This window comes from Impatiens glandulifera, chromosome 9 (assembly GCF_907164915.1).
Source record: "Impatiens glandulifera chromosome 9, dImpGla2.1, whole genome shotgun sequence".
NCBI classification, from domain to species: Eukaryota; Viridiplantae; Streptophyta; class Magnoliopsida; order Ericales; family Balsaminaceae; genus Impatiens; species Impatiens glandulifera.
Genome location: NC_061870.1, coordinates 34,678,777 through 34,738,859, shown reverse-complemented (window position 1 = coordinate 34,738,859; position 60,083 = coordinate 34,678,777). Strand labels below are relative to the sequence as shown.

General features: G+C 32.0%; 13 protein-coding genes across 16 annotated transcripts; 5 read left to right on the top strand and 8 right to left on the bottom strand.

The window, feature by feature from the left end:
• The first annotated feature begins 3,612 nt into the window (after nucleotides 1–3,612).
• On the top strand, nucleotides 3,613–5,134 carry LOC124916322 (myb-like protein B). The gene is made up of 3 exons (XM_047457046.1): nucleotides 3,613–4,136; nucleotides 4,322–4,448; nucleotides 4,697–5,134. Exons 1-3 carry the CDS (start codon nucleotides 3,613–3,615, stop codon nucleotides 5,132–5,134), a joined length of 1,089 nt encoding a protein of 362 aa, XP_047313002.1.
• A 636-nt stretch (nucleotides 5,135–5,770) lies between these two features.
• On the top strand, nucleotides 5,771–6,720 carry LOC124914731 (ethylene-responsive transcription factor ERF109-like). Its single transcript, XM_047455333.1, has one exon. It carries the CDS (start codon nucleotides 5,832–5,834, stop codon nucleotides 6,507–6,509), a length of 678 nt encoding a protein of 225 aa, XP_047311289.1. The 5' UTR covers nucleotides 5,771–5,831; the 3' UTR covers nucleotides 6,510–6,720.
• Nucleotides 6,721–6,800: 80 nt separating this feature from the next.
• On the bottom strand, nucleotides 6,801–14,797 carry LOC124914730 (protein MODIFIER OF SNC1 1-like). Its single transcript, XM_047455332.1, has 11 exons — nucleotides 14,597–14,797; nucleotides 13,225–13,301; nucleotides 12,722–12,802; nucleotides 12,589–12,633; nucleotides 12,041–12,410; nucleotides 11,845–11,944; nucleotides 11,356–11,436; nucleotides 10,024–11,254; nucleotides 9,676–9,943; nucleotides 7,432–9,595; nucleotides 6,801–7,334 (listed from the first exon to the last, which is right to left on the bottom strand). Exons 2-10 carry the CDS (start codon nucleotides 13,254–13,256, stop codon nucleotides 7,475–7,477), a joined length of 4,329 nt encoding a protein of 1,442 aa, XP_047311288.1. The 5' UTR covers nucleotides 13,257–13,301; nucleotides 14,597–14,797; the 3' UTR covers nucleotides 6,801–7,334; nucleotides 7,432–7,474.
• A 1,617-nt stretch (nucleotides 14,798–16,414) lies between these two features.
• On the bottom strand, nucleotides 16,415–17,374 carry LOC124915474 (plant UBX domain-containing protein 10-like). Its single transcript, XM_047456195.1, has 3 exons — nucleotides 16,936–17,374; nucleotides 16,685–16,855; nucleotides 16,415–16,595 (listed from the first exon to the last, which is right to left on the bottom strand). The coding sequence occupies exons 1-3, from the start codon at nucleotides 17,332–17,334 to the stop codon at nucleotides 16,524–16,526; spliced, it is 642 nt and encodes a 213-aa protein (XP_047312151.1). The 5' UTR covers nucleotides 17,335–17,374; the 3' UTR covers nucleotides 16,415–16,523.
• A 2,584-nt stretch (nucleotides 17,375–19,958) lies between these two features.
• Nucleotides 19,959–23,782, top strand: LOC124914787 (tryptophan aminotransferase-related protein 2-like). The gene is made up of 6 exons (XM_047455395.1): nucleotides 19,959–20,150; nucleotides 20,540–20,808; nucleotides 22,346–22,649; nucleotides 22,732–23,021; nucleotides 23,103–23,410; nucleotides 23,493–23,782. The coding sequence occupies exons 2-6, from the start codon at nucleotides 20,552–20,554 to the stop codon at nucleotides 23,687–23,689; spliced, it is 1,356 nt and encodes a 451-aa protein (XP_047311351.1). The 5' UTR covers nucleotides 19,959–20,150; nucleotides 20,540–20,551; the 3' UTR covers nucleotides 23,690–23,782.
• A 392-nt stretch (nucleotides 23,783–24,174) lies between these two features.
• On the bottom strand, nucleotides 24,175–27,695 carry LOC124914745 (probable proteasome inhibitor). Its single transcript, XM_047455349.1, has 9 exons — nucleotides 27,391–27,695; nucleotides 27,148–27,322; nucleotides 26,904–27,062; nucleotides 26,752–26,820; nucleotides 25,674–25,760; nucleotides 25,534–25,562; nucleotides 25,392–25,452; nucleotides 25,192–25,275; nucleotides 24,175–24,442 (listed from the first exon to the last, which is right to left on the bottom strand). Exons 1-9 carry the CDS (start codon nucleotides 27,563–27,565, stop codon nucleotides 24,373–24,375), a joined length of 909 nt encoding a protein of 302 aa, XP_047311305.1. The 5' UTR covers nucleotides 27,566–27,695; the 3' UTR covers nucleotides 24,175–24,372.
• A 2,012-nt stretch (nucleotides 27,696–29,707) lies between these two features.
• LOC124916321 (protein LATERAL ORGAN BOUNDARIES-like) lies at nucleotides 29,708–30,238 on the bottom strand. The gene is made up of 3 exons (XM_047457044.1): nucleotides 30,120–30,238; nucleotides 29,894–30,040; nucleotides 29,708–29,801 (listed from the first exon to the last, which is right to left on the bottom strand). The coding sequence occupies exons 1-3, from the start codon at nucleotides 30,236–30,238 to the stop codon at nucleotides 29,708–29,710; spliced, it is 360 nt and encodes a 119-aa protein (XP_047313000.1).
• A 2,593-nt stretch (nucleotides 30,239–32,831) lies between these two features.
• LOC124916320 (protein LATERAL ORGAN BOUNDARIES-like) lies at nucleotides 32,832–33,324 on the bottom strand. The gene is made up of 2 exons (XM_047457043.1): nucleotides 32,975–33,324; nucleotides 32,832–32,904 (listed from the first exon to the last, which is right to left on the bottom strand). Exons 1-2 carry the CDS (start codon nucleotides 33,322–33,324, stop codon nucleotides 32,832–32,834), a joined length of 423 nt encoding a protein of 140 aa, XP_047312999.1.
• Nucleotides 33,325–34,790: 1,466 nt separating this feature from the next.
• On the bottom strand, nucleotides 34,791–37,060 carry LOC124915548 (histone deacetylase 6-like). Its single transcript, XM_047456288.1, has 6 exons — nucleotides 36,501–37,060; nucleotides 35,958–36,398; nucleotides 35,728–35,870; nucleotides 35,520–35,613; nucleotides 35,293–35,429; nucleotides 34,791–35,205 (listed from the first exon to the last, which is right to left on the bottom strand). Exons 1-6 carry the CDS (start codon nucleotides 37,041–37,043, stop codon nucleotides 35,172–35,174), a joined length of 1,392 nt encoding a protein of 463 aa, XP_047312244.1. The 5' UTR covers nucleotides 37,044–37,060; the 3' UTR covers nucleotides 34,791–35,171.
• Nucleotides 37,061–38,246: 1,186 nt separating this feature from the next.
• Nucleotides 38,247–42,143, bottom strand: LOC124914422 (DEAD-box ATP-dependent RNA helicase 20-like). 2 transcript variants are annotated; one of them, XM_047454964.1, is made up of 10 exons: nucleotides 41,877–42,143; nucleotides 41,249–41,793; nucleotides 40,990–41,169; nucleotides 40,721–40,882; nucleotides 40,488–40,642; nucleotides 40,180–40,272; nucleotides 39,902–39,987; nucleotides 39,604–39,830; nucleotides 38,716–38,952; nucleotides 38,247–38,613 (listed from the first exon to the last, which is right to left on the bottom strand). In XM_047454964.1, the coding sequence occupies exons 1-10, from the start codon at nucleotides 41,930–41,932 to the stop codon at nucleotides 38,513–38,515; spliced, it is 1,842 nt and encodes a 613-aa protein (XP_047310920.1). In that variant the 5' UTR covers nucleotides 41,933–42,143; the 3' UTR covers nucleotides 38,247–38,512. The 2 variants fall into 2 exon arrangements, 1 of the variants encoding a protein (XP_047310920.1); XR_007096815.1 differs by lacking the exon at nucleotides 38,247–38,613 and having other exon boundaries at nucleotides 38,851–38,952; nucleotides 39,115–39,830.
• Nucleotides 42,144–46,930: 4,787 nt separating this feature from the next.
• On the top strand, nucleotides 46,931–47,869 carry LOC124916319. Its single transcript, XM_047457042.1, has one exon. It carries the CDS (start codon nucleotides 46,931–46,933, stop codon nucleotides 47,867–47,869), a length of 939 nt encoding a protein of 312 aa, XP_047312998.1.
• Nucleotides 47,870–48,788: 919 nt separating this feature from the next.
• LOC124914060 (serine/threonine-protein kinase AFC2-like) lies at nucleotides 48,789–52,388 on the bottom strand. 3 transcript variants are annotated; one of them, XM_047454532.1, is made up of 12 exons: nucleotides 52,185–52,388; nucleotides 51,386–51,575; nucleotides 51,047–51,073; nucleotides 50,804–50,957; nucleotides 50,648–50,696; nucleotides 50,435–50,549; nucleotides 50,097–50,188; nucleotides 49,815–49,971; nucleotides 49,676–49,740; nucleotides 49,495–49,592; nucleotides 49,307–49,409; nucleotides 48,789–49,229 (listed from the first exon to the last, which is right to left on the bottom strand). In XM_047454532.1, the coding sequence occupies exons 1-12, from the start codon at nucleotides 52,284–52,286 to the stop codon at nucleotides 49,080–49,082; spliced, it is 1,302 nt and encodes a 433-aa protein (XP_047310488.1). In that variant the 5' UTR covers nucleotides 52,287–52,388; the 3' UTR covers nucleotides 48,789–49,079. The 3 variants fall into 3 exon arrangements, with proteins under 3 accessions (XP_047310488.1, XP_047310489.1, XP_047310490.1); XM_047454533.1 differs by lacking the exon at nucleotides 51,386–51,575 and having other exon boundaries at nucleotides 52,185–52,318; XM_047454534.1 differs by lacking the exons at nucleotides 50,435–50,549; nucleotides 50,648–50,696; nucleotides 51,047–51,073; nucleotides 51,386–51,575; nucleotides 52,185–52,388 and having other exon boundaries at nucleotides 50,804–50,943.
• Nucleotides 52,389–54,962: 2,574 nt separating this feature from the next.
• LOC124914455 (ribosomal RNA small subunit methyltransferase G) lies at nucleotides 54,963–57,988 on the top strand. The gene is made up of 7 exons (XM_047455008.1): nucleotides 54,963–55,229; nucleotides 55,306–55,495; nucleotides 55,771–55,880; nucleotides 56,288–56,366; nucleotides 56,455–56,522; nucleotides 56,847–56,913; nucleotides 57,699–57,988. The coding sequence occupies exons 1-7, from the start codon at nucleotides 54,963–54,965 to the stop codon at nucleotides 57,809–57,811; spliced, it is 894 nt and encodes a 297-aa protein (XP_047310964.1). The 3' UTR covers nucleotides 57,812–57,988.
• The last annotated feature ends 2,095 nt before the right edge of the window (nucleotides 57,989–60,083 follow it).

The following is a 60,083-nucleotide window of genomic DNA, read 5'->3' as shown; positions in this document are numbered from 1 at the left end:
ATACATTTTGTTATATAGAAAGGATGTTATTCTTATTGGTTTTACTCAATGATTAATTACATTATCAAGTGTATAATAATTAATAAAGTGGCGTGCCTTGCAATTAATTAAGATTTAATGACATTAAACTCAGTGTTTAATATTGAGAGAGTAATATTGATTCAAATAAAAAGAGTTCCTATTTTATATAATAAAAAATATCAAAAGACAAATTAATCTATAATATCGGTTACATAAAGCTCATTTAAATAACTTTTCCTTCTTAATAGCTATTATTATTATTTATTATATAATAGCATTTAATCTCAAGTTTGACAATTAAATAGCCCAGTGAGTTTTAACTGATTCTTACAAATTAAATCCAATATAATACTATGCTCAGTAACATTTTCTATTGAATTATCATTTAGTGTTTTTAGATACAAATTAATTCAATTAATAGTAAAAATTACATATATAAATAATATAAAATAACATTTATAAAATAAGAATAAAAATATTAATGTTATTATATTTTTATATTTTATTTTTTTAATTTTAAAAATTATCACAACTCATAATTTTATTGGTATGGCCTACCTAACACTTCAACTACTCAAACTAATTATCTTATTATAGTCCTTTTACTTTTATCTAATTAATACTTCTACTTTTATCTTTATATGAATAATGATATAAGAATGTTTGGAAATCAAACATAGTTAGAAATAGATTTTAAATTGTTTTTCTGAACTTGAATTTAAATTAATATATATAATGTTTTTAATTGTTTTTAAATAAGTCAGAAAATTCATTAATAAAGTTATTATTAAAAAAATGAGGAAGATCCCCGTGTGTTAAAAATATATTATTACAACGTTCATCAAATTTGGTGTTGAATTTAAAATATAAAGTGTTATTAGTTTAGTTGGTTAAAAAGTTGTACTTGTTTTATTAGGTTGTGAGTTCGAAACATACTTATAACATTTTTAATTTTATTTTTAACCGTTTTAATTCTATGGGCGGGTCATCATTATATATATATATATATATATGATAACATAAATTAAAAAAAAATGATATGAGAGGGAATTTGAAAAAGAGAATATAGTGTCACCAAAAAAAGAACGTCGGGAAAAGAGATATAAAATTTGTTATTTTTTTAACAAATTTGATTTTGAGTCTCATTCTCTTTGCAATCTTTTCCCTACAAATATTTTTACTCCCTAGTTTAATTTAATATTAAAATAGTCTTACATTACATTTGAAATAAAGGATTGTAACTAATAGTTGTGCTAGCTCTCTCTCTCTCTCGTATCACATTCATTAAATGTTATTTTAGCTATTAATTTTTTTTGTTTAGGCCAGTGTAATATAAACGTATTTTACTATAATTTAAAATAATATTTATCATTTTTATATAGAGTAGTGATAGAAATAGTGAATTTGGGGAGGGGATGAGAGAGAGAATGACTTGGAATCACATTGGTTAAAAAAATAAAAAAGTGGGAGGAAAGAGAGAAGAGAAAGAAACTATTTGATTTTTTTAGCGCCAAGTTATTTCCTCTCTTATTCCCTCACTAAATTTCCTCGCACAATCATTTCTCATTGATATGTTCATTAGATTGATGGAGATTTGTTTTTTAGGAAAATATTTTATTAATATAATAGTATATAAAACAAATATATGTGCACTAACACATAACATTGAAACTTAATAATAAATTATTTCAAAAACATCAAACTAAGCAATATATCAATTAATTTTTGTTGACAGTTTAATTATGCTGGAGATTAAATAAAAATATTAATTGAGACTGAACGAAGAGATTTGTACTAATAATAACAAATATTTCAAAAAAATATTTGCAACAAAGGTTTATTTTATGAAGGGCAAAAACACGACAATGGATCATTTAAAGATTATCGTTTCTCATATTAACATTATCCTAGACTTATTGTCTATTTTAATTAGGTAAAAGAAAAAGAAAAAGTTGTAAGATATTATAATACATATTGACCAATTTTGAAACTATATATGGGCAAAAGAAAAAATTAATTTAAATTTTATTTTTTTTTATTTTTTTTAAATATCTTATTTAGATATTAATTTAGATGTAATAATATTTTATAAAGAAGTGATAGAGGAGGAAATTTAGGAGAGAAAATTATGTGTTATCATATCACTTATTGGAAAAATAATAAAAGGTGAAAAAAATGTAAGATTTATTATTTTTTCAGCAAATTTCATTACCTCTAAAATTTCTCTTTCAATCATTTCTCTATTTTAAATATACTTTAATTATATATATATTAACTAATTTCATAATATTTATTTGTTCAAACTTAGCTTCACTCTAATTATCTATGTTTTCAAATAGACTCAATATTTTTATACTTAATTTATAAATGAAATTGACATAATTAAATAAACAATTTAATTATTTGTAATATGTTTTATTATATTATAATTCTTATTTTATTTATTGGTTTGTTTTTTTATATTATAATTACATTTATATAACATGGAAGAATTATGAAAACATTATGTTTTCTATATAAGCTTGTATTAGTGTTACAAACTCAAAATAAAATAAAAGACTTTATAGTTTATTTTAATTTGGACTTCAAATTTCATTATAATTCGAGCATTATTGGGCCTGACTGGTCCTCTATCCATTGTTACCATTGTTTGGGTCTAAATAAAAGCTTGTTTGATTGGGTTATTTATTTTTATTTTTTAATTTTGTTTGATTAAAATTTACATTATTTGAAATTTTAATTGTTTGAATTATTATAACGTTTTTTTTTGTTTTTAATTAAAATTTTATAAATATAAATAATATTTTTATATTTTATTTAATGAATTGAATAATCAAATGTTCGAAAATAAAGAAGATGTGATACATATTATTTTTTTTAAATCAATTAAAATAAACAAATAGATAATAGGCTAGGTAAAATAGTAAAGATAAAAATATTATTTATAATATCTAAAATCTCAAAGTAGAAGTTGACTAGAATGGACCCTTCCACACAAATAATATTATAATTATAATTACATGCACCCTTTCAAATAAAAATATATTTCCTATATTGATATGATTACATTCCCCCTAAGAACACTATATGTTAATTTTTAGTCACATAGTAAAAATAACTTCTAAGATTTAATTTATAAACTTCTCCAAAAATAAATAATTATTAATTGAAATTCTGATTACTATATTATATATATATTAAGTCAACCAACAAACACTCTTTTATTGTTAATTGTAACTATATATATATATGTAATGTCACGTACAATTTAAGAACTTGGATTTCAATGGTATATAGTAATTGTGGTCAATTGTTCAACTTTAAAAAGAAAAATATATATTTGTTAATAAATGAAGGGTAAAGAGCATCTTGATAATAAATGTTGTCATTAATCTCGATTTAATAAGCAATAAAATCAAAGGCATATATAATATACAAGACTTACCACTTAATGAGATATTGTATAGTAAAAGTGACATTTCATTTCTGGAGATTGAACACCTTGACTATAATCTTCTACTTCCCAACAATTATCCAAAGCCCGAAACTATAGAACTAGATGATTATTCATTCTCAAAACCTCCGTTAATCATGTATGATCAAGATTTTCATGAGGTGGAACGATCGATTAATAATCCATTCTATGCCTTACCAAACGTACCCTTAAGTCTCGATCAAGACTTCATGATTTACGATGATGCCAAGTTATTCATGGAGAAGGACATTACCGAGGGAAGTTTCTTAACAAATCAAAACATTGAACAAGGTATTGGTGATTCTATTGTTGAAGATGTGACGGAGACAGTTCCTATCACGAGACAAAGATTATGTGAATCTAATTTTAGGGAAGAGACAGACATTATGTGTGAATCGACTTTTAAGGAACTCCTCCGTGGTGATAATCAGGAGTTTAGTTTTGTGATAGGTGACGATGGTGGATCGATCCATAATAATAATGGATTCTACCGGCAGGTTGATAGTACTTTTGCAAAGGATATTGTCGTCGAAAATGATGGTGAAGCCTCCTCTAATATTGTACAAGCAAGTAGGATTGTGAAAATGGGGAAAAAAAAATCTAATTCAATTAGAGGCCAATGGACTATAGAAGAAGACAGGTTAATTATATATATGATTTTAATTTTTATTATTAAAATTTGTTGAAAGCACAAATATTGCATGTTAGATTTGTCAAATGTTGTTTAATTAACAACATAAAAAATTGTAGAAATAATTTGATATATTTTTAGAAAAGTGTTTGATTATAAAGATTGATTTTGTGGATGATGATGTTTGATTGAAGAAAGCTGGTTGAATTGGTGGAAAAGTATGGATTGAGAAAATGGTCTCAAATTGCTCGCATCTTAGAAGGAAGGATTGGAAAGCAATGTAGGGAGAGATGGCACAACCATCTCCGCCCTCATATTAAGGTTAATATTTCTTCTCTTATTTAAATTTTTTATAAAATTATTCACTACCATATTAAAAGTTACATATTGTGAAACAAATCTTGTCAATCTTCCATTAGTTAAACTTTAATTCTTTTGGGAATTAAGGAAATCTCATATTAAGATTAACTATTAATTATAAAATCATGAAAAATGGAAATGATATACAAACATATATATCATTTTTAATTTCTATATATGTTAGTAAATATTTTAATTATTTAATTCAGAAGGAAACATGGAGTGAGGAGGAAGACAAGATGTTGATAAAGGCCCACAGAGAAATAGGAAACAAATGGACGGAGATCGCAAAACATCTTCCGGGTAGAACAGAAAACTCCATAAAGAACCATTGGAACGCCACAAAGCGTCGCCAATTCAGTCGACGAAAATGTCGACGAATCGTCAAGCAAAGAAAACCCACATCCATCCTTCAAGAATACATCAAGACCCTCAACGGATCAGCGCCACCGCCAAATTCCACTTTAATAATAGATAATTCTAATTCCAATTTCAATTTTACTTCAGACTCGTTCAACAACAATCTGACCGTATTTGATGAGAAGCTATTGGAACTGGAGATTCATAATGGAATTGATCATCACCATATCCCACCGTTGGATCAGATGGTCGATATGGCTTCACTTTGGGAATCAATCAGTTCATGATGATGATGGTTGGTTTGCAAATCAAAACTATTACCAACATATATAATAATAATAATAATAATAATAATAATATAACTTTAGTAATTAGTACTTAATTAGTTAATTATATGTGTCCTAGCTAGTCATTTTCTAATGAATTTTATAATTTATTTATTATTAAGAGTAGTTATTATATATATATGTGGGGATTCCGACCATGTCTCTCTCGTATTATTTTGATATTTATGATGAACCAAATTATATGTGAATTAATCCTACAATTTATATTTATATATATATATATAAATAAAGTAGTTTAAGGGAATAAATTATTATTAATAATATTTTTTAAATAAACAAATTAACAATAATAAGAGATATTTTAATTTGATGGGTAACGCTCTCTCGAACAAACATGTCCCTGATGTATAAACCTGTCGTGCAACGTCATCTTTTACGTCATTTCTCTTACTTACTTACTTAGAATAGAGACACGTGATGCAGAAAGTACTAATAAGTTGCCTATTTAATTGAGGTCAAAAAAATGGTCAATCCGTGTCTTTTATGTGTTTTATCCGTTTTCCTTTCCTTATCCGTAAGTGGGAATATATATAGACCCACTTCACTACTCTCACTCTCTCACTATAAAATTCAAACTCTAATTCTTTCTGTTTTGTTCTCTAGTCAACTCGATCAGATTCAAATTGAAATTGAAAATATGCAGATGATCATGAATTCTTCCACTCTCAACCCTGATCAAGAAGCTTCAATCATCGTGAATACCCTTCAGACAATTCTCTCCGGTCACGATTTCCAACCATTCCACGATTACTCTCATCATCAGCAGCAGCAGCTGTCGTCGTCCTTCATTCACTCCATTTTTCCGGAAATCGAGACCTGCCAGCTGTGCCGAATCAAGGGTTGTCTGGGTTGCAACCTTTTCGGTCCCATTGAATTAGATGATGAGATGATCGAGATAAAAGACGTCGTCCAGGGACCACCCACGAAAAAGACGACGACGATGAAGAGAAAGAAAAAGAATAATAGTTACAGAGGTGTGAGACAGAGGCCGTGGGGGAAATGGGCGGCCGAGATTCGAGACCCGAGGCGGGCTGTTAGAGTTTGGCTTGGGACGTTTAATACAGCGGAGGAGGCGGCACGGGCATACGACAAAGCCGCGATTGAATTCCGCGGGGCTCGAGCTAAGTTGAATTTCACATTTCCCGACACCAGCGCACCAACGAGTACAATTACAACAACAACTACTACTAGTAGTGATGAACAAAGTGAGATCAGAACTAGCTCCAAAGAGGAGGAGGAGGAGGATATTGGAATATTATGGGAATTACCCACCGATCAAGAATGGGCTATGAGCTTCATGAATTTTAGTAATTGATGGCTCTCCCTACCAGTTTCTAGCAATCATATTCATTCATTCATTTTCATTCATTTTAGGTACTAGAAAAGAAAGATGATCATATCATATTGGGTGTAACAAAGATCATCAATTTTGTCACTATATACCGACACAAGTTGAGAAATAAATTCTTACTATTTCCAAGACTATGCCTTATTTAGTTAGACTTAACATTAGATTGCACAAGCCAAAGAAGATAATATATATAGTATAATAATAATAATAATAATGTTTCAAATAAAATAAAATATAAAGTCTCAGAGAAATTTCATAACAAACATTTTGCTGCCCTACTACTGCCACTGCAAATCAAGAAAATATAATTATAAGTTTGTGATGATTTTCGTGAAAGTGACTGCAATGGGCCAGTACAAGACACTGATCAATCAAGTATCATATCCATCAAAGATTAAATAAAGAGAAAGCCCCCACTTTAAAAATACCCGTATGAAGAAGAAGAAGAACTAACAACTGTTTGAACTACAGAGAAGACAGCAGCAACAGCAGCAGCAGCAGCAGTCTCCTCCTTCTTCACTTAAGCAATAAAAGGCATACAAATTGGTGGTCACATACTAAGAGGGGAACCGAAATCAGAAGAGAGTTACAACAGCTTTTCTTTTTTTATAGTTTTTAATCAGGAGGAAGAAAAAGAAGTCCCAAGTAGCACTCTCACCACCTCCCTGCAAGCAAATGGCAATGCCTACCACCCCCAGCCAGCCAACATTTCAATGTCAAGTAGTAGTAAGATATACTTATAAGAAGAGGTACGAACAGTGGGAAGTGGAGCTTTTCAACCTAATAATCCTGCCAAATGGAAAAATAAAAATGTTAATCAGGGCAAAAGCAGGAGGAGGAGGAGGTCTAGTTATTCTCACGCAATCAATTAAAATCTTCCTCTCACCTTCACCCACCACTAATGCACTGGCATGTTTGAGGGGGTCCAATTAATGCGGATTCTTCTCCCTATACTTGGGCCGAGAGCTTTCCGCAAATACTTCAAACTGGTTGTTGTTGTTGTTTGGCTTCTTACTGGTGGTGGTGGTGTTGGGTGGTCCAACCGGCTTGTATTCTAAACGTGAGTTGTTGTTGTTCTGCCTCTGCCTATCACCACTATTATTATTTCCATATTCATAGCCTCCTCCTCCTCCTCCTCCTCTACCGTAACGACTATTGTTTTGGTTCCCATTTTTGTACAACCCCCCTGAATGCCGCACATATGATGATCTCGTTGTATCCACAGGGAATGACTCTACCACCATTTCATTAGGATTTTGATTTGGAGAGGAAGGACTCCCCCCTTTCTTTGCAGGTGCAGCTGCTGCTGTTTTCATTTCTTTCTTAACATCCTGACTCTTTCCTTGATCCACAGGAAGCTTCACTCTTTCCTCGCCTCTTTCTTCATTATTCTCTGACCAACCAATAATAACATTATTTCCTTCTTCTGTGAAAGCAGCAGCAGAATTCTTTCCACCTGACCTTCTGTTTTGTTGGATATGAGAATTTGACTGGGATTTAGGTTGCCAATGAGATGATGCATTTCCATCCCCCACAATCCCACCACGGCTTTCTTTCAAAGCATTATTATTACCCTTTTCCTTTTGACTTGAATTATTGTCAGAATGGCCGCCACTATTATTATTATTATAATAATTCATGGTTTTGTGAGAAGAGTTACTTGCCATATTTTTCTGACTCTTTGATGGATATCGCCTTTGGCCATCCTGTCTCTCATCTTTCATTGATTGTGTCACAACCGCCGAAGTCGAGTCAGAATGTTCAGAAAAACTCCTCCTAGTATCATCAGAAGACTTTGGTTCGCCCTTTGAGACATTGTGGGAGCTATGTGCATTAGTTGACTCCCTCTGGCGCCAGGATCCTTGTATTTTCTTTTGCTTGTACTGAGGAGGGTCGCTACCCACCATTTTCTGAGAATCGGGTTCATCTCTCTCTACCACCACCTCATTTGGTACAGCCTGATCATCAGAAGATGACACCAGTACTTGCTGTGTGTGGCCCATAGCTACTGGTTTGGGGACATACCTTTTCATTTCAGCCCTCTTGCTCTTCTGATTGTTCTGCCCCCCCTCGGTGTCACTTTTGCCAACAGGAATTTCATCAGATATCTTTCCACTTGCCTCTTCTGAAACCTCTATCTTGGTTTGGACCACCCTCACAGGAGCCCAAATAGCACCATCACTGGCCCTAAATTTTTCCAGACTCCTATTTGTATGCTGATTTTTAGGCAAAGGGTGTGATCTTTGAGGCTTACAGTTTGCCTCTTCAATTGTAATAGCGTCATTTTGCACATAAGAAGAGTTGGGATCAGGCTTGGACTCTAATGCATGCGGCATTTCCCTTCCAACAGAATGTTCCATGGAATCAGATGGAGCTGATACATGAACAGGATTCTTGACTGTTGTGTCATCATCAACCTTTGGCTTCATCTTGCTGCTCCTGTTATTTTTCTTCCTGTAAAATGCTGGAGGCTCATCCACATTTTTCGAGCTATTGAGCAAGCTCAAATCCCCATTATGGAAACGTTCATCAACACCACCACCAACTTCAGAAGGAAAGCCATTTGCTACTACTTGATTAAGACTCCCTGGCACTTCGAGTTTAACATGTGTAGCAACACTTGGTTTCTCCATCAATATCTTACCTCTGGTACTATTCTGCTTCTGTTTGTTGTGGCCCATGGGTTTATGTCTAGACATGCTACCTTCACCAGATTGAGGAGGAACTTTATATTCAGTGGAGTCAGTGATTTGAGTACTGCTCTCTGTAACCCCTTTGGTAGAAACTAGATTTAAGGTAGATGTATTAATCTTGGCAGCAACTGCAACTGACCCAACCACAACCGGACCTTCCCTATTCTCTTGCTCATTGACACAAGTGGGTGTGGCAGGTGTTTCAACTTTCTGAACCAAACCATCAGCAGGCAAAGTGCGTTTATTCAACTCTTCCAACTTTAACAAAGCCTTTGCCTTCTGCTCTCTTTTCCGCTCTTCCTCTTCCTTCTGCAACTGTTTTGCACGCTCCCTCGCCATTTCTCTCATTTTAGCACGCTGTTTGATAACCAAGCAGGAAATTAGAACAAGATATAGATACAGAACGGAATAAATCAAACAGAGTAGTTACACATTACTTGTGCCTCGCCATTGCTCTTATCAAACTCTGCACATGAAGTTTCTCCTTCAACTTTGTTGCCTCTAAGGCTGGTTCTAGGTTTCTCAACAGCATCCTCGGAAATCTGTAGATCTTGTAAACAGGGAGTACCTAACTTAGCATTTCCCACTGAAATAGCATGTGCAGACTCAACGGCATGAGGCTTCTTTTGCCACCCATCCCCACCTTGAGCATTAAACCTTCTGCCATAATGATCAAGTTTTCCTTGCATCTCATGACCGAGTACCCTGAAAAATAAATGTTAGGTATCCTTACTTTGAATGATGATACTGCATAGTAAAAGATACCAAACACAGTAAATAAAGACCTTGGAATAGCTGCTTCAGTAAAAGTTGTTGATTTGGGATTAATATCTTGCAGAGGAACACCCACCTTCTCTGACTGGATAAGGTCTCCACCTCCACGGTTTCTATCATTTGCTTGAAAGTTGCCTCTTATACTAGTGCCCGAGTCACAAGCCCGAGTTTTTGCATTTAGACCTTCAATCTTTTGTATTAAAATGGGTTTTGGAGTGGTTGTTGAAACATGGGACACTTGAGGATTACTTGATACTGAATGTTTAGATCTAGTTGCCAAGCCAACATTAGTGTTGTTCGTGTTACTTGTGCCAAAAGGAATATTTGACTTGGACATATCTGAATCATGTTTCTGACTTCCAACAGACCATGATGACTCTTGTTTATGAGTTCTTACCAATTCATTTGTTCTGCCATTTCCTCCTTCATTCTTTTCTATTGCCCGCTCTGGGCCTCTTTTATCAACTATTGAGACTGTTTGCTTCCCGTCACTGTTTTCCTCCTTTCCAACTGTTTCATGATGATGCTTCAAGATAACTCTGCATTGTCCTTGGTTATCGTGTTGATAAACAGATTCCACGCGCTCCAATCCCAGGGAGTTCCCTGCACAACCATCAGCACTTGGTCTAGCATGCTCTTTACCAGGATCAGATGAATGTTCCCCAGAATACATGTTATAAACAGGGGGAGGACCAGGTGGCATACCAGTAAAAGCAATATCATGTTCTTTGGCAGAACCAAAACCCATAGGTGGTCTATAGTAACCTTCATAGGGCATGGGAGAGGGATAAAATCCAGGCCTAATTGGCATACTAGGATGCATATAGGCCTCAGGAATGTGGGGCCTGTAAAGATCAGGATTCCCAGGATGGTGCCCCCTTGGTCTGCTATTGGGAGGTGGCATTGGCCGTGTGTTTGCTAGACCAGGAGTTTGAATTTGAGGACCATAATAAGGAAAAGGGTCGAGTGGGAAACCACCGGGGCCAAGGTGGGGTCTATAAGGTGGACCTCCCGGAGGCCCTCTATACCAGACACCTGGAGAAGAAGCATTCATTTGATGTGCACGCCATGCATCTACTAGCTGAGGTGGCATGGTGGCATTTGGGTAGGCATATGGTTCTCCTCCTCCTTGCCACTTGTTCATACTATGCTTGGTACCACCATCTTCAAAGTGCTCAGAATCAGCTCTTCTCCAAGTATCCACATTTCCAGTTCTCACATTTGCATTTACAATAGCATCACCTAAACAGTTGAGTGAACTATAGTGATTAGTTTGCAAGTTTATTAAATAGGATGAGTATAAATCTTTAGTAAAAGGAAGAGCCCAATGGTAAAGTACAAACCAACAGAGGCATCTGTTTTTTTCTCTTTTACTGAAGCTGTCATACCAGATGAGGAACTAGGACGAGAAGTTGATCCATTATCTGTCGAAGTCAGAGAACTAGCAATCAACAAACATACTTGAATGGTAGATACAAAAAAAAAGAGTCATAAGTATGAAGTTATTTCATGAAGTTTTGTACTTGCATGACTATATTTTATCATTCTTCAGGTATGGTAATTAGCATACTTGAAGTTATAATAATTGCCATAATGCATCAGATTGCAATTGCAAGAGAAAATGCATTTTCCTATTTGTGTAAAAACATAGGATATCCTAACATTACTATTCCTGACCCTGATGAAAGTGTAAATAAAAAAGATTGATAAAACATAGAAGTACAAGTGCTGTAGTCAATAAGTCTAGTGAGAACAAAAAATCATGTCTTTGTAAAGTCAAAACAACAGAACAGTTAACATGCAAACTCTGATTTTCCAGTCCAGCACCATACCTCTGTAATCTGTATTTTTTCCACTGTCTTTCTGTGAACCAAGAGTTGGGAAGTCTCCGGAGCTCAGATTGAACGCATCATTTGTAGATGATGATCCACCCTAGGGAAATAAATATTTTAAGGTAAGTTGTAATGGTAATACAATGATCAAGTAACATGTATGCATGATTGCTGGAAGCGTGCTACATCATCATACCAATTTATCTGATATACCAGGTGGAGCCAAAGCAACTGAATTGTCAGTTAAAGTCTCAGCAAACCTTGACAGTTGTGAGCTACTTCCAGGCCTTGTTTCTGCACTGTGAGGACGTAATGATGTCAATGCTGATTGGTTTGATGACAATGCTCCAGAGGCTGATGATGGCCTAGAATTTGAACCCCATGAACTTGGAACAGGTTCATGCCCTCTATCGCTAGCTGCAGTTGATGGTCGAGTACCACTACCACCAGATGATGGCCGAGCACCAACATCACTTGAAAATCCACTGCCACCATCACTTTTTGGAGACAATGCTAAGGAGTTCCATGCATTGCCCGTGGATCGATTTCCCCAGTTATTGGTCCCCCTGTATGAACAAATAAGCTACTTTCAAATCCTATAAAATTTTCAAGATAGGATAAGCAAAGAAAGTACATTACAATGTAGCATGTGCAATCTTTTAAGTGCCTGTTTGTCTAGTTGTTTTATGAAGGATTGGAAGATTTATATGTATGAATGTATAAAGAAATTGATATCATACTCACTTGGGAACAATTTCAGCATTTGGGTCCAATCCATGATTTTCCAACCTAACAACAATGTTCAGCAGTAATGTGAGACATCAAAATGAGAAATTCAATATCGGGCATGACTTATATTTGCTTGCAAGGCACATACCTTTGACTGGGTAAATTCAAGGGTTTTGGGACAGCAACCTTTCCCAAGACAGTCATGGCACTTCTTCTTGTTGAAGACCATCTGCAACAACATCATACAATGTCAGCTACAAAAGGATGTCCATTAAACATTATAATAGTGGGTATTAAAACTTTAAATAAAATGATAATATGAATAAAAGAATACAATGGAGACGGATAGATAAAAAAAAAACTATATGGAATAAATACTACAATCACTCCTATTTAAATATGTAATGACATCATGATGATTCATCATTAGCCCAGTCTCTAACCTATTAAAATCCAATCACTGTAACTTGAACCCAGTCATAGAGAACATGATAAAGCCGTTTGTAGATGCCATAACATCTACTTCATCGAGAAAGTTCAATCAACTACATGGAATTATAGGACTTTCTTCTCATCATGAAAAATATAATGACACTTCATTCCCTACTACTGAAAAAAAGGATTGGAAGAATGCAATGGAATAGTCCGTACCTTTTCTCTCCAGCAAACATGTTCGAAGTCATTCTTGAAATGTATTTCCGAGTTCATTCAAATAACAATGCAATATCCTAGAGCAAGTCACACAATTGAAACATCAAACACAAAAGAGAACACTTCAAAGCAATGTTATACTATTTCAAGCAAGTAAACCAATCGTTATAGATTCAATAAAATTGTAAGCCTCCATGAAGCACACAAAAAAAACAAAAAAATGTTATAAGAAATAAAAGATAGAATAAAAAGAGATCAGTAAAATATAGATCGCATATGGTAGAGTTCGAACATGAATTTCAAGGCCAACTTATTCCTTCACATTATATCATTTTGTTCATTAGTGGCTAAAATTGTTTTCCAGAAAAACTGCTCAAACTAGAGTCACCTAGTATGATCATTTACAATAATATAAAAAAAAAAACCTTGATGTTGCTATAGTAGGTTAAACTAAGTGCTACTAAACAAAAATAAAGTTGCACCTCCTTATTGTTCAATTGCTTTTCTTAATATATATGTATAAAGTTGTGTTAGTCAATTGGGAAAAATTAACTGCAGTTGAACAGGAAAGCATCAACTTTGATAACAATAAGCATATTATTATTATTCTTTCATTACACTGTACATCTACATATGGGAGGTAAGTGTATATTCCAATACACCTGCCATTTTACACCACCAGAAGATATCAAAATAAAACAGCATGAAGTCGACTAGCAATGGCTTTCGAAGCTAAGAGTAATAACAAATTTCCGCATATTTCTCTTAACATCAAACTCATCTACAATTTGCCTATAAGTCCAATATAACTGATTCACAATCTATATAGTCCTAAATGTCAGCTAGCTTACTTGAAGTACTACTGCTTAATATATGAAGACCCAAAACAGTTTGTGCACCTCCCTTCTCAAAACTCTAAAATCTTAACACTTTCATGTAAACAATCAATTACAACAAAAAAAAAAAAAAAAAAAGTCCTGCATAATGCTCAATAAGGTAACAAAAGGAAGATCCAAAACATAACTGAAAAGATGCAACAGATCATAAAACACAAGATGAGTTATTTAGGGTACAATAACATGTAAAAATAACTTTCGAAATGATACAGCCATGGTTACAAAAAAAAGGGGGCGCAATAGATTCCAAACCATAGATAGAGATTCCACAGCTATATGAATACTACACGTCCACGGGAGTGTGCTTGCAGGAAAATCGGCACTATGTTCAAACCCTAGATATAAATCAATAACTATCTAAAATAACTGATTCTAGTGATCCTTCCTCCGGAAACCTAAACAAGTTGGTATCTATTTCTCACGTCTACAATAAAACAAGGAAACCAGAAGAAGCGTTAGGCAGAGAATGTGCTAACCAGATGAGAGATAGAAAGAGGAAACTCTCAAGTACGATCGTCGATGAAACGCCGGTCGCGATTGAAAGTGAGAAACAATCGCAAGGCGAAGATTAAAAGGATGTCGGTGATTAGACGGAGGTGGATGATCGTCAAGAGAATCGGTATCGGTCGGAGGGGAGAGAGATGATGATGATGATGCTATTGAAGGAGGAGGCAATCGCAGGGTTCAATTGATACAGTATATGAGTTCAGTAAATAAATATTTATTTATTTTGTTAATTGTTTTTAATTTTCAAAATAAAATAAAATAAAACAAAACAAATTCTTTCCACAACCAAGTTTAGTTTAATCTCTAAATTTTACTTTTTTACCTTTTTTTTTAACAAAGTTAAAAAATACCAATTTTGTGTACAGCCAGCCACCAGCTATTGAAATAAAAAAAAAAGTCTCCAAATTTTAAGTCAAAACTCAGATTTAAAATTAAATCTTAACGTGCTTTCCTTGTTAAGACATTCTCAAATATAGTTTTATGATTTACAACTTTATATTATTTTCTTCTAACATAAAGGAATATAACAATATAAAACACAGTTTTTATAATGGGTTTATTGTTTAGAGTTAAATGGAGCTAGACAATTTTAATCGAATAAATATGATTTTTAAACTTCACTATTATCAGCTCAATTTAATTTTATATTAACTTTTTTTTTTAAACTCAAGTGAGAATTGAACAGTAATACTTGATTTATTAAATAGTTTTTAACCGGTTTGTTCTAGTTCACTAGATGGGTTATAGTGGTTAATACAGCGTAGGAGTCGTCATGAGCATGTTTCATGTGTGGGTTATGATTTTGTCTTGTCCACTTTAGCCTTTTTGTTTTTTACTTTATCTATGATCGACTGATCAGGTTTTGCTAGTGCTCTTTAGAATTGTATCTCGATTCGTTTTTGTTGACTGTGTTGGGCATGACGGTGAACAGTTTTTGATCGACATTTTAGCACTTGGTTCTTATTTTTTCCTATTTTGTGAGCATCGTTGATTTAGTCTTCACTCTTGCCGATTAGTTTTGGACTATCATTCTTTTGGTGAACATCAATTTGGTTAGGTAGTTTGGTTAGGTGTGAGACTTACCATAACAATTTTATTTTGTTGAAATTTTTTATTTTATTATTTATTCTTCTTATGAAAAGAATTTTATTCAAAAATATATATATTTGATCTCTTAAAAAAATATTTTTATCTCATTGGTGAGTTATATACAATTATTTAAAACTTAGCACTATTTCAAAATCAATATGCTTAAGGTCTCAATACAACCAAACATATACTGCTCAAGTATTTTATTTATTTGTTTATTTATATATATATTAATATTGAAGAGGAAGAATAAATATATATATGTAATCAAACAAATTTCTTAAGAATATTATATTTTCAAACATAAAATCTAGATAGTAATTAATTTCACTTTTTGTAAAGAATATATTAAAGATAGGGAACTTTATAGAGAGTGTTAATATATATTACATGTGTCATACATATATATTTTTTAAATATAAAATATCATTGATCTATTTTTTAGTCATAATTAATCAATTAATAAAGAATATGATCAATAAAACTTAATATATATTATATGATGAAAGCCTTGTTAATGGTTCTAGTTTTTCAGGGAATAAATCCTAATTCCAAACTTTAATGATATTTATTTTTCTTGTGAAATATGAACAAGGTTTTGTACATCTCACACATACAAAATGTTAATTCATGAAATAGTCTATACTTATACAATATGACTTAGTAGTTTAATTATTTTATAACAACATTAATATCACATAGTATATATATTTTATTTGGATTGGGTAAACAATGATCTTCTTCCTCTATTTCCTGCAGCACTTTTAGCTTGTGAATTAACGGTCATATTTGGAGAATATTTTGAATTCAACTTCTCTTGTGGCTGTGGAAGATGTTGATGATTCTTCTTCCTTTCCTTTCCTTTCCTTTGTCCTTTTCCTGATTTATTTATTAATTAGACATCATTAATCTCATGTTATGATATCTTCAATCAATTTCAATGCAAATAATAAAATAAAAACAAGCACCTGATCTATCCTTAAAGTCGAGAGTCGCGTTGTCGAGCCATGTATGTCTTCCCTTAACCGCCTTTCTGCCTTCTTCTTTGCCCTTCCGGCACCAAAACCGGGGTCTAATTGCTCTTCCATGGTCCGTTTGAGTATCTCCACCAGTTCATCAGGAGAAACTGACCCTTCTATCTGAATCAACCCCATATTTAATATGTAATTCAAATAAATGAATTATGACATAAATTGTGATTTGTGAAACAAATATTTACCCTTTGAATCACGGTCAAGTTATCAGCTGAGGCAGGAGAAACAATTGCACAAAATGGGAAGCTAGCGGGCTGCAAAATACTAGCTAAACGATAACCTTCTCCTAATCTATTATTATTTGCAATTGTTCCCCACGAGACTAGATTTTCGTCAAGAAACTCCACCACCGGTTCACAACATAAAGTTTGCCTACAAAAACTTGAAACGGAGGGGTGATCCGGTACGTGAAGGTACACGAATATCATTTTGTGATCATCTTCGGACATGGTTACAACTTCCTTGAATTTGCGTGCGCTCATAAAAAAAGGATGGAAGGTACCGTATTGTTGCTCGAACATGGTTAGAAAATCCCATTCTTCTCGTGCTGATGTCCTCAGGGTCCTCACCATCCGACGGTCCATATCAAGTATTGAGGATTGATTGAGTACTTGAGTTTGATCTAGCTAGGAGTATACTAACACTTTGGGAGACTACCCTTATATATGGTAAACTTTATTGCAATTAATTCCAACTTAGGATTCCTAGCTTTTTTTAGTTCCTTTTCTACTAATGAGATAGGACAATTTGTTGGTGATAAAAATATGCTCTTAAAGGATGTTCAATAAAATATACTAAAAGTGGTGGCCTCATAGTAGCCATAAAACATGGAATGGTGTAGAATTGGAATATATTCACATAAAACGATGAGGACATTATGATTTTGATTGAGATAGGGTGGAATTTGAGTGATCTTATCTCAACTTTTTTTTATGTTAGATTTCGTTTAGAAACAACACTCATGCATGCGACTGTCGTTTGATCATACAAATTTGGGTCGACAATTAGATGGTTGAATCAACTTGAAGTTTGTACAACTTTTGTTATATTCCAACCATCCTACAAAGATGTGTATTGAGAAATTCATTGATGTCTTCAAGCCAAATTCAAATTCATGTCTTAAGTACAAAAGTATAAACCATACAAGACAATCAAATATCTCATGAGTTTTCCATCTATGGACAAGGACAAAAGATATAGTTATTTAAATGTGTGGTCTTAGCCCAACCAATATGGTAGTCCATGATATAATCACAATTTAAGGTCACTCTTATAATAAATTAATCAGCTAACAGTCATACTCCATACCAAAATTGAGAGTGAATATATTGGTCATATTTAATAACACTTTTTTTCGTTTCTAATTTAGATTCAATTTATTTCCGGGACAAAACAAATTACGTAAGAATGAATAATCTGGACCATACATGTCATTTCATTTGGATGTGGTCGCGATACTATAGGTAGAACCTTTGATGAATTTAGATTCAATGTCATTCCATTTAGATCAAACCAAGACTAAAAATCTTTGATCTTTCCAAAGGAAAGAAAAATTGGGGAAGGGTTAGAAAAGAACAGGCTATATATGCATAGGTAATGGACCATAAAATTAATAAAAATGAAACTAAATCATGTGGTCACAATGAGGGGAACAAAACTATACATTCCTTTTGATGAGAAGATTGGGATGACTGAGTTATCAAACATCAAAATTGGTCCCCCATCTGAGTTTGTATCCTGATTTTGTGGACCCTCATCAGCTACCTTGAGGTCCATCACGACTCAATGCACAGTTTTACCCTACCTATAGCCATCCATCAAAATTAAGGACCTTAGTTTCGTCATTTATAACTCTTTCTCTCTTCAAGTGGTTAAATTGTCCAACTTAGGGCAATTAAAGTCGGAAAAATTGAATCGATAAAAAACTGATCGAAAATAACTAATTCAAATTACATCGTATTGAGCCTCAAGGTTTAGTTCATAATCTTTAAATATATATATATATATATATATATATATATATATATATATATATTCATATTTAGTTATCAACTATTCTATCAATTACTTTCCACATATATATTTATTGTTTTTATATTTGATTTGTATTAAATTTCATTTTGATTTGATTCATAATTTATTATTTATTTAAGAATTGAACTGATGTTTTATTTTAAATTTAGTGATTTAGAAATAAATTTACTTAATTTATTAAAATTTTATTTAAAAGAGTATTTATAAATTAGTTTGGTTATTAATTATTCAACGAATTAAAATTAAGTATAAAAGTTTTCAGTAAGAACTTCAACTTATGTATTTTCATCCTATTTCTTATCAAAATACTTACTTTCGTTTTAATTCGTCTTGTTTTTTTTATTGATCTTGCTTTGAATATTCAGCTATTTAATATTTTTTCATAAGAAGATGATGAATAATTTATTTAGTTTTATGCTATTAGAATTAAAGTTGGAGTGATCCCAAAGAAAATATATATATATATATATATATATATATATATATATATATATATATATATTTTAATATTTTATTTAAAATTAATTTAGTTTTATGCTATTAGAATTAAAGTTTGAGTGTTCCAAAAAAGAAAATAAAGAATATATATATATATATATATTTAATATTTTTTTAGAATAAGATATTAACCTGTCCCACATTTATCACAACTTAACACACCTTAAGTGACAATGAACCAAATTCCTAACATAAAAAAAATGAGGAATGATAGAGAACACGACTTTGGGACGAAAGTGACATCGATGTTGTATGTTGTTATACAAAAGAGACCTACAAAAGAGACCTCGTCCCTTTTGTATAAAAACGAGGTCTCTTTTGTATAATAGCGATGTCACTTTCGTATAACAGAAAAATTGTGCTCCCAATCATTTTTCAAAAAAATATATTATGAATAAACATCAATTTTCCATATGTTTCAAAATTTTAAATAAATAATAAATTAAATAGAAAAATTAAGAAAAAGAATTATACTTTTTATAGTATTAATTTTAAAATTTCAGTCACTTTCTAAGCATTTGCAGTATCAACCAACAAAGAAGACAAGCAATTATGAGAGGAATGCAACAGAGTGCATATATATATATATATGAAATATATAGAGAGAGAGAGAGATAAAAAGAGAGATTTTGAAGAACGCGCCAAAGCAAGCATATAGGCTAAAGCTATCTGCTGTTACTAATTGAGATTTTGAAGCGATTCTGTAAATTAAGAAATACTAGTTTTCCCGGGAAACCAGTAGACACACACACACACACAGAAACGATTTCTCGATTCCTTCGAGAATCGTTCTTGTTGATACGGAGCTCTCTCTAATCCATTTTCGTTTATACGGATCACTGCAATTTCAATTTCCGCTGCCACACATGTATGTATATCTTTGATCTTTCTGTATTTTCGATTCCAGCTACAAAATGTTGTAGTTCAAGTTGTTTTTACAAATGTTGTCTCCTTCGAGTAATCGTTAGATCTAAAGCTTTTATATATCAAAGCCCTAACTATGGAAGACGATGCGTTCTTCTGTGTTCTATTCTCTTGTTAACCGTATCTAACCTTTTTTAAACCGCACTCTCTTTTCGCTGTTTGCTTTTCTCTTTTAAGAAGAATCTCGAAACAGATATCCCACTATACCCCGCCAAAACGCTCTGAACCGTTCAGGCGTTGATGAATTCATCAATCTCAACCACTACTTTACTCCATTTACTTTGAATCCTTCTACAATATATCTTACCTCTATTTTCCACTTGTTTTTGGTAGTTTACAAATCAGATGCCGAACAAAAGGGGGACACTAATGAGGCATCTGCTGATGCTATCTATGGCACTCAACTCTGTATTGATTCTGAGGCTAATTTATACGAGTGGGATCAGTTGGGAAGCAGAAAAGAGTTTACAAGGCTTCTGCATGGCGGAGAATCAGGAAATAGGGAAAGTTGTTGTTGCGTCTTCATCTTCTTCATCCGGCACTAGCACGGATGGTCGCATTCCAGATGAAAATGGCGGGGGAAAACTCATCAATCTCGGCCAGTAAGTCAAATACAATCTGTTTACTTCATTCTGTAGCATGTAGTAGAACTTGATAACCAAAAATTGAACTATCTCAATCAACAATATTTCTTATCAAGAGCAATAATCATAAATTGAGAATCTAATTAACCTAGATAGAAGGTAAAGTAATTAAATGTTTACTTGTAATTTAAAAATATAGAACCAAATGAAGCAACAGGTAACGTGATTCTACCACACAAATAATATGGCTCAGAGTTTGCTGCTGCTTTGCCCTATGTTGATTCTCTCTTATCTTCCTCACCTGATGCCTTGATTAATCAATTTGGAAGTACTATATTTTATTATTAATAGTCTTAGAGCTTGTTTGATCTTGGATTATTCGGACAAAACCTTGTATGGTGTAAAATATATGCTTTAGGGTTACATTAGTTAGGATCTTATTTAACTTGGAATGTTATTCGAATGAAAATCTAGTGAGATATTTTTAATCAAGGTATTTTTCCTTGCAGGAATTTTCATATTTTAGAAGGGTAATAATTATGTTTTTTTCTGTTTATCTCCATGTCTCTTTCTCATTTTGAAAAGCAATAACTAAAAGAATTAGAATCTAAAATCTGAGAGATTGTTTCGTGATAGATTGAATTGTTTGAAAATAATTTTTTTTTAATGGAGTAAGCTAGCATGATCTCTACCGTAATTTTCAGCTTAAGACGTTTTAAGTAAAAATCAAATTATTATTTTTTTGAAAATAATTATTAGATAAGTTCAGCCAAATTTAATTTACAGTAATTTTGCTTTTCTTTCATGTAAAATAAACAATAACTCATGTTGTTGACCCACCCACTTAGCCATTTTTTAAAGGAAAATACAATCATTAGAAAACTTGGTTCATTTGTAACTTGTAAGTGCTACATGTGACAAAGTTTGGTTACATTCATGGAGCAGAGTGAGTTCATGTCCCACATTAATGACTTCCTTCCTTTTGGGTCATCTTTTATGATAATTGGTCCCTTTTAGTTTTAGAAACATTGTATAGACTAGGCTGCTTTTGATTAGCTTAACCTAAAAACTTCATGCATGAATGCCAAAGCATTTAGATCTGTGACGGAAGGAGGAGTAGGACCCGCAAGCCACAAGTGATGCTTTCTTTTGTAATAATGGACTGCAATTATACATACTCCTGTAACTTTGGCTTAAAATTGTCAGTGTCCTTATGGACTTTGAATGCACACTTATTATTAGAGTTTGGCCCATATTTTACCATCCATCCATCTTGTAAGGAAACAACCCATCTGTGCATCCACGTGGCAAAAAACAAATGGTTACATATTTCTTTTCTATTTTTTTTCATTGACCTTATGTGGTAAGAAACTTTAGACCATATGTTGTTTGAACCTTGAGATAGATACACAGAGTCAAATGCATTATCTCTTCCTTAGGCCTTTTTATTTTTTATTTTTAATCTTTAGTTAATTGATATGTTGAATGTTGATTTGATAGTGGGTTATTTTTTAAATTAATCTCAATTATCTTGTGTATTTATTTATGCTCTCAGTGGTGATCCAACTATGTATGCGAAGTTTTGGCATCAAATGGGTAACAAAACCACTTTAGTGATCCCCGGATGGCAATCCATAAGTTACTTCTCTGATGTGAAAAATCTTTGCTGGTTTATGGAACCAGATTTGACAAAGGCGGTTATTAGATTGCACAAATTGGTTGGAAATGCTATCACCAAAGACCGCCATATAGTGGTGGGAACAGGATCTTCCCAACTTTTTCAAGCTGCTCTTTATGCTCTCTGTCCAGCAGAATCATCAGAACCGACAAGCGTGATTTCTGCCGCCCCATATTATTCAGTGAGTCAGTTCAATAATAATGTCTTGATCAGAGTTTTGTTTTTCAGTAACAAACTAATAGTTAGAATTGTTGATGATGCAGTCTTACCCACTAATGACAGACTTTCTTAAGTCGGGACTTTACAAATGGGGTGGCGATGCACACAAATTTAGGAAAAGAAAGAACCAGGCTTACATTGAACTTGTGACATCACCCAATAATCCTGATGGTTCGATAAGGCAGGCTGTGGTGGTGAATGGAAGTGATGGAATAGTGATTCATGACCTAGCCTACTACTGGCCACAGTATACTCCCATCACTTTTCATGCAGACTATGATCTCATGCTATTTACTGTCTCAAAGAGCACAGGCCATGCAGGCAGTCGAATTGGGTGGGTAATTAGAATTAATAAGTAGTAATTAGAGTGGTGGTATTGGTTGGTTAATTAATATATTTTGATTATCATTCCCAGATGGGCTGTGGTTAAGAATGAGGAAGTTGCGAGGAAGATGACAAAGTTCATAGAAGTGAACACAATTGGTGTATCGAAAGATTCACAGTTGAGGGCAGCAAAGATTCTGAACTCTGTGGCGGATACTTACGACTACTCTGGAAATGCTAAAGAGGAGGGTGCTGCTTTCTTTGAGTATTCTTATGGTGTTATGAATAAAAGATGGAACCAACTGAAAGAGGCAGTGAGAAAGAATCCGATATTCAGTCTGCCTGTATTCCCTTGGAGTTATTGTAACTTCAGTGGTCGTAAATTTGAATCACAACCTGGTAAAAAAATGAATGTTGCTGTTGTTGTGTAATAATGTGAATCAGTTACTGATTATAATAATTAATTTGATTTTGTTTGTAGCATTTGCATGGTTGAAATGCGAAGGGGAGATAGAAGACTGCGAGAAGCTTCTTGGAGATCACAAGATATTGACGAGAGGAGGTAAGCATTTCGGGTTTAGCTCAAAGTATGTGAGAATTAGTATGTTGGAAATCGAGGAGAATTTCGATATCTTTACAGATAGATTGTCTAGGATACATGTTGCTGGCTCTGGATGAGCAAGCATATCACTATTCACTTCACTTTGCTATTTATAATTACTATTGGTAAGTCGTCGACTATGCATATATGTAGAATATTTTTATCAATTCCTTTTTTCATCCCATTTTCTCTGTTGTATTGAAACACAAATTGTGCCCTACCTCTTGTATTATTTGAAAAATCTTAAGAGAATATATGTACATTTTGTATTATAGATTCACTTTGGCTTTGAGTGAAAAACACATTTGATGTTGCCCAGGATAATAGACATTCCGCGTGTAAAACTGACGAAACTTTCGAATTTCTGACCATACATTTAATAATTCATTTCTTTCAGATTGGTGTTCTTATATTTGATTATAAAAGAAATTGTTTCTGTACAACTAATTAAACTTGTATACCAAATAAAAGTGAAACCTAATCATACAGTAAATATCTATAGTAAACACATTCTTTTGTTTTCAAATAGGATCAACTATAGTGTAGACTCAACCAACGCCAATCACAAAAAGCAGTATGCAGTCTTATTTTCAGACTTAATAAACTGTTTAGAAATCTATAAAACACAAACTGATCCACACATTCAACAAAAAAATGGTTCCAAAACTATACAACCGTCTATGTAGAACGATGATTAAGGTAGAACAGGTAACTAATAAAGCAAGTTTCCCTCGAGACAGTTTTTTAGGGCACTTTTGTCTCAGATGAAGTCAGATCCACCCGGAAATGGCTCAAGATCTGGATGATTCCGACCAGACCCCCTCGAGTTCCTGAAAAAAAAATGTCACAAAAGGTTCAGGTTAATTCACAAGCATATACCATTTCATTTATAGTGCAGCAAAAGTGGTTCTTTTAACTGCTTTGACAGCCAAAGTAATTTTCATCATATAAAGAAAGCAGAATAAAAATGAGTGTAGACACAAATTGAATTGAACCGCAAGGTTAAACCTACACCAAAAAAAGGTTATTCCGAAAAATAATCCTACTATATCAAACAAGGCATAGGTCAAACAAAATTCAGATACACACCATTTCCATATATGATTTCTCGAGAAAAAGGCAAATGAAGCTACAGATTTCACCATACTTGTATTTTAGTATGTCAAACCAACACGGCTGATATCAAAAGATGTTATTTAAGGAATTATTAACCAAGTTTCTCAGCTAGACAGCTGATTCAATTTTGTTACCCCGACAAACTTATTGCCACAGCATAATCATGTAAATCAAACGCAGAATCATATTAGATAGAACACATCCACAACTTGGATATATACACAATCATGATAAAGATCTTCACAGATCACATTCGATACAGTTTTAACCCAGAGGCTATTTTAACTTGCTGCAAACCAATCCATTGCATTAAAAGGCTTCAATGTTACTTTATCATTCTCAAACACACAAATCCTTTTGTTGCTGCTAACAACAAAAGTTAAGCTCCTATTTTCTGCTTAATTTTCAGTTTAAGTGCTTGATAAACCCACAAAAAAACATAATTAGCTTCATTATATATTACCTGCCAAACCGGTTAGGTTCAAATCCTGGAACACCAGGTGGCCCAAAAGGATCAAAACGAGCACCAGGCGGAACACCAAGCCCACTGTTTCAGAAACAGAAAAGGTATCTCAGTAGTAATACTTCAAATCAACGAGACATTTTCAAAAAAGAACACATTCTGATCTAAAGCTTAATAAAAGTCAACGAGAATCAGCTTACGGGGGAGCTCCAGGAAAACTGGGTTGTCTTCCCATCCTACCAAACATTGAACTGTTTGGCCCTGCAAACAACAGTGCTAACAGTGTTAATGCTGGTAATCGTAAGAGATATAATGTATTAAAATTCTGGAGAAGTAACAAACCTACAAACATTCCTCCATCAAAATCATCTCTGGAAGAAAGTTCAAATGAAAAGGCAAGGGGTTAAAAATTTATATGCCCTCTAAAATAAGTGAATACGAAAAAAAAAATTGACAAAAGAATAACAATAATAAATAAATACCTGCCACGACCCAATGGATAGATTCCAGCACCAGGCCCAGGCAGAATATCACTGCCACCAAAAGGTGCAATGGGAGGATATATATATCTGCAAAAATATATGACAAAAAATTTATATATTATATTGCTTCTCAGAAATGGTACAAGTTCAGACATAAATCATCATAAACCGCATGCAAAATGATAAGTAGGGCAGTGCATCACAAATCACAATTAGAGGCATTGCATCCCAACAAGAAAAAGTGAAATCCTTCTAAGTCAATTCACTTTGTAAAAAGGATATTAGTGAACTTCTATGGAATCTTTCACGGGGTTCAGCCAATTGTGTTGATCATGGAATATAATTTGTTTATTTTTTAAAACCTATAACTTTTCCTTAGAACAACAACATTCAAACGAAGTATCAAAGGACTTCCTATGCTTATCAGTTATCCACTTTGATATCTTATTGAGCTAAACTGGTGATATAGTTCAAGAATTTTGATTTTGGGAGGTATCATCATGATCCAGTAAGGGTTTATTTGAATATCAAACTCATAAGTTACATATCAAATTGATTCACATTTTTTTTCAGAAACTTGAGTCATACAAGTAAGGAACTTTATTCATTGATAAAACAGAATCCTGGATCGCAACTAGTAATTTCAACATTTAATGCATATAAAGTACTCAACAAAATTGTTTGTATTTTTTTATTGAATTAACAGATTGCACATTTGACATTCCATTCATTGCAAAATCTATTACCCTTTCAAGAATTCTAAGCTCACCCACATACTATTCTTATTTGTTGCGCTCTTAGTAGTAGTCACTACAATCGTACAATTTCAATTTAATTGGCAGTTTTAAGAAACGCCCCAGAAGTATCCCACACCGGGAAACTACATGGAAAGATTTAATTCGTACAAGTGTCAGATTACGAGCTATGACCCAATTTCTTTGTCTAGCCCGTGAAAATCGAGTAACTGATTTGCAAATAGACCATAATCAGTGAAGTGTTGTAGACAGATAGTTTTAGTAAGGAACCATGATAAATGAAATAAGTTGACCTAGAGAAGTAAATTATACAGCAACCATACCCGGAATTATAAGGTTCATGAACTGGATTGAGTGGCTCTGGTTCAATCACCCTTGTACGAGGAATATAACTGCCATTTATCATGTCAAAAAATAAAAATTACGAGTGAAAGAAGACTTAACTAAAGAAAGCAAGATCTATTAATTAAACTACCTTGAAGGTTCAGCATTTGAAGTTGAAGCAGGTGCTTTCTTTGGACGACCCTCTAATTTGGACAACACTTCCTTGTCCACAATACTCACAAGTTTGTCCAAATCCTTAAACTGTGATGCATAATTTGCACCCCCATTTTCAGCAGTATAATTCCCAACACTGTAAATTAATCAATCAGCTTGATTCAATCAATATCATCAGCAATTAACATTGAAAAAGGAAGGTTGAGAAAACAAATGATTACTTAAGCTCAAGATGAAGAGGGTCCGAACCGTTGTCTTCAATACCATCTACCATAAGCATATCATTCATGGCGAGACATTTGATCAATACTTTTTTAGAACCCTTATCAGGATTTGAGTAAATGAAGGCATATTCGTCATTGGCATCGTTCCAATGATCAATTCCAACTTCAACATCTAATAAAAAATGAACAATCTTAATAAGTAGTTTCATAATAACCCTCGAATAAATGAAGAGTCTTTACCAGTGGAGGAGGAGGAGAGTGCGTCTTCGGCGAAAGCAGCCGGACCGGCGGCGTGGAGGATGTAGCCGGATGCGAGAAAGGAGGCGTGGACAGAGAAAGCAATCCTGTCGTGCGGATTCTTGAAGGAGGGTCTGGATGCCCTTATTACAGCCAATACTGACTGATCGTTTGCCATATCTTGGAGATAAGACAGGGAATGAAAGAAAGAAAGAAGAGTAATTTGAAGAACACAGAAGGTTGGGGGATGGCTACCACCGACTCGAATCTCTGCAGGGGCGGTGTGAATTTTCAGGAAAAACTTAACTCTCAAGCAATGGAGAAAGAAACAAAGAAAGGTCACACACCATATAAATAACGCCACGACGCGGGGAAGAGAGACAGGCTTTTTTATTTATTTATTATTATTAATAAAAAAATTAAAAAATATATAACGATGAAATAAATAAAAATTTAAAATATAAGTTATTTTAATATTTTTTATTAATGAATTAATAATATGATTGATAGGAGGTATAAAAATTTATGTATTTTTTAATTAATAAATTATTTAATTTATTAATTATAATATTAAAATATTTTTAATTTATTTTTATAAATTTAAAATATAAAAATATATTTCAACTATATATTTAAATAATATAATTATGAAAAATAATTTTTTAAAAACTATATTAAAATCACTAAATAAATAACTTACATCAAACACATAATTATATATGAGTTGAGAATAATAAGTCATGGTTATCATTATGTTCTAACTTAACTATTATTATTCTTTAAATGATTCATACAATATTATTATCGTTAAATATAACACTTTCTTTTTAACTTCCCTGTGTAAACATTTAAGCTGTCTGGAGCTATTGTCGAGCTTGTTCTAGCTTGGACAAGACTATAGTTAATAGTAAGACTGGTCGCAATTGCAGGAATAGATTGACTTTCTTTCATTTTGGTTATGAAAAGTTTCGTATGTAAAATCTTCATAGTGAAGATTTCGCTTAAAGAGATGACCAGATTTTACGCGGCCGCGATCAACCAACTCCTTTCTAATAATATGGACAAAAAAGGGGCATAAGGACCGACGGAGGCTCCAAGCTAAACCAACAAGAAAGTTGAGGCGACAGAGTGAGAATCAATAAAATATAATAAAAATTAATGCGAAAATTTTCTAAAATGACAATGGGATCTCCAATAGAATATGTCATCTCCGATCAAACTTTATGTAATGTCAAAATGTTAGCATTGTAAAATATATGTAATAGTCGTTTGAAATCGTTAAAGGTTCTCCGATTACGTCGTTTGAAATCGTTATAGGTTCTCTAATTACTCTAAAAAAAATTATCAATTAGAAAATAATAGGGTTATAACAACATTGTGTGAGACAGGGAGATCTCACTGCTTCAATTCATATTTATCCATAGGCACAATGTATAACTCAATAAATAGTAGTAATTGAATTGTATACTATTATTCTTATTCCTCAATATATAATTTTCAAATAATCTCGAGTCTACAAAATTTATTTCATATAAATCTTAATTTAACTTATTGCATCATACTAAAATAAAACAATTAATTTTAGAGGAGATTTCGTAAAACATCCGTTACAATCCACCAAATTAATCAAATAAGCTTCCAAATTCTTTTTATCAAACTAAGCAACAACAGGCAGTGGCTTAAGAACGGATCCACTATACATCCAGTTTTCTTTCATTCATTTTTGGGCCAGCCCGTCCACTAATAAACTGAGGCCCATTTTATTCAGGCCTTTTTAATTATTTTGATTTCATTTAATTATTTGAGCGCTCTAATTATTTTATTAAATATATATATATATATATATATATATATATATATATATATATATATATATATATATATATAACTTGTCGTGTGTAACTCTTATTTGGTGGCTCTAAGAAAAAATATTTGACTGCTCCTGAAATAAAATTTCACAAAATAATGTGTTCACAGTAATTCTTGAAATTGTTTTAAGTTTCGTATATTCCTTTGTCTCTACGATACATATATATGATCATTATCATCGGAAGCAATTCAATAAGTTTATGTTATGGCATACTTAACAAATTAAGCCACATGGGGATAGATAATAACATTCTGTAATTAAAAATTGCGTTAATATATGTAATTTTAATAAATGACCAAATATTTGTAAATTCATGGCTATACATATATAAACCTTAAACAATCAACTAAAAGATAGAAAATAATAATATTCTAAAACAAACCCTAAATAGAACTCTTGAATTAATTTCTTGCACCAATAATGTTCCCTCCCCCAAAAGAATTGTTACCATTATTCCATGGAAGAGGACAAGAGAATGGAAGGAATCAAACCTTCTCTTCTAAGCCCTCCCATAGGTATTGTATGCATGTCATTATTAGCATACCTGTTAAAGTTTAATGATTAAATATCTTTAGATACAAATATTAGTATTTCTAATGTTTAACACTTACAATACATTGTTCAAATAATATTTGCCTGATTAACTCGGCGTTGAAAGCGTGAAGTTCCTTTTGCAGCATCTCGACTTGGTTCTGAAGAAAAGAGATGGCGGAAACACAGCCGTAGACAGGGTGCATGACGCGAACCTTGGTTTCATAAGCAAGAGAACTCGCAACAGCATCTCTTTGGTGTGGAAGTATGTAGTTCCTTTAGAAGCTTCGAAACATTACTGGCACCGAAGATCTTGTGAACGTTGGCAAACTTTTGTGGCACTTCAGGTGGGAAATGGGGAGCAAATATGCATTCCCGCAAGCATTTTCTTTTAAAGAACTTGCAACGGGCACAAGCTGGGGTGTAAGACGACTGCGACAAAGATGTCATTCTTTTCTTCCTACTTTAATTCAAGAGATGTAGAGTGTGTTCTTGATAAATTCTTGAAGAAGTATAGATCTAAATTGAAAATTGTATTATTCTTGAATTCTTATTTATTACAAACAATTATATCTCTTTTATATAGGGAGTTTCAATTCATTACTAAATAATTAACTAAAATTAACAAAATCTAACTAACAAATATTAAAATTAATTAATTAGTAGTTTTAATCTAACTAATTAACAATTTATTAATAAATTGTTATTATTATTTTTAAAATTAATGAATTAGTAGTATGTATATAATTAGTAGGTAAAAGCTATGAGCTTTTTTTCATAAACCAAAGTGAAGTAAAGATAGATGAGTTAAAAAGGACAAAGAACATTTTGCAATAGAGAAAGAAATCAATGAAAAAGAGACAAAACCATCGATCATCTTGTCATGGGTTTTTTTAAAACAACAAAATGTAATAAATACTAATAAAAGTACTATCCAATAATAACTTCTTAGTCTCAGTTTCCTTGGTCAGTCCCTTTCTTCTCCTATATATCTCTAACACATTTTTCAAAGGATATAAATGATATGTTGCTTATATATCTTATATTTGAGTTTAAAAAAAATGCGGGTTAAAGAATGGTTGATTATATTAAGTTCAGCCCCCAGCAAATATTTTTAATTAGATGGTTTCATTGTTACACTTCCAAGGACATATCTGATTCTTTATGGGTGCTTGATAAGGTTTTGCATATGTTCATATATGCTATAATTCAATTACATCGGATATATTGTGAGAATGGTTGTATCAACAAATTTATGGTTATGTCGGTGGACGACACAATTGGTTTCACTCTTTAGCTACCACATTTTGTAAGAAAACTTAAGAACGGAAATATTACCATCAGGATAACAACTCCATTTTAAGGACGGCCCATATGACTTCTTGTAGTCCTATATATTTGACCTAAATATCATTTTCATCATTAACCATGATGTAGTAGGATTTCTTGGAGTCCTCGTGTTCAACCTATATGTCATTTTCATCATTATAAATGATGTAATAGAAATTCTTGGAGTCCTCGTGTTCGGCCTAGATATCATATTCATCACTAATAATTATGTAGTTCAAGATGACATGAAGAATACGACAGTCCTTTAGAGCCAAATGAACATGAGAATGGTTATCGGTAATAAAATTGAAGTTAGTGACAAGGAGTGCCAACAAACTCATGTCGACTAAAAGTCATGTTGTAAACTCTAGAATTTAAAAGTGCATGTTCAGTCACAATTATTTATTGTAAATTCATAACATGCAAGTTTCTAAAATTATAATTCAAAATTTCACAACATTTTACATCATTAACACATTATATTATATATAACTTCTGCCTATATTATTTTCAAACAATATCTACAAGAATTTTATCGTCCGAGTATTATGTCTTCTTCACTTTTATGTGGTATTCACGAATTTTCTTGTTTTTATATGAAATAGTAATCAATTTTGATAAGTTCAACTAGTCCAGACCAATTATAAAAAACACAATACATTATCAAATAACATATTCAAAGTAGTTTATAACCTCATACATAATAGATTTATATAATTATAAAGAGTATTTTATTCAATAAATAATAAAACACCAATCAAGACTTAAATGTTTAGCTCATAATCAATATAAAACACTCAATATATAGATAATTATTATTAAATAAGTTGGTACAAAATAATGTCTAAAGTAATAAAAACAGTTGCACAATTTTCATTATATATAATTTTGAAATCAACACTCTTTTATAACCAAATAATTTTATATAAAAATTCACTTTATCAATATAATTTAACTGTAGATAGATGAAACACATTTTTATACCAATCTCAATTTATTGCTTTCATTTTTAACTGTAGATATAAAAATCCAAATTTTCATTTTTTTTTCTTAAATGTCAAAAAATATATATATATATAAAAATATATTTATAAAGAGAAAAATTATTAATAGAAATAAATGAAATAAATTATAAATAATAAGAAAAGAGATAAATTATTAATAAAAATAAAATTAAAAAATAAATATTTTAAATTATATTTAATCAGCAAGTCTAATCATCATTCCATATCATTTGTTATATATCTTTTCATTACAAATATTTCGCTCCCATATTATTACTCTTTAAATAAATAGCTTATAATTATCAATTCTTAAATCAATAGGAATAAAAAAAAAGTTTATGCTTTTTTTTTCTTTCAAAATTATTATATTATGAATTTTCTTACCTATGATCCGTAACTATATTTTTTTTTTTACAAATTTACACACAAAATTGAAATTAATATTACAAATTAAGATGATAGATTGATATGACATATAATAATATGGAAGTTTCTTACCTTACGAATCATCATCATGGCTATAAATATATAAACCTTAAACAATTAATCATCTAAAAAATAGAAAACAATAATATTTTTAACAAACCCTAAATAGGGTTCTTTAATTAATTTCTTCAAATTGTTCAAACACCTCCTTCACTTTGCACCATTTCCTCTTGTTACCGTTATTCCATGTAAGAGGACAAGAGAATGGAATCGAACCTTCTCTTCTACACCCTCCCATTGGTCGACCATGGAACCGAAGTTGGTATAAACCAACTCTGTGGATCATTATAAGCATACCTATTAAAGTTTAATGGTTAATTATATTTAGATACAAATATTATTATTTCTAAGTTCAAATAATATTTACCTGATTAACTCAGCATGGGCAGCGTGGAGCTCCTTTTGCAGCATCTCGACTTGGGTCTGAAGAAAAGAGATGGCGCCAACACAACCGTAGACAGGGTCAATGACGCGTGCTTCGGCTTCATAAGCAAGAGAACCGACAGCATCATCTCTTTGGTGTGGAAGTAGTTCATTTAGAAGCTTCGAAACATTACTAGCACCGAAGATCTTGTGAACGTTGGCAAACTTTTGAGGCTCTTCAGGTGGGAAATGAGGAGCAAATATGCATCCCTGCAAGCACTTTCTTCTCAAGAACTTACAGGCAGCACAAGGAGTTTTGTATGAAGTTGAAGAAGACCAGAACAAAGACGCCATTGATCTTTTCTTTTTTGAAAACTGCTGAATTATTATGGTATAGGCAGCTGAAAAGCTAACCTGTCGACTTTAATTCAAGAGATGGAGCCTGTTCTTATTCTTACACATGGAACTGATCATATAATGAACTGGTAGTGTATATATAAGTAGCTAAAAGTTATGAGCTTTCTTTCATAAACCAAAGTGAAGTAAAGATAGATTAGTTAAAAAGGACAAAGAACATTTTGCAATGGAAAAAGAAATCAATGAAAATGACAAAACCAATCTATCATCATGTCATGGGTTTTTTAAAACTACAAAATATAATAAATACTAATAAAAGTACCATCCAATAATAACTTCTTAGTCCCCTTGGTCAGTCCCTTTCTTCTCCTATCTCTATCATGTTTTTCAAAAGATATAATTAAGTTGCTTGATATATATAATTAATGGTGACAGTTGCTTATATATATATTGAGTTTAAAAAAAATATTGTGGGTTAAAGAATGGTTGCTTATATATATATATATATATTAAGTTTAAAAACAAAATATTAGGTTAAAGAAGGGCAGGAGATGACTCTCTTTTTAATTAGATGGAAACATGCATTATGAGTATAGATATAGTTTCAAGGACACATATGACTCTTTAATTAGGGGTGCTTGATAAGTTTTTACATATGTTCATATTTTATATATATATATATATATATATATATATATATGGGGATGGTTGTATCAACAAATTTATGTATATGTCGGTGGATGACACGATTGGTTTCACGCTTTAGCTACCACATTTTTTTAATGGAAAATTAAGAGCAAAAAGACTATTATAGAAATAACAACTCCATCTGTAAAGGCGATATGTAGGACCTCTTGTAATTCTCATGTTCGACATATATATCATTTTCATCACTAATAATGATGTAGTAGGACCCCATGGAGTTCTCGTGTTTGGCCTAGATATCATTTTCATCACTAATAATAATGTAGTTCAGGGTGACATGGAGAATATTTTGGTCCTTGAGAGCCATATGGACACGGAAATGGTTATTGTTAATAAAATTGAAGTTAGTGAACTTATAAACGTAGTTGAGGATCAAGGAGTGCCAAGCAAACTCTGCATTAACCAAGAGGACATTGAACTAGATCTTATGGTATTGTAAAATCTGTAGAAGATCTTATATATATAAGAGGAAGATTACATATGAGACGAAGAATTACATGTTGCTTCGAAAGCGGAAGTTGAAACAGGAAAGAATTACATGAGGTCTTGTTACACTCATTGTAATCCCACTTTGGTTCTGCATGTGCATGATAAGCTTTAACGATAATATTTTTCTAGTCGAATATAGTGCAACTCAGAAACTAATGTGCATATATGTTAGTTCTCAAACTTAAGGGTTTTGAAAATTTTCAAGAGATGAGAAGCCTATAATTTTTACATATATCATTATTTAACCTATACCATATATACATGAGCAACGAATAGGCTTAGTCACTATCCAAGCTGACAAGAAGCAGAAAAATAAAAAAATAGATGTAAAATGGTGGTCCCAAAATTTGTTTTTATGGACAATTGAATGATTCTCTGGTAATAGCCATATTCAAAAAAGTACATGGTATGAAAGATACTATCAAAGAGAAGAGGTAACACTGAATGCTCGGGAAAGAGGTCATGAGTTCGAGTTTTATCACCCCGAGAGAATCAATTCAAAAAAAAAAATACATCTTAATAGAAAACAATCAATCTGAAATCCATCCTCAAATGAAATCTACAATGTGGGTGAGTTTATTTACTCCTTTCATCTGTCACACCCTTATATCATGTCTAAAATAAATCTGCTGATTGAACCTATCATCATATTACATGTTCTCCTCCTTCTTGACCTTTACATTCCTAGAAAATCCAAATACATTCATGTCAGGTCAAACTAAACAAATTTGATAATCGACATTAGTAATTTACAAGGTAGAGATAAGTTACTTGAATCTGTTTTCAAGGATGCCCGAGTTGAATCTTTTACTGGTACTAGGTTTCTCATCTTCATCGGAATCAGATGCATAACTCGCACCATTCCATATGCGACACTTCTGTCTTATATCCATCTTACGATCTTCATCCTACACATAACCAAAAACCCTTCAATCAAAGGCTCTGATATACCTATAACTAGTCAAGCTGTAACGTAAATTAAAGAAAAAGAGGTCAACCTCTTTAGGGGCTTTGAACATAGAAGAAGGTGTATTCTGAAATGCAACGCTGGGTGAATGCGACAATCTAGAAAGATGTTCGAGTATCATGATTCTGTAAGAATAATTTGGAACACACAAACAAAAATTTAGTTAATAATGCCTCATCTGAAGACTATACATATACATATATAAAAATATAGGAGAAATAAGATCCAAGTAATTTTACTTCAATTTCTCCAAATCTTTGGATGAGTTCCTGTTCTCCATAGGACTTGGCTCTATATGAAGAGTGTAGTTTGGCCCAAAGTATTCATAATAATCGTTGTAGGGCAGCTTATTTTCAGGTTCCACCCCGAGTGCAACTGCAGTCTATTATTATAAATACAGAGTTAAGATCACATTTGGACTAGATAGATATTAACAAAGATAGAAGTAGAATGAATGAATAGTAGAGACCTCGTAACACCAGCAGCGAGCGACGTTTCTGATTGTGTAACCACCACCACCCAAAATCATTAGAGGGACATTGAAGGATCTAAGATAACGAAGGCAATCTGCATGTCCTTTTACAGACAGATTGAAGCAGCCCAATCTGTCTCCAGCAAGAGAATCAGCACCGCATTGAAGAACAACTACATCTGGCTGATAAACCTCCATAACCTTATGCATGATAGGCCTAAACAAACTGTTGAAGCTACGATCGTCCATTCCCTCGTTTAAGGGGACGTTTAAGGAATAGTGTTTTCCAGCTCCAACACCAATGTCTTTAATGTGCCCTGTTCCAGGGAAGAAGTCTCCAAACTTGTGAAATGAAACTGTCATCACTCTATCTGTTGCATAAAATGCCTCTTCAACTCCATCTCCATGGTGAACATCGATATCAACGTATAATACACGCTGTAAAACCAATAAATCAAGAACAATACAACCAAATTTGAAATCATTTGAATCAAAGCATTCATTCATCCATTTATCAAAATTAAGAACAATTGAGTTTACCTTATGAACTTTCAAGAGCTCGAGAATGCCGAGGACGATATCATTGACATAACAAAAACCAGAGGCTTCAGACTTCTTAGCATGATGCAAACCACCGGCCCAATTAATGGCGATATCGGCTTCTTGTAGATTGAGCTTGACAGCAGCTCCGATGGATCCTCCAGCAGAAGCCTGGCAATAAGGGAAGAGGCCGTCAAAGACGGGGCAATCATCGCCGACATTGAAGCGTTTGAGATTACGGCCGTGAGTGTGATCGTAGAGAGTGGATGTAGTGACGGAAGCAAGAAAATTAACGTAATCGTCGGAGTGAAATCCGCCGATATCGGCGGTATCTGCCTGGTAGGGTCGATTGATATCCATACGACGGTGGAGAGAGTAGTTGACGATGAGATTATGAGCCATTGCGATTCGCTGAGGTTTCATCGGATGGCCCTGGCCGTAGTAGTAGGTGGAGATCGACGGCTCGTAGAAGTAAGACACGCTGCGCTTCTTTGCGTCTGGTCCCGAAGGAAGCGAAGCACCTTCGAGTGTCAACTCAGCCATGATGATTCTCTTTTCTTCTCTCTTGGAGCAGAAACAATCTAGTATTTGTCGAAGAAGAAGAAGAAAAAGTTCAGGGGGGGACTTTGGTCGATTTTAATGTTAATTACTTCGCTTCTTCAAATTCCCCAACCGCCATACTTATAATAATAATAAGTTCGGCCCGATTTTTAAGGCCCAATTATATTCCTTAAATATTTCAAACTTTATAACTGACTTATACATATATTTTCCTTTTTACATAAAAAATAAAATTAATACACCATACATATTAATATGATAATATCCATAATATAACTCAATATGATTCGCCACAAATTCAAGAAAAAAATCATTAATATAATTTGTTTAGCCACTCATTTTTTTTCTCTTTTTAAAACTAAATTAAAGGAAGGTGTAAGGTCATTTATTTATTTTTATTTTATTTTTTTTTATAGATATCTTGTTTTTATTTTCAAACACAAATTTGAGTTAGTTGTTATATGTGAGAAAATTTGGGAAAAAGAATAGAATAGAAAATTTTGGCTTAAAATTTAATAATTTTTCTATTTCTTCTTGTCCTTGTCTTTTTTCAACAAATAATTTGATCTCTCTTCCCTATTACTTTATTTGTTTTATTTAGATATAATTTGAATAATACTATATTATTTTGAAATTATTTATTATTTATTTAATAATTAGTTATTTGAATTAATTTTTCATAGACATAGACAATATATAAATGCTTTGTTTAACAACCCATCGTGTATGGACCATTTTCAATTTAACTGAATATTTGGTTACTACGTCACTCATCTTTATACTCAGTTTATTTATAAAGTCACCATAAGATTGTTGAATTTTCTATATTTCTATATATATAATTTAGTTATACAAAATGATAAAAATATTAAAATATAATTGATACAATTTTACACGATCTTACATAAATAAATTAAACATATTTACATATTAAAAAAATACTTATTCAAATAAATAAATTTATATAATTATTTTATAATTATCATTTTTTTATTATTATTATTTAAAAAATTACTTATAATTAATATTCTTTTAATAGTAATGACCTGCTCACTAGCTTGGCTTCTAATTAAAATAAAATAATACTCTCTTATATCAAGGTATTTTTTTTAAATAACCCAAATAATTTTAACATCATTCAAAAAGTAAATTTCACCCAAAATAAATTAACTGAATTCTTCAAAATGCTTCAACATAATAAGTTCAAATTTCTTTAGTCAAAATATCATTTTAAATTTGAAGTAAAAAGGAAAAAAAAAAGTGTAGATTTATTAAGAGCAAAAGTTTCTAATTCATCCCAACATTAACCAATTGTATGCATCAACAACTTAATATGTCAAAAACAAATTCTTAAAGGATGATACCTCCAACTTAATGAAATTCAAACCAGTCTTCCTAATACGATTTAAGATATTTATAACGTAGTAGTTGTAGTAGTGCCAAAAAGAAAACTACCACGGCCTCCTCCCACTAAGAGGAATGTTGTTAGATCCTGAAACCTGGCCTCGGTTACCAAAGCCACCTCGTCCTCTTCCTCTTGACCGAAAGTTGCCTGCATTGAGTGCCAATGAAAGAAAAAGAAGCAGTTAGCCTCTCTGTGATATTATAGTGTTGGTCAGTTGAAGTTTGTACAAGGAAATAACATATTAATTACCTGCTCTGCTTGCACCACCAGATGTTCGAGCCAAGGCCAACAATGGTGGAGGAACTGTTTGCTTAGCATCATGTAAGATCTTAACTAGCTCTTTAGCATACTTGGCATTTGCATGCGTGAAGAATGTAAAGGCAGTTCCTTTCGCACCTGCACGGCCAGTTCGCCCTATTCTATGGATGTAATCTTCAAGACATGTTGGAAAATCATAGTTGATGACGCACTTTATGTCCTTCACATCTAAAATTAAACCAAGAAAACCAACAAAGTGTCAAAACATTGGTGAATTTCTAAATCATGAAAAAGCAATGCTAGCCTTATCCCTGCCTTCCTAAGAAGATCCAACTGAATAAATCAAATCCAAGATTTAACACATCACATTCATTGTGTACATGTGCCCACCTTGAATTTGCAGGGATAAGGAGCAGCTCCACCATGACTTCAAAAACCTATATACCCAACAATCAATATAAGCTTGTACGAGTCAACCGGGCTGTCACTACAATCAACTCCCATAACTGTGGTTGGGCAGTGATGGCTCCAACTATTATAGACTTCTCTGAATCACATGGAACCTTGTAAAAAGTCGGGTAGCTAAATTGAAGTGGGATGATGGGATAACCTCCAACCAAAAAAAATCTAGCCTCAACACATAATATATATATATGGTTCTAATAAAATATCATAGTACATCATGACAACCCATAAACCTAGGTCAATGCATATTAGGGTTCATCATTATATTCATTAGATTAAGAACCATACCACCTCGCACCCAAACCACAAATTAGATCCTCTGGGCAAAATGGACAGCAGCCGGCTGACTCAATTATCATCCGACCTAAATGACGAAGTTTACTATCCCTATATCTTAACACACAATTATCCTACCAAGACCACGTGCAGCAACGTCAGTGGCAGTCATGATAGGGCTCCGGCCAGTTTTAAATTCGGCCAAAACCCAATCTCTTTCGGATTGGGTTTTATCACCATGAATAGCCAATGCCGGCCATCCATCAATTCTCAGTTGCCTTGTAACTTGATCACATCCTTTTTTGGTCTCCATAAAAATTAGTATTTTGCTTCCATCCATCAATTCTTTCAGCAATCTGATTAACCTGTATGACAAAATGAGTTTAAAACAGCACTGTACTATCTCATTGCTAAAGGTGCCATTATTATATCACACCTGTTGTATTTCTCCGTATCACTTAGAACTTCAACAATCTGGTTTATAGATTGATTTGCTTTGAGATCTGAGGAACCAATAATTACCTGGAAGAACCACATATTAGTTAGAAAAATAGTTTTAAATGGTACATTTCTTATTGTGGAACAATGATTTAAAATAGTTCCCTAAAACCAGAGATAATCAAACAACCGTCTAAACAAAAGGGTCCTTAAGCAAAGCAAAGAGATTTTAATTGAACCTTTTGTTTTGTTTTGGGTAGGATAGGGATAAGTTACCTTGTATGGATTTCGTAAAAATTGTCTAGCTAGTTTTTCAACCTCCCTTGGCCATGTGGCGCTCCAATACAATGTCTGTCTGTCAGGTCGGATCTGTCACAATTGGAAAATTTACAATGTAAGTAAAAGTAACAGGTCAGAGAATAGTATATGTTTCCCTTTAAACACAATTTAATTATTTCAGTGCTTAATTGTTAATGTTACATAGTTCACCGTGTGTATTATTCATACCTCACGAACTATATCAAAAACAAAAATACTCAGTGAAAAGTTTTCTAGTAAAAGATCCAAGGAATTAATTAATATACTTGGGCAACAATTGTCTTGATCTGAGGCTCAAAACCCATATCCAGCATTCGATCAGCCTCATCTAGCACCAAGTAAGTCACTCTCTTCAAGTTTGTATGTTGATCTGCCAACATATCTATCAGCCGCCCCGGTGTAGCAATGACAATTTCAACACCTTGGACAAGGAAAAACATGTCAAGATACAGTTTCTTAAGGGAGAAAAGGAAAGGAAAAAAGAGCAATTGGAAAATACCTCTTTTGAGATCACGAATTTGTGGTCCTTTAGGAGCACCGCCATAAACGCATGTGCTTCTAATATGTGTAGTTGAACAAAATTTCTGTGTTTCTTCCTGAATTTGAACTGCTAACTCTCTAGTAGGAGCCAAAACCAAAGCAACAGGACCATCACCATAAGCTGTTTATGCCAATTAAAAATGAACCACAACTATCAGTCAGGCACAGGACCAATAACTGCGACCATTCACAAAAACAAAAACAAAAGAAACTAGACAAATAGAAAACCTAAACGTGGTTGTGCACTAATATGAACCAAAGCAGGCAATAAGTATGATAGTGTTTTCCCTGAACCAGTCTCAGCAATGCCAATTAAATCTCTCCCTTTCAAAGCCATTGGCCATCCTTGAGACTGAATGGCTGTTGGTTCAACAAACCCCAGCCTAGCAAAAACCTCAAGACAATAACCTACAAAAACATATGGATGTTAGCCAAGGGGTACATAATCTACACAGGTACTTGCTTTCAGGGTACCTCAGAATAGTACCTGGAAAATTAGTCTCCTCAAAACAATGAATTGGCTTCGGAACATCATGACCTTCTACTGTAATTTCACGCCTTCTTCGATAAAGCAAGACCTCCTGTTCTGTTACTGCCTTCAAGGCAGGACTCTCCACATAGAAGTTCTTCTCAAATGGGACCAAGTTAGCAAAATCCTGCTTTGGAAGAGTCATCCCGTCCAACTCCCCTTTTGCCCCGCCATGTCTACCACCACTTCTCCCCCCTCTGCCAGCACCATGCCTTCCTCCTCCTCCTCCCCCACGACCATAATCAAATCCCCTACCACCACCACCTCGATCCCTTCCACCATCTCCAAACCAAGCATTACCCGCTCTACCACCTCCCCCTCCTCCCCTTCCACTTCCACCTCCACCCCTGCCAATATTAAACCCACCTCCAATATTAGGCTGAAAAGATGGAAACCTGCCACCATTATTAACTGGTTCAGATCCTCCAGAACCATACGGAGCTGGGTGGTTGACCATGATAGGCGGCGGCACCGTCGGTCCTGATCCAAACCCTGATAGGTCGCTGCAAAAATAAAACTTTTAAAAATTGAAAGAATACCCATCATCATCATGTATGTGGGGAAGAGAAATAGATATTTGACGTACCTTCTTCGCTTGTTATAAGATGAAGCGTCCGAATATCTGAGATCGTAGCGGTTCATGACGAAGCTAGGGTTACTAAAAATGACACGAATAGGAGGAGAAGAAGAAGAAGTTGGGCCCTTTTCCCTGCACTAAGCGTTCTTCTCGTTGTCCTTGGAATCGGGTACAAAGGCTTATAATAGCGCGATAACACAAACTGATTCAGAATCTACCGCCGCTATCTTTGCTCTTGCCGCGATCAATCGCAACTCCTACAGTCTTCAAGATTTGAGAATTTTTTCCTATTTTTTCTTTTAGGTTAAATACATTTTTGTTGGATTATTTATTTTTAAAAATATTATTTTAATATGTTTAAAATAATTTTTTATATATATTTGGGTACCATATATTTTGGATTTTGATAATCAAAATTATTTCAATAAAACATGAGCTCACAAATCATAATATTTTAATTTTTAAATTAATAATTAACTTTAAGATAAATAACTATTCAAATATAAGATATGCACATATTTATAAGGTATATTATATTTTTAAAATTTTGTATATAGATAGATATATATTGAAAAAATATTTATAAATTAAAAATATATATATAATATTTATAAATAATTAGTTTTAATTTTTATTAAATTTATAATTATCTTATAATTTAACTTATTACTTAAATTAATATATTAATGATTTATTTAAAATTTAATGTATTTGGTTTTTATTTTTTTTCTCTTTTTCAATATAATAAACTTCTTCTTCTCTTTAATTATAATTTATCAGATTTGAAGGGTTAAGGGATTAATTTTAAATATCATCATATATAAATTAATTATAAAATAGAAAAAAAAATGAGATATATTAGTTAACAAATTATAGATTAATAATTTAAAATTCAAATTAAACAAATTATTTGTATTTATTTATGTAATTTATCTTGTTTCTAACCGGATTTATGCCAATTTAATACTATTTTATTTGTCATTTAAAATTATTTAAATGGTATTAATATATAAATAAAATAAAATTTAATAATTTAAAATAATTAGTATTTTTAATTATTAAATTAAATAATGTAATAAATAAAAAGTGGACGATGATTTACATTATTTGAATAATCTAAATGGAATAAAACCACAGTTTTTAACGATAGGCTTGATAATTAGATTATTATGGTAAAATATATTGTCCTTCAACAACAGTAAATTCGTTATAATTAAAATATTTATGAAGAAATTAATTTGTTTTTTATTAATAAATTTGAAATCCCATTCAAGATAAGATCTTTAGAATAGATTAGATGCCTTGCTGCAAAACCACAGATTTCTGAGAGCTTGCTATATGTAATTAGTTAATTAATTTAAATATAAAAATACTAATTAATATCTAAACAGAACACCACACAACCCAAGATATTGACCTCTTATCTCTATATAGTAGACCGGATCAAGGTCAGAACTCATAATTGCACTTATTTTCAATCTCTTTCTATTTAAAAAAAATATTTTCTCAAAAAATAAACGTATTTTTGGAGCTTAGACCATCTCCAACGCGGGCATCCATAATGTGTTTGGGTACCTTTTTGCTCTAACCGTACTGAAAAAAAAAAAAAACTCAAAAATGAGTTTTTGACCCTCTCTCTTCCAACGATTACCTATGTATTTTGGCCATTTTAAAAAAATGGCTCTTAAGTTATATATATATTTTTTTAACTTTTTATTTTTTTACATTTAAATTAATTCTTCAACTTTTATTTTTTTATTTTTTATAATAAAAATTTAAATTGTTTTCTAAATATATAATTAAATTATTAAATTTATTATATTTGAAATTTAATCTAATTTATTTTATATTTTATAATTTACTTTATATTTTTATCTTATATTTTATAATTTTAATTTTATAAATTATCTTATAATATGTTAACAAGGTTTGTTTTAACATAATATGTTTGTTTATTTAAATGTATTAAAATTATTTTGTTGTTTATATAATTAATTTTATTTTAATTTTATTAAATGAAATAGAAAAGATTGGGGTTAAATATGTAAAGTTGATAAATATATAGATAATATTAATAAGGTTAAAAAGTTAATGTAAGAAAAAATATTTTAAGAATATTCTTTTAGGTTTAAGAATGGGTTTTTGGTTGGAGATGAATTATTGTTTAATGGAATATTTACTGCATTTTGAATTTGAGAATGAATTTATGGGTTGGAGATGGTCTTATAAGTTTTATATTCGTATTATCCTAATTATTGATATTTCATATTGAGAATGGTGGAGTGTTGGAACGTTTATTAAATTAGTGCATATATAAGTTCTTTAATCACTTATATATAAAATTTATTGATTAATCATTTCATGTTCTAATTGATTCCGTGAGGAAGATAATTTGATATATCTTTTAAATAGTTCATGTATAATAAAATAATTATTACTTTATATCAGATTATTGGGATATTCCATACTAAAAACAAGATAAATAGTTGAATGGTTGAAGTTGGAGTCATTGTTACTCTAGATAATAAATTTTAATTATAAAAATAATTGTTACAAAAATTATATATATATATATATATATATATATCTTTAGATGAATTTAAAAAAAAAAATAAGTGTTTAAATTGAAAATTGATCAAACATTTAGGCTCGTTCCAATTCAACTTATATAAATTTGTTGTATTAGAAAATATTTTAAAAATATTATAGGAAAATGTTTTAAAAATAAAGATTATTTTAGTAATTTGTTTTATTATTTAAATGTTATAATTGATGAAATATAGACTAAGAAATGATGAATCCTTTTTTATACAAGGTGTTTGACCTATTCGAAGTTACCTTTGTGACTACTCATATATTTTTACAAATAACAATATTTTTGTAATATAGCATTTGATTATGTGGAAAGAAATATTCATTAAATAATAGCTATCGCAAAAAGATACATTCATTAAATATTTCAGAAATTTATAAAATATTTAATATTCAAACAACCTTATCTAAATTATTTTTCATCTAATAACAGGATTTGGATTTAATTATCCAAATATTGCAACTTCTTATAATACAACTTGTGACATTATTTCATGATTTTTCAGGGTTAGGTATGATTTATTTGAATAAATTTTAAATTATTTCAAAAAATATTTTTTTATCAAAAATATTTACAAGTAAACTTCAAATGACAGTTTTTATTTTGCAATGAAAAAAATAAGTTTCATTCTAAATACATTCTGTAGAAACTAATTTTATACTTATAAGTGAAAAAAAAAAAAAATCTTATCTTATAGACAACAAATTTTAGATTTGATTAACATGAGAATACATTATCTGAAATAAAAAAAGTTTATTTTTAATTAAAGTGTGATCTATCACTATAAAAAAAAATATATATATATCTTACCAACTTTTTTTTCTTATTAGAAAACTATTACAATGAGTCTAAATCATGACTTTTGTCTAAAAAAACGTTTTAAGTGAAAATTGAATTTGTGATATTTGGTGTCTTAAACACGGACTCTTATCCCTAAACTATTGTTGAGAGAGCAAAAATTAAATTTCACCTAATTTTTATTTAATTAACTTTGTTCAAATGATAGAAAAACATTATTCTATACTTGAAAAGAAAGTATAATACTTTTATTTATTTATCTTTGAATTGTGAGTATTAAAATATTTAAATGTTTAAATAAATCTATCACAATAAGCAAACCAAAATCTTTTATGTTATTTTGATGAACAAAATGTATATTAAAACTAACATTTCTATTGCAGTTATATCATCCTGATATAATTTTTTTTTTATATAACCTTTAGGTACGGTCTCTACATCCTTTGGATTTTACATATATAAATTTATATAATTTCTCAAATCTGCACTACCTAATATTCAAACTCTATTTTAGATTACAAAAAAGTTATTACTTTATAAATATATTAATTATTAAAAAAAAATATAATGAAAATAATATTTTTGTATATTTTCTAAAATTAACTGAGACCTATGTTAGAACTATATAGTCATATAGTCATATTGTTAAATTAATATTTTTTTATAATTAAAATATATATATTGTTAAGAAAAATATAATGATTAATGTTATTAAAGAAACTTAAAAAAATAAAAAAATAACTGAATAAACTGTTTCTTATTTATTGATGCTATGAGATTTGGATTTGCTTCGATTTTGAGTAAAAAAAATAATTAAAAATAATTAAATATAACTGCACTCTCTCTTATCTATAAATAAATTAATTTATTATTTAAAATATTAAAATATTTTTATTTTAAATTATTATTTTTTATCATATTTGTATATATTAATACATTTGAGTTTGTTAAAAAAAAACTAAGTAAATAATAATAAATAAAAAATATATCTCCAACTCCTAAAAAATCATCATTTGTTCTACATTTTCTAGGTTATTTAAACAACCTCTACCCAACTAACTATATACAATTTAATTAATTGATTATTTAAAATTGTCATAAATTATATATATATATATATATTAATTAGAGTATTATATATTTAAAACTGTGAGCAAGTGGTTTAACCACCTTTCAAATTTATCTGTGTGTATGTGTGTGAATAGATTGAACGGTTTAACTACCCATATTTCAACTCTTTGAATTCACAAAATCAAATCAAAGGTTAAAGTAAAAATAAAAATAAAAGTAAATAAAGGATAAGTCCCCTAACCTTTACAAATTATGCAAATCAACCCAAAAGTTATCCCTTCATAAGAGAGCATCTTAACCTTATTATAATTTATTTTATTTCAATTCAGGATAACTTTATCTTTATTATTAAAACATTCAACAGATAACTTTATTAATACAATATTTTTAAATAATAAAATAATTTATATTTGCTCATCTAAATAAATAACTCATAGAAAATGGAGATGCATCTCCAATTCTTCCATACAAATGCCAGTAAGAAAATGGTTATTTTAAATCTCTCTCCTCTTCCCCATTTCTTCACTTTCTCTCTCTCACTTCTCACTGATCTCTGTTAGCTCCGGCACCGGCTCCGGCGCCGATCTTTAATTCCTAAATCATGCAAGATCAAATAGGGATACCCAATTGCTTCTCCTCCACCGGAGACAACTCGCCGGAAAATCTAGCCGCCATCACAAAGTCAGGACAGAGCGTGTTCACATCTATCTACCGGACAAAGATCATTAGCCACTGCCGTTTCATCACCGTTACCTGGTGCAAGAATCTTCTCCTCCACGGTCTCTCAATCTCAATCGAACGCCCGGGTGGAGGAGCACCATACACCTGCAAATTGGAGGTGAAATCATGGAAGTTTTGGAGAAAACAGGGTTCGAAGAGATTGTTAATAGACGATGACAAAGCGGTGGATGTTTTCTGGGACCTGAGGGCGGCGAGATTCAATGGAGATGCGGAACCGAATTCAGAATACTACGTGGCCATTGTTTGCGATGAAGAGGTTATACTTCATTTGGGAAATCTGAAAACAGAGGCGTATAGAAAAACAAATTGTAGACCTTCTTTAATCGATCCAATATTGGTGTGTAGAAAGGAACATGTGTTTGGTAAGAAGAGATTTTCGAGTAAGGGGAAATTTCATGAGAAGGGTAAGGTTCATGAGATCTGGATTGAATGCAGGGGAGGGAATAATGGGGAATTAAAGACGGAACCAGAAATGGAGATAAAAATTGATGGGAAATGTGTAATTGATGTGAAACATCTTGAATGGAAATTCAGAGGGAATGAATCGATTACAATAGGTAGTAGAAAGGTAGAGGTGTATTGGGATGTTCATGATTGGCTTTTTAGTCCGGGATTGAGACACGCTCTGTTTATATTCCGGCCGGTGGTAACGTCTCCAATGGTGGTGTCTCCGCCGCCGTCGTCGTCAATCATGGCCGGAGATTTGGAGACGGTGGAAGGGGTGGTAGGAGAAGGTGGGAGTTTGTCGGGTGGGTCATGGGAGTTTTGCTTGTTTCTTTATGCTTGGAGGGTGGAGTAAGAATTGAGAGAGTAAAAGAAAAGGTTTAGCATTTTTAGAACTTTATCAAAGACTGGATTTTTAGGACTCGATTTGAATGGAATTGAATTGAAATGAATGAATCAAAGAGAAAATGGGTCCTTTGGAATGTGGTTGGGGGAGAAAGATCGGGCCTCATGGGGCTGGCTGCGAGAGAGGAGACCACGTGGCTTACACGTGTCTTGGGACTAGGAGGGGGTCAGGATCACATATATTTTTATTTATTTATTTTCCATATATATATATTTATTCTTGATCGGATCTCATCTCGATAATAGAGCATCTTCTTCTATGTGTATTTTGGGTTTTATATATATATAAATAATATTATTACTATTTGAAATAAACTCATGCAACTTAATTAGTATTACTGTATTAGGCAGCCTAATCCTCTTTCAGAAAATATATTCAATTGAAAAGATTTGTCTTAAAATTCAATATATAACCCAACTAAACTTCTAGACTAGTAGTTGAGAGTGAAAATTTAAAATCACTATTTGGTCATGGGTTCTAATTTAAAATAAATATATATATATATATATATATATATATATATTTATATATATATATATATATTTATATATATATATTGGTCAAAGATAAAGCAGCCCAAAATTGGACGGTTCTGACTGTAAGTGTGAATCTACCTTCTCTTATCCACTCTGTCACATGAATTATATATACCATTTTATAGAAATAAAATGAATTTAAATTTATAAATAAAAATACATATTTATTCAAATTTATAAATTAAAAAATAATTATGTTTATTTAAAAACATAGATAGATGTTACTGCAATTTATTATGAAGTATTTAAAAGACCCATTTGAAAAAGATTTAAATGAAAAAAGAGGACCATGGCTTGTAAAAAAACAAAATTATATGAAATAGGTCAAAACCAAAGCATCATCAAAACTATGATCACCTGAGCAAATCTTACTATGTAAGGGGTCTGGTAAAAAAGGTTAATTTTACAGTTTTCACAGTAGAGAAAAAATATCTGAATCTTTGTATAGAAATATCACTACAATTTGGAAAAATCGAATTAAACTATTATATACATTTACAACACATAAATGGATGTCAACCTTCAAGAACCCACAAGCTGTGGACCCTTGTGGTTTCGCATCAGCATCAGCAACAATTTAAGAAAATAAATAAATTCTCCATCCATGGCCTGGGTTCCATCAGTCACAACCTTCTCAAATGGTCCCTGGTGAAGAACGGATGAGCCAGAGCTTGTCGAGCAGTCATTCTTTCCGATGGATCGTATCTTACAAGTCCTTGAACCAAATTTATCAACTCACCAGCAGAATGATCTACATGTTGCATAACCAGATTCTACACACAAAATCAAACCCATCTTAGATTTCACTTTCTTTTGCAGCTTTTACAAACAATTTCTGTTTTCAACTAACCTGAAGCCGCAGAAGCTTCTGTACAGCCCTAATACTCTCCCTTGAAGCTGCACCCTCTGGCCAGTCTAACCGTCCTCTTCTCACATACTTCTCAGCATTCCGGCTGCCAAACATAATACAAGAATCAGTACACTTGTTAAATCAACTCTAAAAGAACTTCAGCAAATTTAAAGCTCCAAGATACATACTCTGCTCTCTTCAGCATATGCTGGGGAATTGGCCCAAGGACCCTCTCCATCATAGCAAGATGCTCCAAATTTTCATGGGTATGAAATAGAGCTTCACCCTGAAATTTTAATTTCATTAAGGCAAACAATTCTTTCTCACCAACTTTAGAAAACAAAAAGTAAACAACTATTTAATTAGTACCGAGCATAATTCCACTAGGATGCAGCCAATACTCCAGATATCACAAGGAAAGCTCCATCCAAGGCCTGAACAATCAAGATATCAATTTAGTCAAACCAATAATATCATATGCTGCTATATATCATTGTGATTCACATACCTAATATGACCTCAGGGGCACGGTAATGACGAGTGGATACTATGTAGTTCTGATTCTGGCGCTCGTAAGTTGTGCTTCCAAAATCAATTACCTTGATGGCGCTTGACTTTGGAACTCTCTTGAAGTAAGAACCATCTTTAGGTAATCGAGAGGAAGTCTGATGAATATTGGAAAATAAATGTCAAGATTATAGAATAAGTGTATTACTAATGAGAAATATAAACACTCAAGCCAATAATATGAAATATGTAACTGCAACAAGTTTATCCAGTTCTTCTTTACCTTGAAGTCAGGAACTTTAACATACTCCGAAGAAACTAGAAGAATATTCTCAGGCTTCAAATCAGTATGTATAAGGCGTAAATCATGCATAACTGCAAAAATCAGACAATGAAACAAACAATTAGATTCCATTTACTCAACATATTAAATTATCACACCTAGAAGGATCATCTTCCAGATAAAGAGGTGCATGTTTGTGTGAGAAAATAAAAAAATCAGAATTAACTCCAAAAGTTTATAAAGGTCTAATCATTGAGATAATGCACATTTTGAAGAATATAGACAATGCAGCTAGGAGAGATGGAAAAGAAAATAAATTAGCATAAGCAACTACACACATGCTACACATTCCAACAGTTGTCTTCCAATCTCTCGAACAAGATCAATGGGGAATGAGCGGTAACTATTTTTGCGTAGAAAATCGTATAAACTGGGTCCAAGCTTCTCAAAGACCTGTTGAAGCCATTCGAATTTGTGGAGAAAAATATTTTAACCCCCGAGTTATTTTTCAAATTGGGGAAATTAACCCACCAAATCAATATTGTACTTACAATACATATATGGTTACGATAGTCAAACCAGTTCCGTATTTGCACACAACTGCAAGGAATAAAATCATTTAACTCTGAAAACACCCCCCACAGAGGGAGATACACAAACAATTAGATACAGCAAATGGATTATCAATTATTACAATTGACACTTACCGGTTGCCTCCCTTATCGTGTTTACCAAGCTGTTGCAGCATATCAACTTCTATCATAGCTGCATCGCGATATTTTTTAATTCCGCGAACAATTTTGATGGCAACCATTTCTTTATTTTCTCTGTCCCAACATTCTAAAACCTGGCCAAATGTTCCTGCATACACATTTACCAATATGCAATTCATATCAGATCATTGTCAACATAACATAAAAACAGTTTGTACTTTGTAGTTCAATACGTACCTTCACCCATCTTACTTTGAATTTTATCTGCAGCATCAAACAAAGGCAAGAAAGGAAATACATGTTAGAATGTCTGTTCACCCAAGTTACTGGAAAACTTCTTATGTATATTTCATTAGTTAATACTTTTATTTTAAGTTTAAACAATTTCTTAAAAAAAAGGAAATACAACAAATATAGCAGTAATTCGCAACAAGTACATGAAAGTCCTAATCATAAAGCACAAATTATCAACATAAAAAACTAGCAGTATATACTTGGGAAAATTCCTAGGATTATAAGAACCGTGTTTCTTCCTAAATATTAATAAAGTAATAGAACTTGGTTGAGCGTATTTACAGCGAGAAGTTAAATTTTCGCCCAGCTCAAACATGTAATGTCCCTCTTTGTCGTCACTTCGCCATGGAGGGGAAACATTTCCAGCCAATCCCTTAACAAAGAAAGTACTAGTATGGTCTGAGGATGACTTTGAGGAGGTAAAGCTTGCCACATCCACAACCTCTTGTTCACATAAGATTCCTAGCTGAGCCTACACACAGGCATCCATTCACATTTGTTCAATGTTAAGATTTTTTTTTACCTCTCTGCATCAGTATACCTTGCTAATACACTTTTATAACAATCAATTCACCAAATTCGCATAACCAGATTAAACTGTTCATCACGCCAAATTCTATTAACAAATAATATTGGATACATCAATTAAATATGGATTAATACACGCTAACCCACTATTTGGGCAAATAAATAAACAAATCTAAGAAAAACAAACATTACAATATCTCCAATTGGCAAATTGATTAAAGAAAGGTCCACGACATAAATTCACGCGAAAACTTCTAAAAGATAACCCTGATCTCGTTACAAGAATAAAGAAAACCATACGATCAAAAGAAATCGACGAGGTTATCTAGATCTATAAAATTAAAGAACGTAAGAACCATGACAGACAAAGACCACAAGTAAATCGTGAAAAGTCGGTAGATCTAATCAAATATTCTTTCAATTGGGTAGAAGATCGGTCGATTAAAGGGTTAATCAAGGTTTTTCATACATGGAAACATGTGGATCTATTCTAAGGAGACCTATAAAGAAAGAATTTGAAAGAAAACTTAGATCTGAAGAGATGAATCGATACCTTTGGGACCAACGGAGCGACGTCCCAGCCAAGACGTTGCCTTTTCCTGGGTCGACGATCCATATGCGCATGAGGAAACTCGATCACACGCTCCATCTCCATGATTGAACGGGCAGATATCTGCAGAAAGAGTTTTGAGAGGAAAGAAACGAACTAGAGAGAGAAATTGCAGAGACCAACAACAGCGAATCGATGAGCTGTAAGGGTAAATTGTAACCCTATCTTATTATGACGCTTATTTAGCGTAGAGTCGGTGATGGAAATATCTGACCGTCCAAGTGTCCACGATCTTGCCCTTGATTTTAAGAGGTATCTGGTATATTCTTTTCAATAAAGTCCAGTCTAGTCCTTCAACTATCATCTTATTCGCGTTCTTACGCCCTTAATTTTGTAAAGTTTGACAATTGACCCAGGTTAGGGCATAAACGGTTTGATATTACTCAAATTTTAACCATATCCGTTTCCTTTTATTCTTCAATCCACAATTACATTTTATTGCTAAGAAAGCTTTATTATTATGATGGAAATATTTTATTCAGTTTTTTTAAGTTTTATATTTTATTCATTTTTTTTTAAGTGATTTGGTCAATATTTTATATAATGAGATCAAAAGTTTTCCAATTCTTAATAAAGTTTGTTACTCAATTTAATTAATTAATATATATATATATATATTAAATATTTTATTATTATATATTAATATTTTTAAGCCTTTGTGTAAAAAAAACATATTTTTTAAAAGTTATTTAAAATCCATTGAATGTTCAAATACCTATAATACATTTATTAACTCATGTTATAATATACTCATTTAATGTTTTATTTTATTGAGAATCAAAAATTGAGACATTATATATTTTAGTGTTCTTTATCACTTAGATTAGAATTAGATTAGTCTAATTTAACATGACACGAGAGTAAAATGAATCAAACTAAAAAGAAAATAAAAGATTTGTTAGTCGAATTATGAAAAAAATTGTAAACCTAATTTCATTAACAAAAATAAATCATCAAAATAATTCGATTCAAGAACATCCAAAAACAATCAAATAGAAGGAATGCTCAAAGGATAACAACTTATTTAATTTGAATGACTTACTCAAAAGATCATAAGAAACCTGAGGAGCAACAGGGGAGAGATTGGAAAAGTAATGACATGACATCAAGTTATTGACTGGAAAATGGAAAAAGTATAAAGAGAGACAAAAAAAAAAAAATATGTATATATTAATTTTTTAGTCTATCAAATTATATCACTTCATTCTCTTTCAAATTTCCTCTCAAATCATTTCTTTAAACTTTCAAATAATAATTTAAAAGAATAAACCATAACATAATAAAAACTTGTTAGAGAAACAAAATAAGTCTTCTAACTATAATTATTAATTTTAATTTTTTTTTTCAAATAAAGTATAAACACAAATATTTTAAACCAAAACAACAAAATGAGCCTAATATTTGGAAATAGGAACCATATTTGTGATGATAAAAAAAAGTTACTCAAACAAATTTAAAAGTAAAATTATTTCTTACTCGACAATGAATCAAATTCAATCCATTCATTAAGTTATAAATATAAAATTATTTTGATTTGATATATATGAATTTTGTGAGACATAAAAAAATATATTTTTAAATTCCTATTACAGTTTAGCGGCAACAAAATTGAATATTTCTAACCTAATGAGGTTTTGGGTTCAAGTTTGTTAGACGGCAAGTTCTAGCCTAATTAAATGATTAAGTGTGTTTACGGATCATGTATTTAACCTGTAGTCTCATTTTTTTATACTAAATTTACTTGAATATTTTTTTTAACATCTTGTACTCATTTATAGTTTCATGATGACTAGATGTTCTTAAATTGAATTGATCGTTCTTGGATGTCCTTGAATCGAATTGTTGACAATTCATATTTGTTGTTGAAGTTATGTTTACTGACTTCTTTTAATTCATCGATAAAGTCTTTGAAGTCGAATGAGTCGTTTTTTATAATCTTGATCGCATTTTTCTCTGATACCGTGTTAAATTTTGCTGATAATAGATTTACAATATTACAAATATGGTATATTCATTATACACAATTTTAATACAAGAAAATGGTATATTCAAAAATATATATATATATATATTTTGGTGTATAATCTTGATATTAGAAAATAATATTATCGTAAAAGGAAATTAAATATTTTGTTATGAAAATACAATTAAGAAATACTGTAAGAATATTTTGGAAAGTCTCGTTGAGAGTTTTGAACCTATTGATATTGACATAATTGTGTCTTATTTAAAAGTTATTCGAACACTTTAGATAGTCAAGTCTTTGCCTTGAGCCTTGAGAGCATCGTCTCCTTATGAGTTGTGTGTGAACTTTCATTATGAGAGAATCATTATAATAATTCTATAACAATCTTGATAATAAAGTTGAGAGAGCCTTTTATGCTTCGAAAGTGAATGTAAAATTATTTTTGGCTTAATCGCCTATAAAAATCTTGTGTTTGCGTTTTTTAGTTGCTTTCTTTCGTTTCCATAATTGTTTGATATAGTTATTGTTTTTGAATTAAGGAATACTTAATCTCTTGATATTAGAAGATTAAATCTAAAATAAAATGAACAAATTGCAATCAAGATTAAGAAGAGAAAAATCTTTAAAAAAATGTTATATTATTATAATATTGAGGCTTTCTATAAATTAACGGTTCAAATTTCACTCTATAATAAAAATTGTTTATATTTGAAGTATTTGAAATTATTTGAAAATAAATAAGAATACATAGAGTGATGTCTTCGTTCGTTTGTCTCTCTCCTGACCGCATCATGCTGTCCTTCTGCTCCAACAGAATTTTGCGAGCCCCGTCTTCACTCTCTCTTGGGACTTTCATCGAACACCTTCCGACCTTCTCACCGTCAGCCTCCACCTTTCGCAGAATCAACCGCAAGGCATTCACAACAAACGCATCTCTCTCCACTCCTTTAATCGAAGCTCTAAGTCCTCGTCAGAAAGAGCAGATTGACCTATACGTCGACACTCTTCTTCAATGGAATCAGGCATCCTTTCTTCTTCCTCTTTCTATCTACTATGAAGTGCCTTCCCTGATATTGTTATGCTTTATGAGAACTGCAGAAGATGAATCTTACGGCTGTCACCGAGAAGAGTGAGGTAATGGAGAGGCATATTGACGACTCTATGGCGATTATACCGCCAATTCAGACATATCTCTCACAATATGGAACTTCGTTTGATGATCTGAAACTGGTAGACGTGGGGTCTGGAGCTGGTCTTCCTGGATTAGTCCTAGCCATAGCCTGTCCTGGCAAGTTACCTGTCATAATATTCACTTCCTTTTTGCTTCTTCGATTGTGCTCTAATGAAAGAGAAAAGTGTATTCGCTATCGTTTTTCTAGTGTTGAAGAGTTTATCCTCTCCTGAATAGAACTTTAACACATTTAGTATATATAATTAGGATTGATTTTATTGATGTTTCACAAGGATGAGATGAGAAAGAAAGTTGCAGGGGAGCTTGATTGATTTAACGCATTTCTGTTGTTCTGAACTTTGTGTAACTAACACCAGATTATCATGGTTTAGGTTGGAAAGTGACGTTGATGGAGTCTATGGTTAAGCGGTGTGCATTCTTGGAGCACACAGCAGGTCTTATTGGACTCTCAAATGTTCGAGTTATTCGTGGTAGAGCCGAGGTGCAAATAGTTTATTCTATTTACTGAAACTCTCTACAATTGAATTATCACTTCCCTGCATGTTATAAGTTTATAAGTAACAATCCTTTCAGTCTTAACCAGCTCACCTGGATGACATCCAGAACTACCTATGTAGTATCTTGTTTCATCAAGAACAATGGTCTCGCATGCTCTCTTTTTTTTTTTCAGTTATAGAAGGCATTTTGGTTTGTAAGCAGTCATACAATTTCTCTGCCAGTTTTCTTTATCAAATCCATTCAAAACCCAAAGTCACAAGTGAAATGGATCGATGGAGTATAGAGTATTATGGAATTATTTTCCACTATATGTTTTTCTCCAGCGTTATTTATTTCTTTAGTTCTTTTGTTTGTGTTTCTCAATGACTTATCATATTGCCAAATAGACAGGACTTTGGACAAGATCGTTCCACTAGGGAGATTTTTGATGTTGCAGTTGCAAGAGCAGTAGCAGAAATGAGAGTTTTAGGTAAATTAAAGGAATGCATAGCCATGATTGTGTATATCTTGGAACTCTTCGATAATGGATTCATTTTTATACTCCTTTTGACTTTCAGCTGAGTATTGTCTCCCATTGGTTCGAGTGGGTGGCTTATTCGTTGCTGCTAAAGGTCATGATCCTGCGGTATATTATCTTCATTCCATATCTACTTGTCTACTTGGATTTACTTATTTCTTTGCTACTTATTTCTCTTGCCTGCAATGTTTATGTAAAATGCAACGCATGGTTGCTTTCCATACACTATTAACTGCATGTGAGACAATGGAAATGCTGTCAATACTTCGCAACATCAGATTTAGTGCTGCATGTTTATAGCGGGAGTTCCAGACGTTGCAGTAAATAAGTGAAAAAATGAGAAAGTTTTATGGAAATTGGGTCCTGTATATGGTAAAGAGGATGTAAATGAAACTAAGAAAATCATCATTTCATATTTGTTTTTTGCAACAGTTGGAGGTTAGAAGAGCAGAAAAAGCAGTTAGTTTGATGGGTGCTTCAATACTGCAGATATGCTCGGGTAACTCCTCATTTCCTTCCTGTCATTCTGGTAATCCAGCTTTTTACATAAAGATAGAATGACCATTGACATTAATTAGGAAGATGTTTGATCGCTGTTAAACAACGTCTCCACTGATCATCCTTCTTACATAGTTTATAATGAAGGTCAACTTTTATAGCAATAAAATCCGTGAACACAAAGCGTTTTCATTTTTTTACCAACATAGACCAGAAAGGCAACATCAGATGGATACAAAAAACATCCTTCATGAATAGTGTTTGATTAATAGTTGAGAACGTAACAATTGTTACACATTTTATTAGACTATACTTCCTTTTAAAAAAAAATAGTTGAGAACGTAACAAAAACTATTTATTAGTATTTGCAGAAATTCTATCTTAACAGGTTGGTCGAAAGGAGATATTCCTTGTTGTTTTACATGTATCTTGATTAAGTCTAGACTTGGGAAATTTTACCTGCACCAAAAAAGTCTTAGCAAGCTTGGGACCATTGAAAATATTCAATGGTGTTTGCTTATTCCTTTTAATGTGTGTGCCAAGGCTGCTTCTTAGGTCTTTTCTTATTTATATGCATTTTTAAAATAAAATAATTGCAGTGGAAAAGCAAGGTAGATTATAGAAAAATATGATCATATATACTACATCACAATTTAAGTTGAGCTAGCAGCATTTGCAGTAGTTTCCTTTTAGAAAGGAAAATAAAAATATAAACAAAAAAGGGAACTACTGCAATGGTGCTAGTAGTTTCATAAGATGATAATAATGTTTTTCTTCATTAATCAGTTGAATCACATGGGCCTTATGGACAAAGAACTGCAATTGTGGTTCGAAAAGACAACCCCACCCCAAGGAAATATCCCCGTGATCCAGGAATACCAGCAAGATTACCATTGTAAAAGAGGCTCCATCTACTGCTTATTGTTTAATATGTAACAGTTGACGAAATTCTATAGACGCGACACTGAATTTGTATAAGTTATCATTTTACATTGTTATTTGAATGGAGAGAAGGTTGATTGATGTAATTCTATATCATAACTGTTGATACATTTAAATCCTCGGTTTCCTTTGAATTCATCTTATGTTAAACAGTCTTATTTTTCATCTCTGATTTTCTCTGTAGCGGGATTGATTAACTTCCACTTAAGCATTTTTTGGAGATGCTACAGCTGAATAGCATATAGTTCAATTACTTGACATGGCTTGGTCCAAACCTTCCAATTAATTTTTTTAAAGTAATTTTCTGTTATACTTTCTCATATACTGCTTTGTTTATTTTGTAGCTCATTGGCTGCCTCGTTCAACATTTTAATGTATCGGGTTTAATATGTCAAATCTCAAAGTCATGCTGAGTACAATTTCTTCATATAGTTTGAATGTATCATTTATCTTTAATACTATATGTTTCTGGAAAGCAACAATTTATTGTGAGATCTAGATTAGGAAGGCATGTTGACTATGCATGTGTGAATGAATGATGGTGTAGACTACTCAAATGACAGCCATCTAGGGTAATGATGAGATGAAGAATGTCATTTGTTATTTAGTGGTTAAGAGTTCAGACACACATTTAACATAAGATAATAATAATAATCTAACTAAATATGAGATATTCTTGGCTATATCTATGAGATATATTTGAATAATATATGATTTAACATGCAGTATTTGTTTTGGTGCAGATTTTAATTTGATTAGTATATAGATGTGTAGTCAATATGTGGTGATGTCTTCTTCCCCATGTGGGTCAAGAGTTCCATAAACTTGGAATGTACTCTGTCCTTTGCACTTATTTACTGTTTCCTCCAAATTCTGAAAGACCACTTCCATCACTATGTTTTCATTGAACTTGCCAGTCATGTGGACCAATTATATGGGCCCTTCATGGGTGGGTCTCTTTGTTTAATAACATTAAAGACCTCCTCAAAATTGGTGCTCATTACAGTTACTTTCTTTTTTCTTCTTCTTTACTTTTTAGGTTCTAAGTCAATGCCCTTTCTGCAAAATTTCCTATTTAATGGAAACAAGCATATGGATTTATGTAGCTTATGATGGCCAAGTTAATTGTGTGTCTTCAATGATCTTAATTACATTTTTGTTTAGTAAAAATCCCAGTTAGATGTCTTTCTTGTTTTCATTTGTAATTATAATAATTTTTTTTGTCACAAACATCATGTGGGGTATCCAGTTCTTCTGTCCACCAGCATATGTTGAAGTTGAACTTCAAATATACTTTTTTTTATATAATTTAGTAGAGAAGTTATTCTTTTCTTATTATTGGTTTATCTTGAGTGTTGCATATTGATATCCTTGTTATGCCTCAGATTTTACTAAGCTTTTTTTTACTCGGGTTGAATCTCTGGGGTAGCTGGCTAGCACGACTCCCCTTTACTTATAACGTTTTAATGAAAATTGAACCAGATTTTACTAAGCTTTACTATTGACTAGTTTGATGGTGATTATAACCCTTTTTACAACAACCTTTATGGCATAAGAAAGTGCAGTATTTAGATGTATCAGTATTCAAGCAGATAAGAAGAAGAATGACTAGACTTATGTTTTTCCATTTGACATTCCACCAGATAAACTGATTTGCCGGTTGTAAAATATGTCTTATACCAACTAATGATTTGGGTAAGCATGATAAAATTGGCATGATGATGCTTACATCATCATTTTTTTTGTATGGATCCATGCAGATGTGGATAAATGATAAATCCATTAAATATTGATTGGTGTCTTGTAGCAATAATGTATTGCACAGCACCATTAGCCGCTTGTTGCGTGCACTCTTGTACATGAAGTGTAGTATTACACCAATAATTTTTTTTTTGGAATTAAAGGAGAACTAGAATGACACCCCATAACCATTTCCCCCCGCTTAATCTCAAAACGCTTTCAGATGAAATCGAACCCGTGTATTACACCAATATTATACAAAACCATGTGGGTGTTAATACTGATTAACTCTTATTGTATTCCAATTCTTTTGCTATTCAATGTATGTGAAAATAGCTAAAGTTCACAGTTTCACTCATGGAAATTTAGAATACTTTCTATGAAGTATTAGTTATTTTCCCCATATTATTCTAACATCTACATGTTTCCACGTAGAGAACACTGTTTCTGAAACCGCTACTTGATTTTGTGTAGTATGAAAATATTATC

Excerpts from the sequence above, each read along its gene's own strand:
- LOC124916321 (XM_047457044.1), bottom strand. The coding sequence starts at position 30,238 with ATGACATCTTTGTCGCAGTCGTCTTACACCCCAGCTTGTGCCCGTTGC. Across the intron at positions 30,041-30,119 it reads CCACCTGAAGTGCCACAAAA|AGATGCTGTTGCGAGTTCTC; the intron begins GTTTGCCAACGT and ends TCCACACCAAAG. Across the intron at positions 29,802-29,893 it reads TTCAACGCCGAGTTAATCAG|GTATGCTAATAATGACATGC; the intron begins GCAAATATTATT and ends AAACTTTAACAG.
- LOC124914745 (XM_047455349.1), bottom strand. The coding sequence starts at position 27,565 with ATGGCAAACGATCAGTCAGTATTGGCTGTAATAAGGGCATCCAGACCC. Across the intron at positions 25,563-25,673 it reads TATCCATTGGGTCGTGGCAG|AGATGATTTTGATGGAGGAA; the intron begins GTATTTATTTAT and ends ACTTTCTTCCAG. Across the intron at positions 25,453-25,533 it reads TGATGGAGGAATGTTTGTAG|GGCCAAACAGTTCAATGTTT; the intron begins GTTTGTTACTTC and ends TGTTGTTTGCAG.
- LOC124915474 (XM_047456195.1), bottom strand. The coding sequence starts at position 17,334 with ATGGACCGTCGGATGGTGAGGACCCTGAGGACATCAGCACGAGAAGAA. Across the intron at positions 16,856-16,935 it reads ACTTGACCGTGATTCAAAGG|ATAGAAGGGTCAGTTTCTCC; the intron begins GTAAATATTTGT and ends GGGTTGATTCAG. Across the intron at positions 16,596-16,684 it reads CGACTTTAAGGATAGATCAG|GAAAAGGACAAAGGAAAGGA; the intron begins GTGCTTGTTTTT and ends TAAATAAATCAG.
- LOC124915548 (XM_047456288.1), bottom strand. The coding sequence starts at position 37,043 with ATGGCTGAGTTGACACTCGAAGGTGCTTCGCTTCCTTCGGGACCAGAC. Across the intron at positions 36,399-36,500 it reads AGCTCTTGAAAGTTCATAAG|CGTGTATTATACGTTGATAT; the intron begins GTAAACTCAATT and ends TTGGTTTTACAG. Across the intron at positions 35,614-35,727 it reads AAAGATTTGGAGAAATTGAA|AATCATGATACTCGAACATC; the intron begins GTAAAATTACTT and ends TTATTCTTACAG.
- LOC124914455 (XM_047455008.1), top strand. The coding sequence starts at position 54,963 with ATGTCTTCGTTCGTTTGTCTCTCTCCTGACCGCATCATGCTGTCCTTC. Across the intron at positions 55,230-55,305 it reads CTCTTCTTCAATGGAATCAG|AAGATGAATCTTACGGCTGT; the intron begins GCATCCTTTCTT and ends TGAGAACTGCAG. Across the intron at positions 56,523-56,846 it reads CTAAAGGTCATGATCCTGCG|TTGGAGGTTAGAAGAGCAGA; the intron begins GTATATTATCTT and ends TTTTTGCAACAG.
- LOC124914730 (XM_047455332.1), bottom strand. The coding sequence starts at position 13,256 with ATGACTTCGAACATGTTTGCTGGAGAGAAAAG. Across the intron at positions 11,255-11,355 it reads AAAAACAGATGCCTCTGTTG|GTGATGCTATTGTAAATGCA; the intron begins GTTTGTACTTTA and ends TCAACTGTTTAG. Across the intron at positions 9,944-10,023 it reads ACTGAAGCAGCTATTCCAAG|GGTACTCGGTCATGAGATGC; the intron begins GTCTTTATTTAC and ends TTTATTTTTCAG.
- LOC124914787 (XM_047455395.1), top strand. The coding sequence starts at position 20,552 with ATGCCGAACAAAAGGGGGACACTAATGAGGCATCTGCTGATGCTATCT. Across the intron at positions 22,650-22,731 it reads CTGCCGCCCCATATTATTCA|TCTTACCCACTAATGACAGA; the intron begins GTGAGTCAGTTC and ends TTGATGATGCAG. Across the intron at positions 23,411-23,492 it reads TAAATTTGAATCACAACCTG|CATTTGCATGGTTGAAATGC; the intron begins GTAAAAAAATGA and ends TTTTGTTTGTAG.
- LOC124916319 (XM_047457042.1), top strand. The coding sequence starts at position 46,931 with ATGCAAGATCAAATAGGGATACCCAATTGCTTCTCCTCCACCGGAGAC.
- LOC124916320 (XM_047457043.1), bottom strand. The coding sequence starts at position 33,324 with ATGGCGTCTTTGTTCTGGTCTTCTTCAACTTCATACAAAACTCCTTGT. Across the intron at positions 32,905-32,974 it reads GCCCATGCTGAGTTAATCAG|GTATGCTTATAATGATCCAC; the intron begins GTAAATATTATT and ends AAACTTTAATAG.
- LOC124914422 (XM_047454964.1), bottom strand. The coding sequence starts at position 41,932 with ATGAACCGCTACGATCTCAGATATTCGGACGCTTCATCTTATAACAAG. Across the intron at positions 41,794-41,876 it reads TCTTATAACAAGCGAAGAAG|CGACCTATCAGGGTTTGGAT; the intron begins GTACGTCAAATA and ends TTATTTTTGCAG. Across the intron at positions 41,170-41,248 it reads TGAGGAGACTAATTTTCCAG|GTTATTGTCTTGAGGTTTTT; the intron begins GTACTATTCTGA and ends ATGTTTTTGTAG.
- LOC124914731 (XM_047455333.1), top strand. The coding sequence starts at position 5,832 with ATGCAGATGATCATGAATTCTTCCACTCTCAACCCTGATCAAGAAGCT.
- LOC124916322 (XM_047457046.1), top strand. The coding sequence starts at position 3,613 with ATGTATGATCAAGATTTTCATGAGGTGGAACGATCGATTAATAATCCA. Across the intron at positions 4,137-4,321 it reads TGGACTATAGAAGAAGACAG|AAAGCTGGTTGAATTGGTGG; the intron begins GTTAATTATATA and ends GTTTGATTGAAG. Across the intron at positions 4,449-4,696 it reads ATCTCCGCCCTCATATTAAG|AAGGAAACATGGAGTGAGGA; the intron begins GTTAATATTTCT and ends TATTTAATTCAG.
- LOC124914060 (XM_047454532.1), bottom strand. The coding sequence starts at position 52,286 with ATGGAGATGGAGCGTGTGATCGAGTTTCCTCATGCGCATATGGATCGT. Across the intron at positions 51,074-51,385 it reads CGAAAATTTAACTTCTCGCT|ATAAAATTCAAAGTAAGATG; the intron begins GTAAATACGCTC and ends TTGATGCTGCAG. Across the intron at positions 50,550-50,647 it reads ATCGTAACCATATATGTATT|GTCTTTGAGAAGCTTGGACC; the intron begins GTAAGTACAATA and ends TGGCTTCAACAG.